General features: G+C 38.9%; 2 protein-coding genes across 2 annotated transcripts; one reads left to right on the plus strand and one right to left on the minus strand.

The window, feature by feature from the left end:
* Positions 1-17,115: 17,115 nt before the first annotated feature.
* LOC130737680 (LRR receptor-like serine/threonine-protein kinase EFR) lies at positions 17,116-37,164 on the minus strand. Its single transcript, XM_057589504.1, has 7 exons — positions 36,948-37,164; positions 36,732-36,870; positions 34,199-36,403; positions 27,394-27,756; positions 25,933-26,151; positions 23,612-25,618; positions 17,116-17,648 (listed from the first exon to the last, which is right to left on the minus strand). The coding sequence occupies exons 3-7, from the start codon at positions 34,884-34,886 to the stop codon at positions 17,296-17,298; spliced, it is 3,630 nt and encodes a 1,209-aa protein (XP_057445487.1). The 5' UTR covers positions 34,887-36,403; positions 36,732-36,870; positions 36,948-37,164; the 3' UTR covers positions 17,116-17,295.
* An 8,498-nt stretch (positions 37,165-45,662) lies between these two features.
* Positions 45,663-47,543, plus strand: LOC130736120 (uncharacterized). Its single transcript, XM_057587967.1, has one exon. It carries the CDS (start codon positions 45,663-45,665, stop codon positions 47,541-47,543), a length of 1,881 nt encoding a protein of 626 aa, XP_057443950.1.
* Positions 47,544-72,089: the final 24,546 nt, after the last annotated feature.

Here is a 72,089-nt window from a genome sequence, read left to right on the forward strand (position 1 = left end):
ATCCTAGGGTTTCGCCTTGAAACACTTGTTATATATGGATTAAGAGAAGTTCTAACATTTCTCTGAAGATTTTTGGAATTAGTTTCCATAGTGACTTTAAGTGAAAACTAGCTATTTACTAGGGTTTCTGACCTAGGTTTAAGCGTATGTCGATCGTGCTATACCTTTTATCGATGTTGGTACAATCCTTAGACTTTTCCTGAACTTTCTCCTTCATAAATTTATTTCATTTGGTAAACTCTTGTTCAGGTTTCCCTTCACGATACATCAACCCTAATCGTGAATAGGATTCTATTCACTTAGCATAACTTAAAAACTTGGGTCTTACAAATAGCAAAATTGATAACAATCTGCCATCAATATCATAACAACCAAGAAATCAACAAATTATCATTCAATCAAATAATAATATTATTATAATATTATAACTAATAATTATTTTTAATTATATAATAATTCGAAAATTGATGGTCTTAATAATAATAAATTAAAGAAATAATTATCTAGATGAACAGTTCCGGCATAAAAATAAGGGAATAAGAATTGCTACCCCCTCTTGGAATTGCTACCCCCTTATTTTCTAAAAAACCCAAAATTGCCCCCATGTGTTTAACGCCCCTTTTTTCTCCCTTTCCCGAGCCTTCACGTTCTCTAAAGTGCATCACATTCCTCGTCACTTTCTCCCGAGCTTTAGGGCTCGGGACTGGAAGTTATTTCCTGAACTTTAGGGCTCGGGACTAGAAGTTGTTTCCTTACATTTTCCTTACCGAGGTCTAAGGCTCGGGAATTGTTCTAATTTCTTTAAGAAAGGTTTATGAGGTTTGGAAACCTCGGGAACACATTTTTCACATTCCTAGATTGACAAACCTCGAAAAATCCACGTTTATAAATTATCGAGGCATAGCCCTCGGAAGGATTCCGAGAATTAGACCATCGGGATGTTCCCGAGGTACCAAGCTCGGGAAATTCATCCGGAAAATTATAATATATCCTAAGACTTAAATTTCGGGGTGTTCCCGAGGTCCCAAAGCTCGAGAAATTTATCAGGAAAATTATAATATATCATGCAACTTAAGGCTCGGGGTGTTCACGAGGTCCCAAAGCTCATGAATTATTTTTAACAGGATATTTTGGAGATTTCCCACTTTAAAAGGGGGTAGCAATTTTAAGAGTGGTGGTACCAATTCTAACTCCCACCTAAAAATAATGGTGAGCAAACATGATCATGCCCTAATGGAGGTAGGAAACCCTTAAGATCTAGAAGCTCTAGTATATAGAAGAACATGAAGATTACAATAAGTTCATCTCCTTTTTATAGGAGTGAGAGTGTAAACCTAGATACATGGATTTGGATCTTGATGCTAAAAGACCCATACAACCATACCCGTACATAGAGGGGCGGGGTTGCCTAAGCCTATGAAGCGCATAGATCACCAACATTGCATGAGAAATACATAAATTATGTGGGACCACCCATTAAATGTAGGAAACATGATGGTTCGCCGGACGACTAGCTTGCTGGGTGTCATCGTCACACGCCAAGTACTGGGGTCACTCGCCAGGTAATGATTGCCAGTCACGCCTTGCCTTCGCTCCTCGTAGCGTCTTTATGGATCAAGTTGCTTCTTGGGTGGTTCCCCAATTATGACAAGGGGGCATGCCCAGTCCAAGAACTGAGATTTTTTATGTGTGATAAAAATTTCATACACCCTATTACATTATATCTAAATTATTATTTAATAATATTAATATTATTTTCTTATTCTAAAAATTAATTACTCTATATATTCTATGTTCTTCCTTTGCTATGGTTTTCTACATTCTAGCTAATGTATTTTGTGTGCCAAGATGTGAGACAAGATGTTGTAACATCGTGTTGTGACATTGGTCCCTGGGAACGTGTTGTGTGCTTGGTTGTTTTATTCTAGAAGTTTTGGATTGATTTCGTGATAATCAAGTTAGGGTTATTCAAGAAGCTTATGTGCGTCGTTCAAGGAATATATCAAGTGTGATCAAATCGATTTCAGGAGATTTGATTTGAAGATAATGTGGAAGTTTTTACCTATTATTCAAATCTTTTGTAAAAAGATTTGCTGCAGATTTGTTGATGGTTTAGTGAAACAACTTCCTGTTTTGTGTATGGACTCTTTAATCTTTCTAGCTCATCGAAGACAAGTCCTGAAAGACTGCTACTTATTAAGACCCAAGACCTAGTTCCTAGGTGTGCTTCGTGTGTGTGATTAGGGTTTTATTTTGAGTTCATACTGGTTGTTCTCTCAGTAGCTTTATGTTCTTGTATTAAGCTGAGAGTTATTGTGTTGTTGTTTGATCTTGAGATTTGTCTTTACTCTTGTGTAAGAGATCGATCACTGTGGAAGTGATTGTGTATAAGAAAGCGAGAGGGGCTCTCATTATATTTCTCGGGTGAAAACTGTTAAGTTCAAACGTGTTACAACGTGTTTCAATCTTATTTTGATCCTAACAATTTTTATAAATACTTTTCTCTACTAAAATCTAATTCCAGATGTTAATGACATTTTTCAGGAAATATATATTATAAGGTCGCATGCTTCAACAAATATGTCTAAGCCTTATAAGGAAAAAGAAGTCTACGCAAGATATGACCGCATCGTCCAGTAAACAAGGAAGACACTTATTCTGTATCGTTTCATGCCACGTCATACCTCAGAATTTCAGAAGATGCCTTTGAGCGGGAAAGTCAAAATTGTATCTCAACTATTTGCCCCATGCTTTAGTCAGAAGGAAACTAATCTGGTCACGTGCAAACTGATTTACTTTTGAAGAGAGAAGTCTCGATGACCAATGAAGAGGAAAAAGGACAACACGTCAACATCACTTTTCCAAAATGTCTCTCTTCTGCAAAGTAGCCCAAAGCTATCACCACCTACTAGCTGACAAAGTACACCTTTTTGGCTAAAGGATAGCTTTGAACAGCAGCATGCATTTAATGAAGCTACCAACCGGAGATTTGAATCAATGGTTAGATGACACTCACAACGGCTACAAACAACGGCCAGATTTTGTGTCTCAACGGCTACACAACTAGCAAGATCATATATAAAGGACATATCTGAAGATTGAAGCAGAAGAAGAGAAAAATTTATTGCAAGAAAAGAAAGAACTCAGAGCAGTTAATCAAAACATTCTTCAAAGCATTAAAAGCTCACAGCAGATTTCCTAAGAGTCAAATCCGATCTCATACCTCTGCTAAATCAAGAGAGAATACCAAACCTTAAAAGAGTCAAACCTCTTCTCTTACTTCTCTCTTAGATTCTGAACTCCTGTGTGTTCCAACGTCCTTTCAGAACCCAAAACACCTGAGAGTTCCAGTGCCATAAATTGTCTACACCAACTCTTTTGAGAAGAGATTTCTTGTAGAGCCAAACAATCTTGTTGATTGTGGGAGGAGTCCTGTACAATACTTGGAGAAGTCCGTGATAATACTAGGAGGAGTCCTGTACAATACTTGGAGAAGTCCGTGATAATACTTGGAGAAGTCCTGTCTAATACTTGTATTGGAGAAGTCCTTGATACTTGCTAGTGAAAATCTTGATGGTGGCCAAGTACTGGACGTAGCCCAATCGTTTAGGGTGAACCAGTATAAATTCCTGTGTGCTGATCGTTCTGCTTCATTTACTTACTTCCGCTGCACTAAACAGTTTTTGAAAAGTCACCAGAACAATTTTCTTAAGAACTTATCTTCTTTTCATGAACTAAAGTTTTAACAAGTAATTTTTAAGAACACAATTCAAACCCCCCCTTTCTTGTGTTACTTATTTACATATCAAAAACCCTCCAGACGTAGGTGTGATATTGCACCGAACTGGGTTATCAATCTCTTGTGTTGATTTTGTTTTTTCTGTTCATTAACTTGCATATTTGTACAAGATGTCTTAGACATCTGGCAGAACATTTGTCCTATGGTTTCCAGAATTTCATTCTCAAAACTAAGAAATATGAACCAATAGTAGGAAACTTTCAGATTAAGCAATTTCGTAAGGTAAGAAGGGATGCATGCAAATCCATTATTTATGGTACGAGAATTAGGATAATGTATTTAAAAATAAATATTGGAAAATTATAAACGAAACTATTATTTAATTTATTGTACTTTAAATAGGATGATATAATTAGAAAATCTATGTTATAAAAAATTACTAACTACTCTATACTTTAATATAAGAGTAACCTTCTATATTTTTTTATTAGTAATTTTTATTGGTGCTAGTGTAGTTTTTGAGTGAACTTTTATGATAAATATTAATACACTTGGTATATGGAAGGTTAGATTTATATGAATTTTCTTAATGTTTATTATCATTAGTCTGAATTCTTCGTACTACTGATTTTGTTATACGAGGTGGAAACTGGCGTAAGTATTACTCATTTTCCTTTTTTAATAGTTATGTTCTTTGTTTTAAAAGAGTGCAGGGTGAGATGAGTTTCATAATCATCTCCTCTATCATTCGAAATAAAACCTAGAGCGGAAGCTTCTAATGTCTTGCACCATGGAGAATATTAACAACTATATCTTAATTTCAAATTCTGAGGATGAAGGAGATTCAGAAGAGATTTTGATTTCAATGAAGAGCTTTATGGTTCTTCCGTAAATAAAGTAAATTTTATTTCTCAAGTACTGTTTTCTCTTCATGGATTTTTATATATCTTCTTATTTTTTCTTTTTTCCCTATCACAATAACATAAATATAAATTTGAACCATGTAGAGAAAAAAATACTTGAGAAATAAAAAATACTTTATTGAAAACAAAATCTCTTCTGAATCTCCTTCATCCTCAGAATCTGAAATTAAGATGTAGTTGTTAATATTCTCCATGGTGCTAGACATTGGAAGCTTCCACTCTATGTTTTATTTCGAAAGATAGATGAGATGATTATGAACCTCATCTCATCCGCATTCATTTAAAAAAAAAGAACATAACTCTTGAAAACTATAGTTTAGTTACCAAAAGGGTAAAGAAAAATGAGTAATATTTATGCAAGTTGTCACCTCGTATAACAACATTAATAAAAGTCATATAAATCTAACCTTCCATACACCGAGTGTATTAATATTTATAATAAAAGTTCACTCAAAAATTACACTAACACCAATAAAAAAAATATAGAAGGTTATTCTTATATTAAAGAGTAGTTTGTCATTTTGTATAACATAGATTTTCTAAATATATCATCCTATTTATAGGCTTACGCGACCCCGCCCCTCTATGTGCGGGTATGGTTGTATGGGTCTTTAATCATCCAGGCTCAAATCCATGTATCTAGGTTTACACTCTCACTCCAATAAAAGGGAGATGGGCTTCTTGTAATTTTCAAGTTCTTCTATATACTAGAGCTTCTAGATCTTAAGGGTTTCCTACCTCCATTAGGGCATGATCAAGTTTGCTCACCATTATATTTATGTCGGAGTTCTATAGTCATGACATACCGCCTGGGAGTAAACAAGGTGTCAATAAACTTAATACTATATCGATTATAACCAGATTACATCTGGTTCGCTTGTCTAATACCCGGTGGCTTGCATACTAATCCTTTATAAAATACTAGATCAAACAAAGATCTGGTTTTCAATTTGGTCAGCAAATCATGTCTGAGTTTGATAATACTAGTTATCTCTCTCTAGATGTGGGTGAAATTGTGTTAAATCTTCTCTTTCACGCCCAATTTTATCTACTTCTAGAAAAAGATCGGAATTGAAGAGAGATAGATGAAACATATGATAGACTGTGTGATAGGAAAAATAGAAAAAAATAAGAACATATGGTGGTACCCGATCATCTCCTCGATCCCGTAAATGAAGAGAGTAGATTTGATCTGCCATGCTCCGTCCTTGCTCTGATACGAGCCGCCCAACTCCACCTCAGTGCCCCTTTGATTGCCTTAGCATCAGCAACATCTGAAGCAAAAATCAGACCTCCCAAGACTCCCTCCGCCTCATGATGTTCCATGTTGCTGCCTTCCTTCGTTGGACCTTGTCCAGATCCTCCACCTGCCGCAACAGTGATTTCTTTTGTTAGGGAAACCCTAGCAGAGCATTGTCTCTTCATTTGGAGTTCACACACACACACACACACACATATATATATATATATATATATATATATATATATATATATATATATATCGAAAGAATGCAAACAAGTTACAAAAATACATAAAATAGGAAACAAAAGTGCAACTGATCTGATGAGAAGCTCGTGCGGCGCAATGTTTGCTAATACCCAGGAAGTTGTAATGTAGAATAAATTAGGGTTTAATAAGTCATATGGGCTAAAAACCAAAATATATAGAGTGTGAAAATTTCTTGTTTTAAACTGCAAAACATTGTTGAAAAAAAATACAAAAAGTACTATTGTAATTAGAAATAAATAAGCATTAGTTCTAACTGAGAATTACAATTCGTCAATTTCTAACATATTTATATATATATTTTTTTAAACATAATAAATTATTGAATAGAGAGACAAAAAGTTTGGAACAACCTCTCCCAACTAAGGAATCAAGTATATAATAAAACATACAACGAATCCCTTTAAGAGGAAACACCCCAACAAATTGGTATAACAAACTCAATTGTTATAAAACGAACTACTATGCACCAAATAGAAAGAAGGATGAAATAATATCATCCAATTTCAAGTAAAATAAGACTAAGGTAGCGTTTGACCCAGCTTTTTTTAGAACTTAAAAGTTACTTATAAGTATAAGTAAAAAATAAGAGCTTTAAAAATAAAGCTAAAGCTGTTTGGTGGTTTTCATATTTTAACATCTTAAAAGTAACTTTTAAGTTAAAAATTGTTTGATCAATAATGAATGTCTTTTCATATATACTCATATGAACATTTTATCAAATAGTTGGTATGCAAGCTTGTTTTTTTTTTTTGGAAAGAAAAAGTGCAGTAGTGTAAACCTCTCATGCCTCAAACTCATTTTAATATTTCTTGTGAGTTTTCAAATCACAAACAACATAATACCTCGCTATCTTCTATTTTCCAAATTAACAGCCCCGGAGATGAAAGTCAAAAGAAGACGAAATCATCAAGATCTGAAATCATCAAGGAGAAGATTCTACTTTTAAAGATTATATGCTCCCACTTCGCCATTCTCCTCTTATTTTGTCTTATTTTTAGCATCTTTTTACAAAAGAAAAACAAAGTTCAAAAGTTTAAAATAGAAACGTACGAACGATTGAGGCGTGAGAACTAGAGGAGATCGAAAATCATGGGGAGGTGAGAGAATAATAAGTTACTTTTAAGTAAAAATCTCGTCTCCATAATTTTTTTCTAAAATGTCACTTATTTCTATTTTGCATTATAAAAAATAAATTCCTTAAAATTTTAGAGCTTTTTTAAAATTGTGTTTGGCCCAACTTATCTTAAAAGTAAAAAATAAGTTGGGCCAGCCCAAAAGAGCCACTCTTTGTCTTGCACAAGCCAGTAGCAAATCTTCCAATATATTTTAAGGCTAACTTCAGAACCAGTCCCAATCGCAACTGTTGCACTATCAAACAAAGGCCCCCTATTAAATATTAAAATTAATAAAAAAAAATTGGATAAAAATTCACATACATTTTTTTAAGGCAATACTTATTAAAAATTTTATGAAAACTTTAACAAATTGCAATTCGTATTTAGAACCAATGCTTATTTATTCCAAATTACTATAGTACCTTTTGTACTTTTATGCCAACAATGTTTTGTTGTCTAAAATATGAAATGTCCACGTTATGTATATTTTGGGCTTTTGGCCCATGTGACTTATGAAACCCTAATTTATTTTACATTACAACATTGTGGGTATTAGCAAACACTCCGCCGCACGAGCTTCTCCACACATCAAGTTTCACTTTGTTTTTCTTTGAGAGAATGACAAATTTTTTTCTTATTTGTTTTGTGACTAACATTCTTTCTACTCTCTTCCTTATTTTTGTTTCTTTGTTATCACAAACTAATGGATGTGGGTCCTGATAACTAATCTATATAGAAGAAAGATACATGATTGGTGGAGCTATGAGTTATGACATACCTCTTGGGAGTAAACAAAGTGTCAACAAACTTAATATTGTATCAGTTATAACCAGATTACATCTGGTTTGCTGGTCTTATACCGTGTGACTTGCATACTGATCCTTTATACAATACTAGATCAGACTCAGATCCGGATTTCAATTTGGTCAGAAAATCCAGTCTGAGTTTGATAATACTAGTTATCTCTCTCTAGATGTTGGTGAAATTGTGTCAAATTTTCTCTTTCACGCCCAACTTTACACACTTCCAGAAAGATCAAAATTGAAGAGAGATAGATGAAACATATGATAGACTATGTGATAGGAAAAAGAGAAAAAAAACAAGAAGATATATAAAAATCCATAACATAAATGGTAAATTTGAACCATGAAGAGCAAACAGTACTTGAGATATGGTGGTACCCGATCGTCTCCTCGATCCAGTAAATGAAGAGAGTGGCTCTAATCCTCCACACTCCGTCCTTGCTCTTATACGAACCGCCCACCTCCACCTAGGTTGAAAAGCCATCAAACCACCAGGCGGCTTGGGTTCTGGTTGAACGGTGCCCGGTTACCTCCGGTGGTTTCGTTCGGTTAACACATGCAAAAAAATTCAAAAAAAATCAAGAAGATAAGAAATATGTTTTACAGATCTGAAAAAATTACATTAGAGAAAAGATGAAAATATAGATCTGTACAACATGAGAGAAGAAGACTTTAAAATCTTAACAGATTTGTACAAAAAAACTTTACACACTTTAAATACTCGTCGTCGGAACCATTTTTTCGGCTACCATAAACTCCTTTCCTTCAATTTTGCTTCGCATGAGAAAACTCAGAAGCTTGAAGCTTCCATCTCTTCGAGATTAGCCGCCATCTTTTGAGCCCCCTCAAGCTCCGTAGTCAGCTTCTTGATCTGCTCTTGCTTCATAATTGTCTCGCTTAGTCACCATCTCATTCCTCTTCGCGAACGTGAACTTCGACGTTGTGCAGGGTGATGAGCAAGGGCTGGCGGCATTGGAAGACAAGGCAGCGGTGGGGGGCGGCTAGGGTTGAGAGGCTGAGGGCTAGTGGAGATTGAGGGTTGAGAGGAGATTGAGGGTTGGAGGCTGCTAGGGTTCAGAAGTTGTGAATAAATAAAATATTTATATGGAGGCTGCTAGGGTTCAGAGATTGGGCCTGGGGTTGTGCAGTTATTTTTTCTTCTTATAACTAATTTGTTGGGCTAGAGCTTAAATCGAAACCGACCGGTTCAACCCTAGCGAACCCATTTTTTTGAACCGGCCAAAACCGAGACTGATTCGAACCGACCCATTCATTAAAAAACCGGTCAGTTTGGTCGGGTTCGGTTCAGGATATTATGGACAACCCTACCTCCACCTTTGTGCCCCTTTCATTGCCTTGGCATCAGCAACGTATGAAGCAAAAATCAGACCTCCTAAGACGCCATCTGCCTCATCTTGTTCCCCGTTGTTGCCTTCCGTCGTTGGACCTTGTCCAGATCCTCCACTTACCGTCGTAGTGTTTGCTTGGGTTAGGGAAACCCTAGCAGAGCATAGTCTCTTCATTTGGAGTTCATATATATATTTATTTTAAAAGAATGCAAACAAGTTAAAAAAATATACCAAAAAAGGTGCAACTTGGTGTGTGTAGAATCTCGTGCGGCGCAATGTTTGCTAATACCCTTGATGTTGTAATGTATAATAAATTAGGGTTTTATAAGTCACATGGGCCAAAAGCCCAAAATATACACTGGGTGAAATTTTCATATTTTAAATAACAAAGGAGAGTCTCATCTCCTTGGGGGAAAGACTCCAAATTGTGGTTTCCAGATCTAGAGAAGCCCAGCCATTATTGCATTGACTGACCTTGCACCGCTACACTATGGTTGCAGTTTGTCTTCACGTGGAATGCCTTAACTGCTTTTTATCTTTTAAGAACCTTCCCGTGTTTTTTTGTCTATAGCTTGTTGGCTTCCAAGATTCCAAATTGCTGAACTGGCCTTGTTTTGTTTAGTTTATCTTTATAGCTTTGTATGGGTCAGTTTCTTTGTTGTATTTGCTTGGACCTTGGCCCATTTAAATCAATGTATTTTATTATTGATAAAAAAAATTAACAACAAAACATTGTTGACAAAAAAGTACAAAAGGTACTATATATAGTAAGGAGGCGGTGGCGAAATCGATCGGTGACTCGTTGGGAGGCTACATAACCTGGGATAAAAATGAAGATAATCGGTTGGGCCAGTTTCTGAGATTTAGAGCTTGGGTAAAGGTGACGAGTCTCATACGTAGAAGGACAACGATCTCTCGTTCTGGGAGAGACCCGGTGAAAGTCTGGTTCCAGTATGAACGGTTGGGCAATTTTTGCTATCTCTGTGGTGGTTTAGATCATATCCTCAGAGATTGTGAGAACTCTGCTGGCGATGAAGATGAAGTGGATCCCTCGGATCTACCCTTTGGTGCTTGGATTCGTGCTCCGCCGCTGCGAGCAAACGTGGTGTCTGGAATCCGAGGTACGACCTCCAACTCTGGCGTGCAATGTTTGAAGGACACCTTACCAAACAATGTGCTAGACCCTGCCCTCCCCATGGGAGTCACTAACCCTGTGGAGGTGCCTCTGGAGTCACCCGACGCTTCAGTAGAAGCTTTGGCCTCTACTCTGGCAAAGGTCATTGTGGAAAATGGCCCTCATGAGAGGCGTGGGACTTCAACCCAAATTGTGCTTGTACCAGAGAAAGGGGCTAAATCCCCTTCAGAAGACTCTAGTCCAAACCTCGGATGCAATAAGCTCTCCCCAAAGGCTTCTGAGGTTACTGATAAGAAGGTAACTCCCTTGGGCAAGGCTATCTGTTTGAAGGTGCCTCCCCCGAAGGAATTTCAGATTGGAGATAATCTTAATGTACCTGGCTCCCCTGGAAGCGTCGAATCTAGAAACCCATCTCCTGAAAGGGAATTGTTATTCAGACCCCCCCCCCCCACCCCTATTCAGACCCCTGAAAAAGTGCAAAAATGCTTAAATACCCTTAATGAAAAAAAATATAAAAAAAACCCACCCCCTCCTCACATTCTCTCTCCTCTCTCCTTACCTCTTTCCTCTTACTCTCACCCTCCACCACCACACACCACCACCACCACCACCCACAACCACGACCACCCCTATGGCCGCCGCTACCACTGCCACCGCCGCCGCCGCCACCACCACAAGCTCCATCTTATGTCGTTTTTGAAAATTGTTACTGTCGTTTTTAATTTTTTTCTGCAAATAAACGCACTTTAGAAGTGCGTTACGCACGCACTTTAAAAGTGCGTCGTTAACGCACATATAACGTGCGACGTAAACGCACTTTTAAAGGGCGAATTGCTATAAATTTGTACATAACTGATGTGAGATGATTTTTAAAAATTATGAGACTCCACAGTAAATCAAGTTAGAATATTTGGAGATTTATGCTGGAATAAAAAATGTTTGAAATTCAAAATAAAATACCAGATGAAGGAATTTGGCTAAATTACACAAATCTTAGGACCTTCATAGAAGGTGCTAAGTTATGATCGTTTGATTTTTCTCTTCAACTTTGCAGTTGGTTGACTTCGCATCCGAGATAAAAAACTGTCCAATTTTCCAAACCGCGCCGCTCCTGATTCTAAAGCGACACTACAAGGTGTCGGAATTTGGAGATTCTGACTGCATATTTGAGCTCAGAATGGTCCTATTACCTTAACCAAGAAGTGTCAGTCCTAAATTTCTTCTAGAAATTAAACAGAAAAAAAAAAGAAATCAGTGCGTTTATCTCACACTGTAAAAAGTGCGACCAAAACGCACGTTGAAAGTGCGTGACAGACGCAATTCCAAGTGCGTGATGGACGCACTTTCCAAGTGCGTTTCAGTCGCACTTTCACAATACGAGCGAAATTTTCATAAAGGGCTTTTTCGGATTTTACGAATTTAACAGGGGTCTGAATAGGGGTGGGGGGTCTGAATAACAATTCCCCTCCTGAAATACCTGTCGAGACGAAGGATAACGTAGGAAAAAAAGGAACAGTAAAGAAATGGAAGAAGATAGCAAGGGAAGTTCAATCAGGGGCCAATCCTTGGTCACCTATTGAGATTGTGAAAAGGAAGTCTTGTGTGCTCGATGATCCCATGGTCCTGGATAGAAATGAGTTCAATTCCCCTCTGAAAAGAGTCTGCGATGATACAACGGTGGAGGCTGGAGCCAAGCCCCGCCGACAGCCATGAAAATGCTATCGGGGAACTGCCGTGGATTGGGGAATTCACGAGCAGTTAGAGCCTTGTCAAGGCTCTCCTTGAAGTTCAATCCCCAAATTGTCTTCTTAATGGAGACTAGGAGTTATGTTAATGAATTTGAAACCGTTAAAAAAATACAGGTTTGGATTGTTGTTTGGCAATGTGTTGCTCTGGCCCTGGTAGAAGAAGATCAGGAGGAATTGCTATGCTGTGGAAGAGCAATCTTGATGTGAGCCTTCTCTCCTGTTCACCTAACCATATTAGTATTGTGGTCACCGATGCTTGGGAACAAAATTGGTGCTTAACAGGGGTTTATGGACATCCTGAGGAGGTAAATAAGGTTCACACTTTGTCACTCCTTGAGTCTCTTAAGACTCAGTATCATGGAAAGTGGATCTGTATCGGGGATTTCAATTTAATCTGTGAGTCTTCGGAGAAAAGAGGAGGCAGAATTGCAAATCTAGTTCAGATGGGGCAATTTAAGGACACTTTGGCTGATTGTGGTCTGACAGATTTGGGGTTTTCAGGGTTCCCTTTTACTTGAGACAACGACAGGGAAGATGATCAGAATATTCGTGAGAAGCTGGATAGATGTGTGGCAAATTCAGAGTTTATAACCAATTTTTCACTCTATTACTGTGGAACACCTTGGCAATTATGGTTCTGACCATTCGGTGTTGGCTGTCAATCTGAACAATGCTATAGAACTCCAAGAGCATAGAGCTCGAAAAGAGAGGCCCTTTAGATTTGAGAAGACCTGGATAAACTCAGAGGAATGTGAGCAACTCATTCATGGTGCGTGGTTTAGACCTGGGACTAGTTGTGTTGAAAGGGTCCAGGTCATGAAGGAGGTCCTTGTGCCATTTGGTAAAGATCAAGAAAATTTCCAGAGGCAAATTGCTCAGAAGGAGAAAGAGTTAGCAAAGATTGAGAAAGGGCCTGCAACTCGCGAAAATATCAATAGAAAAAAAAAACATTGCAATATGAGTTTGACAGCTTACTACTCAATCAAGAGGTCTATTGGAAACAAAGATCCAAGGCAGTTTGGTTAAGGGAGGGAGATAAAAACACTAAGTTCTTTCACAAAAAAGCTTCTCAAAGACAAAAGCACAATAACATCAAGAAGATAAAAAAATGAGCAGGGGGAGTGGGTATTTGGAGACACAACTGTTCTTAATGTTATTCAATCCCACTTCCAACAAGTCTTCTCATCAGATTCCCCCCAGAATATACAAGATACCTGCAAGAGAGTGAGGAACAAGCTGAGTCAAGAGATGTATGCTCATATGGAAAGACCCTACTCGGGAGAAGAAGTCAGATTTGCTATCAATCAAATGCACCCCACCAAATCTCCAAACCCGGATGGGCTACCTGTACTTTTTTATCAACATTATTGGGATTTGGTTGGTGGCTCTGTTACTTCTCATGTTCTGGATGTGCTGAATAATGGTAAAGGGGTGGCTGAAATGAATGATACCTATATTTTCCTTATCCCCAAGGTGTCTAAACCGCAAGCCCCAAAAGACCTAAGGCCCATAAGCCTATGCAACGTCTTGATGAAGATTGTCACAAAGTGCATTGCGAATAGGCTCAAGAGCATCTTACCGGACCTGGTTGGTGAATCTCAAAGTGCTTTCATACCGGGGAGGCTTATCACGGATAATGCCCTCTTAGGCATGGAGGCGTTCCATTATATGAAGAAAAAGAAACATGGTAAGAAAGGTTGGATGGCCCTCAAACTGGATATGTCCAAAGCCTACGATCGTATTGAATAGAATTTCTTGAGGGAGGTGCTACAAGCCATGAAATTTCCTCCCCCTTTTATCTCTCTTGTCCTAAGGTGTGTTTCTACTGTTAGGTATGCAATCCTTCTGAATGGTGAGCCAAGAGATTGGTTTTCCCCGCATAAAGGTCTCTGTCAAGGTGACCCGGTGTCCCCGTATCTATTCATTCTTTGCGCAGAGGTTTTTGCTGGCCTGATTGATGAGCAAGTGGCTCTTAATAATTTGCATGGGATTAGAATAGCTTGTGGGACTCCTCAGATTTCGCATCTCTTCTTCGCCGATGATAGTCTTCTTTTTATGAGGGCCAATTTAGTGGAAGCGGATCATGCTCTTGCTACCATTAAAAGATATGAGGAAGCTTCTGGTAGAGGGTCAATTTTGATAAGACTGAGTTGTCTTTCAGCCAAAATGTGCAAGATCAGTTATGTACTCAAATCCGGGAAAGGATGGAAGTTAAGGTTGTAGACACTCATGACAAATACCTTGGTTTGCCAACGGTTATTGGGAGATCCAAAAAGGCTGCCTTCCTCAAGGTTCAAGAAAGGTTGGTTAAAAAATTGAAGGGCTGGAAAGAAAAGTACCTTTCAAAGGCTGGAAAAGAAGTTCTACTAAAAGCAATTGCGCAGGCCATACTTACTTATATCATGAGCTGCTTCAGAATGCCAGATAGTGTGTGCGACTCAATGGCTTCTCTCATGGAAAACTTCTGGTGGGGACAAAAGAATGTTGAGAAAAAGATTCATTGGATGAGCTGGGCAAACTTATGCAAACCAAAAGTGTGTGGAGTGTTGGGCTTTAGGGACTTCAGAAGCTTTAATGAAGCGCTTTTAGCTAAACAAGTTTCGCGCCTCCTCCAAAGAGAGGATTCTATGTTGTTTAAGTGCCTTAAAGCAAGGTACTTTCCTAGGTCTTCTCTTCTTGATGCTCCAGTGGGTTTTAGGCCTAGCTTTGCATGGAAAAGTATTTGCTCAGCTAGGTCCAGTGTGGAAAGTAATGGGTCATCAATATCAATCTGGGAGGATGCTTGGCTCCCAGAAACTAGCTCAGGTCGGGTTCTTAGCCCAATCAAAGAGCTCCCTTCAAATGCCAAAGTAGATTCTCGAATTCTCAGTGACCAAAGGAAGTGGAACAATGACTTAGTGGACCGTACCTTCCATGTTTCTGAAGCTGGAAAAATAAAAAGTATCCCACTTGCTTGGGTTGATAGAAAGGATCTACTCAGTTGGAAGTATACAACCAGTCGTGTTTTCTCAGTTAAGTCAGCTTATTCCAGGATCCAGCAACGAAAACTATCCCTAATGGCCTCTTCTTCTTCCTTGCGGATTGATTGCAACTTTGTTTGGAAACTGAAAATTCAAAAAAAAGTGCAGCACTTCATCTACCATTTGCTGAATAAATCTCTTCCTTGCCAGCAGAATTTGAAAAGAAGAGGTGTCCTCGCGGCACCTTTGTGCTCCCTGTGTGGTGAATGTCTGGAAGAATCCCCTGCGCACATTTTCCTGCATTGTGAGTGGGTAAAACAGGTCTGGTTTGCATCTGCTCTGTCTATTCGCTCAGAGGAAGTTCAAATTGAGGTTGATAAGTGGCTGCAGCAACTGGCAACGTCTGGTGGAGGGGATATAGTTGAGCATATCTCTATGATTCTCTGGAGCATTTGGAAAACAAGAAATTATAGTTTTTTCAAGAGAGTTAAACTAGAAGTTGGTAGAACTTTCGAGATGGCTGAGAGCACGCGGAGAGAATGGCTTATTCATCAACCCTTGCCTAAGACAGCTGATAAACCCAGTCCAGTTTGGCTACCACCTCCCACAGGTCTGATGAAAATTAATCTTTATGCAGGGTGGTCGGGATCGAGAGGCTCCGGTTTTGGGATGGTAGTTAGAGATTACAAGGGACTTTTCCAGGTGGCAGCGACGCATTATGAGGACTATAGAATGGATCCCCTGATTGCTGAGGCACTGTGTTTCCGCTGGGCCCTTAAACTAGCAGCTGATTGGAATTTGGAAAAGGTGATCGTTGTCTCAGATTGCCAGCAACTTGTTAAAGCCTTCCAGCGCCCGAATGAGTTTCCTGCATTGCAGCACATTCTTTTAGACTGTTATCATTTTCTCCCTGGTTTTAGCTGTTTTTCTTTCCAATTTGAATGTAGGCAAACTAATTTAGTTGCTCATGCATTAGCTGCTGAGAGCCATTTGTACCTTGATTGCTCTTGGTGGGGTGATCCCCTGTGGGTATCCTATTACACCTTGCTGCAGATTTTCCTGATTAATGTTAAAAGTGTTCTATTGCTTTCAAAAAAAAATAACAGGAATTGCAATTTGTTATAGTTTTAATAAGCATCGCTTTCAAAAAAAATGTATGTGAATTTTTTTCCAATTTTTTTTATTAATTTTAATATTCAACAATGGATATAAATTTTTTGACACTTTTGGTTAGATTGTTATTCTGTTATGATTAACAGATAGGTTCTGTTAGATTGTTAGTAAGTAAGGGTTAGCTTCTAATAGAAGCTTATGTAGTCGATAAACATAGACTAATACATAATTGTAATAGTAATCAGTATTTTTGAATACAATTTAGATTCTTTTTCAATTCTGCTCAGCTTCTATCAATTCAATGCCTAGAGAAGAAAAATAAAGTATTAGATTCTTAATGTTTTTATTTCATAAGATGGATTGCATTCTATCTGATAGACATTCTGAACCAGAAGATGGTCCTTAGAGCATAATACCTATTTCACCCACCTATCTAAATGTACTCCTTACCCTCTTACAGAGGAGATTTGTATCAAAAGGTTCGTCAGAGGACTGAGATTGTATCTTTTTAGATATATGACCTGGTATAATTATTCTACTTTTGCAAGATTCTTAGTATGGAACTTAAGGTGGAGCAACAATGAAAGGAGAATGAGAGTGCTACATGAGATTCACACAAGAGACCATGACTTGAGGGACCATAAAGAAGTCACTCGAGTCATGGAAGTGAGTTTACGACCCGTCACCAAGGACAATTGAGGACAAGGACACCATGGAAAGTTCAAACAATAGATTCATAATTCTTTAACTTCTATAAAATTGTTATTTAGTACTTTCACATAAAATTGTTAAAAGTAGGTGCAATAAAGGTCATTTTTTGTGTAGTGTGAGAATTTTCAACAAATAGATTATTACAACAAAAGCCTTTTATGACAATACAATATGACTTTATGGTTTTTCCTAACTTGAATTTCCTTGCTGAAATGTGGTTTTGATTTTGATCAAGCGACGTAAGACTTCATCCATACTCATCCTCTCATCAAGGGAGTCTGCAGAGCAATTCAAAGCCAACAACATGATATTTGATATAGCTGCTTCCTTGGCAGAAATAAATTGTTCCTCTCCCTCCATCAGATTCGGGTCTATAACTTGAATAATCTTATTTGGCATTGACTCTTGGATCCATGACCTTAAACTTATTCCCCCTACAAACATTTGATCTGTTGGTCTCTTTGTTGTAAATAGTTCCATAAGCATAATACCGAAGCTGTAAACATCTCCTTTAATGGACACAATGCCTTCCGATCCAAATTCTGCAACACAAAGCTAGTGGTTATTCATACATATATATATGTACACATGTGTCAGTGTGTGTCTGTGACATCCTCTTCCTACACTTTAGTTTTTATGCAAAACATTTAGAGAGTAAAATTTGGTGTCCTTGTTACTGTATGCAAATGCAAGTATCATCATCTTCGCTCTTTACATAACTTTCTATTACATGCAAAAAAAAATATTATATTACTCTTATATCACTATTTTTTTTAAAGATAAAATATGAAAACAAAATACATTACTGTTAGATCACATTTAATAAATAAAAAGTGTGAAAGATATTGCGATTAATATATTTTCTGTGTATATTTCATCATATGACTTTTGCAATTTATAAATACATAAAAGAGGATATTCTTAAGTCAAATATAATTCTACCCCTAATTTAATGGGATATTACTAATCTAAATAGAAAAACTATGTAACAAACTCAATTCCTAATTTTATAGGATTATGCTAATCTAAATAACAAATTTAATAACAAATATTCAACACTTCTCTTGATGCTGGAGTATATATATCGGATCTATCAAAACTTGTGACATCTATATGTTATCCTTGGACCCCATAAAGACTTTGTTAACATATCTGCAAGTTGATCCTTAGTATGCACAAAGGAAAACATATTAGGTTTTTCTCAAAAAGAAAACAATAATCAGTAGTGATCCTCCTAGTATTAAGTAACATCACCTACCCAATATGCATCAGCATATTCCAAGGACATCATTATGACCCTTATCCGTGTAAACAAGTTCTTTTTCGGGTGATCCTTTTAAGTATCTTGGGATCCGGATGACTGCATTCCAATTACTATCACAAGGTGAGTTAAGAAACTGACTCACAGCACTGACTGAAAAGGCTATGTTAGGTCTAGTCATCCTAAGATAATTCAACAACCCCACTAACCTTGTGTACCTCCCTAGATCAAGATACCCCTGATTAGGAAGAAGTTTCAAATTGTGGTCTATAGGTGTGTCAACAGCTATACAATCAAGCATTCTAGCTTCTTCTAGAATATCAAGAACAAATCTCCTTTGAGATATAGAAACACACGTCTTTGAGCTACATCAATCACGAGAAAGTTTCGTAATTAGCCCAAATCTTTAGTTTGTAAATACTTGAACAAGTGTTGTTTCAACTAATCAATCCCTTTTTAATCATCAACTGTAATGAAAAAATCATCCATATACACAACAAGGTAACTAAATTTAACTAGTGATGAACATTTAAGAAGTTAGTGATGTTTTTCACAATGAGTCATGTAAAACTCCTAAATAACTTTGCTAAACTTCTCAAACTTTGGATTGATATGATGCCAAGACTGAAGTAAACGACATGGAAAATATTCTTTTGCATTATCTCGGTGCCAAACTCAAATTGTTTTGCCAAATTGATCCTTAAACTCTCAACAAAAAGTCTTGAAAACACCAAATTGCTCAGAACGATCTTTCACTAAGAATAACGACGTACATCTTGAAAATTCACCAATAAAGGTAACATAATATTTAAATCTTAATGTAACACAATATTTAAATCTTAAATCTAATATAACACGACTCTGGACCTAAACATAGGAATGAACGAGCTCGGAAAGTGACACTACTTGACTACTAATACTGCTTGAAAATGGTGCCCTAACATGTTTTTCAAGTTGACATAACTCACACTCAAAGGGCTTCATATTTCAAAGCTACAGAACCATTCTCCTCAACTTTTCCATAGTTGGGTGACCTAGACAGCAATGTAAGAGACTCTAAAACTATACATATGATAGATAGGAGAGGTTAAAGATAATAGAGACCTCATGATTTGTGATATATGTGGGTTGGAAGGGGAATCTGAATCACATCTTATGTTACGATGCAATAAAGTCTGGTGCTTGTGGAATGCTATCTTGGCTCGAGAAGAGGTATGTTTCTGCATCCCTTCCTCTTTTCAGGACCTGATGTTGGAATGGCCCTCCCTCCGTGTTAAATCAGATCCTGTTTTGTGGGAAATTATCCCATATGCCTTATGTTGGTCCATATGGATAGCACGGAATGACACTGTTTTCAATCAGAAGGAGTTCTCTTTTGAAAGTGTTTGGGATATTCATATTATGCGCATTATGTGGTGGGTTAAAGCTTGGTGGAAGGAATGCCCTTTCACACTTTTTGATTTCTCCCAACATTTTGAGAAGGTGAGGATAAAATCAATGGTTTCCAAGGTACGTTCTGTGGATTGGTGCCCTCCCCCATTGGGTATTTTGAAGTTCAATGTGGACGGCTCGTCACGAGGAAACCCTGGGGCTAGTGGGGCTGAAGGTGTCTTGCGCGATTCAAATGGTATTATTCTAGGCCGCTTCTCTTTGGCTCTTGGCTCTACATGGGCGTATGTCGCAGAGATTAAAGCAATTCTAAATGCCTTGCTTTTTTGCAAAACCAATGGATTCTCGAAGGTGATCGTTGAGGGCGACTCAACTCTCGCTGTGGGTTGGGAGATGAACAAGTCTCTTCGCCCTTGGAAGCTCTTAAATGATCTCAATCTAATTGACCGCCTTATGACTGAAGTGGAGTGTCTAGGAATCGTTCACATTTTCAGGGAAGCGAACACGCATGCGGATAACCGTGCAAAACTTGGCTGTGACCGCACCGAACCACTGTCTGAAGTCCTCCCCTGCTCTGGTCTTGGTTCATAGTTGATGCTGTTTGTTTGTTTTGGTGAGGGGCTTTACCTTCGCTGCTTTCCAACCTGTGCGTTGGTGTTCCTTTCTATTTGCAAAGAGCTAGGGGCACCTTTTCTTTTCTCTTACTGCAGATTCTGGCTTCCTTGCCCGCATCTGTTTTGTTCTTTTCTTTCATGTCTTGTTTTTAGTTTGTTGTAGCTTTAGCTGTTTTTTGTTGCTGTGTTTTGTCTCGTTTTTTCTGTCCTGTGTTTCCTTCTTTTTCGCATTGGGCCTAGTGAACTTTGTTTTAGACCTTTTGCTTTGTTTGTATCTCTCTTTATTATTGATATATATATATATTCAGCTTTCTAAAAAAGACAAGGAAGGAAAAGGTGAGGGTTTACTAATACCATTGACTTGTGCATCAGACCCATCAACAAGAGTAACATTATGAGGTGTTTTAGGAGGTGACAATTTCGTGAAATTACCAGCCAAATGATTAGAAGCAGTAGAATATGAAATCCACGATCCAGCAAACTGGGAGACGAAAATTACAGAATTACCCGCATATGATAAAGTAGTTGAAGAAAAGGATCATTGAGCTACCTTAAGATGAAGGAACTCCTTATATTCACTAGTTGAAAGACGATTATCCTCCTCAGACTCCATCATCTGTTCAAACAACATTAAGGTAACCCATGTAATGAGTCTTGGGTGTGTCCATCTCTATTACAATAGGATTAGTGGAGACTGCCTCTACCACCTCTGGCACAACCACCACCTCCACAACAACGACTTTGACCTCGCCCAAATATATTAGAGACTAAAATAGATGATTGAGATCTGTTTGAGAATCAACCTTAAGTGATGGAACCCGAATTAAGCGATCAGTAAGTTCTCCACAGTAGAAATATTAGGGTTTCTCATAGTATTATTCCGAACAGATTCATAGTCCTCATGGACACCATGAAGAATGAATACCATAAGGGCTCGTTTGGTACGTTGTATAGTATAAGGCCTGATAGTATAAGACCTGATTGCATTAGGCCTGATAGGATAAGGCCTGATAAAATTTTAATTTTATACAGCGTTTGGTCATACACTGTATAATTTGGTGGCAATACTGGTGGTGTGGTAGTGGTGGTATTGGAAGGTGATGATGGTGGCAGTGGTGGTGGATGGTGGTGGCGGCAGCGGTAGTGGCAGTGGTGGTGGATGGTGGTGTTGGTGGCGGTGGAGGTAGAGGATGGGGCGACGCCGCGACGGCAATGGTGGTATTAAGGTATCAACGATGGTGGCAGTGGTGGAGCATGGTGGTGGCGGCGGCGACAGTGGTGGTGGTGGCGGCAACCATGGTGGTAGTGGTGGTAGTAGTGGCGGCGGTGATGGTGGAGGGTGGTGGTGGTGGTGGTGGTGCCGGCACGGTGGTGGTGGTAGTGGTAGTGGTGGAGGCGGTGGTGGAGGAGGGTGATTGTGGTGGCGGTTGATTAAATATATTGAAGTAGTTTATACATTGCACTCTTATCATGCCTTATTCATCATCTATAAGGTGGATAAATAATCCATTATTTTGATGTATAAGAGGAGATTGATGTATAAGCTTGTAAAATACAATGTGAGCACCAAACAATGGATAAGCTTATACTATCATGCCTAATACGGTGTACCAAACGATCCTTAGTTTGACAATTTTGCATACAAAACATATGTAAGAAGTAACAACGATCCTGATTGTATCCATCTCTATCGCAATAGGAACAATGGAGACTACCTCTACCAACCCTGGCAACAACTACCTCTACATCCACGACTTTGACCTCAACAAAATGAATTAGAGACAAAAACAAATGACTTTGAAGTCGTTTGCGAATCAACCTCAGATGATGCAACCCAAATTAAACGACCAATAAGTTCCACCACAGTAGGAATATTAGGATTTGTCAAAGTTTGATTCCCAACAGATTCATAGTCGTTATCAAGTTTCTCCGACATTTCCTTTACATGATCACTTCCATCATCAGTGATTTCATTAAAAAGAGACTAAACCTTGTTCGGATAGAGAGCAAATCAGAACAATAATTCAAAGAGACGACAGACTACAAGCTGTTTCATATAGTCTTAGGATGTCATTAGCATAAATAGTATCATACTTCTTTCAAATATCCAAAAAAGTCTTATAAGGTCGAAAGATACAACTCGATAATCATCCTTCTGTCAATAAGTCTTTGTAGATATGTGGTCACATAATCATTCTTCCTTCTGAGAGGCAGTAATGTCATAAGCCTTCGTATATAGATGGTCAGATAATCTCTAACCCAAAAACCATATTTCAACAATATTAGGCTAATCCAAAGAATTTTCTTGTTCAATTTCTCGGAAGTAATGGTAGGAGATTGAGAGAGGGAAAATGAAACCAAGCACTTATTTGAAGACCCACTTTTAATGTTTCCAGTCTTGGTGAGTCAAAAAAGGAACAAAACAGAAACATAAAGAGGAAGCAACGAACTCAAATAGTACCACAATGGAGAAAACACACAAAAGGGTGTTCGTGTCATAACCGTGAACCCACAAACCAAACTTGGACAAAACTAAAAGGGAGGACCGGGGCGATCACAAAAGTGGAGGAAACATCACCAATGACGGCGTTGAGGGCGGTGCATGGCTTACATGCGCGGCGCATGGCGGCTCGTGGGGGCATGGTTGACGCAAAGGTTCTTGGACCTAATCCATCGAACGCCTCTGGACCTAACTGGGGTGTTAGCTTCAGACATTGAAGTTTTTTGTAAAACCGGTCAGCGCTCAACGAGGGTTAGAACCCTAAAGCAGACTGAGAAAAACCCTATTGGGCTCTGGATACCAACTTGAATATGAGAAATAAATTTTCTATGTATATTTCCCCAATATGACATGAACAAAATCAAATATAATTCTATCCCAAACTCAATCCTGAATTTTATAGGATTATGCTATTCTAACTAACAAACTTCATAAAACATATTCAAAAAATAATAAGACATGAATATCCCAAAATTCATAAATAGTAACTACTGTGCAAAGGTGGTCCATTTATAGAAATTGTGCCATGAGAGTATTGTAATGAAGCATTGGCAAAATGGAGTCAAATGTAACAAAAGGCAAAGAAAATTACTCTTCCATTCCACAGATATTGTATTGATGTAATTGACGAAAAACCTTATTCAATGTGATTCTTCCTACAATTATTTTAAGGTATAAGATAAAATATTCCTTTCCATCTAATTTCGACATATATATAGGACAAAAATAACAATCACATACCTGGTGCAATATAACCAGGAGTTGCAAGAGTGTTTGTATGCACTTGAAGTTGCCCTTCTTCCAAGAGTTTAGATATGCCAAAATCACACACATGAGCTACCATATCTTCATCCAACAAAACATTGCTTGGCTTCAGGTCACAGTGCACAACAGAGTTGGGGTTATCATGATGGAGATACTCCAAGGCAGATGCAATATCTATCACTATGTTTAGTCTTTGCATGAAACTTAGGAAATAGTTATGAGAATACAACCACTTCTCCAAGTCCCCGTTAGGCACAAATTCCATTACCAGGGCCTTGAAATCAAAGGCATTGGAACAACTAGTGATGACTTTAACTAGATTACGATGGCGAAGATTGCACAATGCTTCACATTCCTTATCAAAACTCCTTGATGTTTCTTGCTCATTCTCAAAATGGAATACTTTAATTGCAACCATTAGTCCATTTGAAAGCTTACCCTTGTACACAGAACCAAAACTTCCTCTTCCAACAAGATTGCTGTCGTCAAATTTATGTGTTGCCTCCACAAGCTCATGGTAGGGAATTCTACTTGTAGTTAGAAGTGTTGGAAAATCCAAGTTATTTGAACCTCTGTTGCATTGTTTCCGGTATATCAGAAGAATTGCAAAAACAAGAAACATGCCAGCAAAAATTAATGGTATAATCAATTTCAGTAAAAGTTTGTTTCTTGTCCTGTTATGTTTCGCACTATGACTTGGACATGGTGGTACTTCTAGCTCAGGTTTCCCACAAAGTGCTGAGTTCATGTTGAAGGATTGAGCTGTGAAATTTATGAAACTGCCACCAGAAGGAATTTCACCTTCTAGTTTATTATAAGACAAGTTGATGGATTTGAGATAAAGAAGTTTCTCAATTGACTTGGGGATGATGCCTGATAAAAGGTTATGAGAAAGGTCCAAAAATTCCAAGCTTAACATGTTTCCAACTGAATCAGGAATACGCCCTTGTAACATATTATTAGCTAACGACAAGTTCATTATCTTTTGCAAGCCACCAATACCAATTGGAAGTTCCCCTGAAAGGTAATTGTTTGATATGTCCAATTTTATCAGAGCAAACATGGCACTTAACTCATCTGGCAGTGACCCTACAAAACCATTAGAGGATAAGTTCACCTCCAAGATATCTGTGAGGCTCCAAAGGGAAGAGGGTATTGTAGCGTTCAAGTAATTGGAATCCAAGTAAAGGTTTCTTAGAGAAGTAAGAAACCTTAAGCATTCTGGAACTGGCCCAGAAATCTGATTTTCGCTAAGGCGCAACTCATTCAGTTTAAGCAAATGGCAAATCTGATCTGGGATTAAACCATTTAGTTTGTTGAATGAAAGATCCAAACGTTGGAGAAGCTGCAAAGTGCCAATTGTACTAGGAACATGACCTGTAAGTTGGTTTTCGTTTAGATTGATGTCAAACAAGTTCTTTAAATTGCCGATCTGTGAAGGGATTTCACCCTTGATATTACACCTCCAGGCATCCAAAGTTTGTAGAGTGTTTGAAAAGTTTCCAATAGAATTTGGAAGTGTTCCGTTAAGAGGATTGAATGATAGCAGAATTTTTTCCAATTGTCTACAATTGGTCAATGAAGTTAGGAAACCCATTTCTGAAGAGGCTGGATCACTAGTCAATTGGTTCCCTATCAGATAAAAGAGTTGGAGATTTCTTAAATTCCCAACTGATTCAGGTATGATTCCTGTTAATGTATTGTTGGCAAGTACTAGTTCAAGAAGCTCTGTAGCATTGAAAAGGCCACTGGGAATTTCTCCACTGAGATTGTTAGCTGAAAGGTACAAGAACTGGAGGTTGGACATGCTATGATGTGCTTTAATTGGAATGTTGCCTGACAGTTGGTTATTTGATAGTGACAAACTAATTAGCCCTGAGATGTTGAAGATGCTTGTTGGAATAGACCCTCTCAGTCTGTTACCTTGCAAATGCAATTTTTCAAGGTTTCTTAGGTAGTCACCAATCTCATGAGGTATGGTACCTGCAATGTGTTTAATGATTGAAATTTGTCATTGATTGATGTGTGGACTTTGTACTTTCATTCTGTAACATATTCATAAATTTAATGGCTTAATTATGTTTTACGTTGCTGTAAAATTGAAATATTTTAACTATAGTTTCCAAAAAAAAATTCACTTATTTTTAGTTCTCATAAAATACAGAAGTCATGAGAAATTACAGACATGTGATTTTTGTATTTTATAAAGACTAAAAATGAATAACATTTTAATAGGAATAAAAAACATATTTAAACCTAGATAAAATTAAAATTAGTAAGGTAGATGAGAGGAATACCTGTAAAAAAATTTCCTCCCAAAAATAAGCGTTTGAGGGAGGTGCAGTTGTTAATAGACCTTGGAATGATTCCCCCAACTTTGTTATTTAAGATAGAAATTTGTTGGAGGGACTTGGCATGCTGACACATCTCCTCAGGAAGTTGGCCATTGAAGAAGTTGTTTCGAAGATTTATTAGTCTCAAAGAGGATATGTTGAAAAGAGACGGAGGAAGTGAACCTGTTACTTATGTTCATTGAGAGTATGTTATGTATATCCACAAAAAAGAAGGAAAGGAAAGGAAAGGTAAGGTCAAACCTATTATATACTCATATTGTTTCTATTTATAAGTAATTTTTTAGGTTTTCTTCCATTCACTTTACAAGACATCTAACTTTTTTTCCAAATTTACTCTCATAAGATAAATTAACTTAGAGTGAGAGAATCATGGAAAATTAAAAAGTAGGGGGATGAATTAATTCAATTTGCTAGTTTTTAAATAGGGAAATTTAGGAAAATTAATACGTACTCTCTCTATCCCATATTATAAGTCAATTTTCTAAGTTTTTTTGTTCCAAAATATAAGTCACCCTTCAATATCTATATCTATGACGCATTAAAATACACGTCTTAGCTTGACTTAATCACATGGACAAGGCCACGTAAGAGCTCACTAGACACACAAACACTTCAATAAGATTCAGTGAGGACCATAATCAAACATTCCTAATTGCAGCATCAAAATGCAATTTTACTCTGACGAATTACTAAAATGAGACAATCCTAACCGGAAAAAAAACATATTTAACTCATTCTTTTATATAAAGTAGAAATCTATACAAAGTTAGGAGTTAGTAAACAAATGAGAAGTATAAAGAGTAAATAATTTTCCCAAAAAATATGTTTAACTAGGGCTGGCCAGGTTGTTGTTGAGGTGTCTGACCATGAGTTAGAAACTCTCTTATTAAGAGATATGTTTTCTGCCTGGTAGTTAATTGGTAGTTTGTCTAGTTTTTCGATGAAGAAAAAAAAAAGTAATTATTTTATTTATCTCATTGGTTAAAAAGTCACATCTTCAATTTCATTTGAAATCTAAAATACAAGCCCATGCGTTGTTCCACATATACTCTAATAAAAAACTACTAAATATAAAATTTCTATGTATAATCAAACTTTATAAGTTTACAAGCGGTGCATTATACACCATCTATGAGATGTGCTAGAATTTCCTTGTGTTGAAAGTCTAAAAGAGGTGTACGTAAATTTTAAAAAGGAGACAGTTATAAGTTAATTGTGTTACCCGTTTTAATTTCTTTAACAAATACTATAAAACTATAAACTATAAATATACATAACTATAGAAACAAAGCCATACACAGTTTTGTCTTAATAAATGAAATTAAGTCAGTGTTTACTTGGGAGATAAGATAAGATATTATAGCACATGATAAAACGTAGACAAATTCTATATAGTAAGTGTACCTGTTAGATTGTTGTTACTAAGGTCCAACTCCTCAAGCATAGATAATCTTCCGACATCACTGGGCAGGTTTCCAGATAATCGATTACTGATCATCCTCAGATACTTGAGCTCCTTACATTGATTCAAACTTGATGGAATTTGACCAAAAAGTGAATTCCCAGATAGGTCAAGCAATTGAAGCATGGGAAACGTGTGACACATATCCGGTGGCAACGAGCCAGATAGGTTATTGTAAATAAATTGAATCTCTTGAAGCGTGGACAAATTGAAGAAGGATGACGGAATTGAGCCTGAAAGGTTGTTTTTGCTCAAACTTATGCTTCTTAGTTGTGGTAGATCACCAAGTTTTTTAGGGATGCTTCCTATCATTCATGAATAAACAAAAAAAAGGTAACATTGATTATATGCAATTATCATAAATATGGAATTTCAGCATAAAGTACATTAGTGATGGATTTAGCTCAATTCATTTAACGAGAAAAAAGCTCTTTTAGAGTGCAAAGTAAGTTACCCCAATGTTTATTAGATATTTCATATTACGTGAAATAGTATTATTATTTAGTTGAAACAATATTATTGCCACTTAAGTCAAAATGTTTGTTGTTTAAAAAAGTCAAGACATTGTTTCCCATTTATACTCTCATTTTCTAATTAATGTGTGAGTGTTGATGTGTGTTGGCTGTGGGAAATTAGAGATGAATAAATAAGTACATATATAAATAGGGGCGTTTGTTAGAAGGTTGAGAAACACTTTCCCAGGAATATTATTCCCAGAAATATGATTGTTGGGAATATCATTCTTGGGTAAGATTTAGAAGTGTTTTTGGTTAGTATTTAGGATTCCTAGAAATACTTTAATATTTTATTTAATTCAAAAATTCAAAATGGAAAGAAAAATATGATATGAAGTTTGTGAGTAATGGGAAGCAGTGTTATTAACTTGACCCGGTGATCAACTCGGTCAGGGTACTGGGTCAATGGTCTAACCACTGGGTCATTGGTTCAACCATTTGACTCGGTGTACATTAAATACTACAAGTTAAACCATGTATTTAAAGTTAAATAAATATGTAAGTACTTAAAATATACACAAAAGTTTAAATCATGCTAAAATGACATCCGTAAATATTAGATAACTTAATTTTTTTCAATATTATTTCATTATATATATATATATATACTAACATTCCATCACTCAAACGAATAAATTTCATTATTTTATTCCTCCTCAATTGCACCACGAGCTGACACGTGTCCCTCCTCTATTATATCTGATTATTTTATTTCCTCTCCCCTCAATTTTCTCTCTCCCACTATTATTTATTTTAATCTCTCCACCCACTATCACGAATATTTCCCAATATTTTATTCCCCCCATTGCACAAGAATGTGCCACATGTCCCTGTCATATTATTTTCTATTCATTCCTTCATCCATATTCTCTCTCCCACTATCTCATTCATTTTTTTTCTCTCACCCACCTTCGGCCTCATTAAATCTCTGCTCTGATTATTTTAATTTCACCTCTTTTCTAATTGCTCTTAATTTAAAAGAGTCAACTTCCCACACAACAATAATTATCCGGTTCCAGTGTTTTCCTTTATCTCTCTTCATTATCGCATTGCACAGAGGCCTTTGAAACCGGATAATTATTGTTGCGTGGGAAGTTGGTGCTTTTAAATTAAGAGCAATTAAAAAAGAGGAGAAATTAAAACAATCAGATGAGAGATTTAATGAGGTCGAAGGTGGGTGAGAGAAAAAGAATGAATGAGATAGTGGGAGAGAGAATAGGGGATGAAGGAATAAATAATAAAATAATATGACGGGGACAGGTGGCACGGGGGAGGAATAAAATATTAGGGAAATATTCTTGATATTGGGAGGGAGAAGTGGGTAGGGAGATTAAAACAAATAATACGAAATTAATGACAAATAATACCCTTCATTTTAGCATGATTTAAACTTTTGTGTATATTTTAAGTACTTACATATTTATTTAACTTTAAATACATGGTTTAACTTGTAGTATTTAACGTACACCAAGTCAAACGGTTGAACCAATAACCCATTGACCTAGTGCCCTGACCTAGTCAATCATCGGGTCGAGTTTTATAACACTGCCTTTGAAGGTTTAAACTTTAAACTATAAATGTCAGAAAACAATTTGTATTCATTATTTTTGAACTAAAAGAAGAATTGAGTCGTTTTCCGTTGTATAAAAGAAGACTTTAGAAGGTTTACACTATAAATGTCAGAAAATAATTATTTTTTCATTAACTCTTGGAAAGTGAATGAAATCTGTATAAAAGATCAAACTAATCTCTATGCTAGCTAGACGCACATTCTTAGGAAAACGTATACGTGTATGCAGTGTTATTAAACTCGGGCTCTGAAGCTTGACATGTCCAAGGCTTATGACAGAGTCGAGTGGCCGTTTTTAAGGGCGGTGCTTGCTCATATGGGGTTCCCAGCGAGTTGGGTGACTCTTATTATGAATTGTGTCATGACTGTTAGGTTCTCGATTATGCTTAATGGTAATCCACAACCGTATTTCGCACCCAAGAGGGGTTTGCGACAAGGTGACCCTTTGTCCCCTTATTTATTTATTCTTTGTGGTGAGGCTTTCTCTGCTTTGATTCAAAGATCCATAGCAGCCTCAACCTTGCATGGGATTAAAATTGCGAGAGGTGCACCAATAATTTCTCATCTTTTATTTGCAGATGACAGCATTCTTTTTGCTCGGGCTTCTTTGGAGGAGGCAGAATGTGTACAAAACATTCTTGCAACCTACGAAAGAGCCTCTGGGCAGATGATAAACTTCGACAAGTCTATGCTTTCAGTTAGCCGCAATGTGCCGGAGAATTGTTTTCAAGATTTACAACAGTTGTTGGGAGTAAAGGCAGTGGAAAGCTATGACAGGTACTTGGGTTTACCAACCATTATTGGAAGGTCTAAAACCCAAGTTTTCAGGTTTATTAAAGATAGAGTGTGGAAAAAGCTCAAAGGTTGGAAAGAAAAAACATTGTCGCGCGCAGGGAGAGAGGTGCTTATCAAGGCGGTGGCTCAGGCCATCCCATCATAAGTAATGTCATGCTTTATATTACCTGATAGTTTGTGTCAGGAGATTGAGGGGATGATTGCACGCTTCTTTTGGGGAGGGGATGCCTCCAAAAAGGGGCTCCATTGGTTGAACTGGGGAAAACTTTGCCGGCCTAAACCAGAAGGGGGTCTCGGCTTTAGAGGATTTAAATCCTTTAATTTAGCTTTGGTGGCAAAAAATTGGTGGCGGATTTACAGTAATCCGGAATCAATTCTAGCCCGAACTTACAAGGCTGTGTATTATCCGGCGACGTCCTTGATGCAGGCGAGAAAAGGATACCGCCCAAGCTATGCTTGGTCAAGTATTCAAAAAACGTCTTGGATGTTTGACGAGGGGTGTTGTTGGAGGGTAGGTGATAGCAAGAACGTGAGAATTTGGGAGGATAATTGGCTCCCAACGGGGCCCCCACTTAACTACCGTCAGGATGTGGATGATGAACATAATCTCCGGCTTGTTGCGGATCTCTTACTGTCGTTTGGTAGAGGTTGGAATAAGCCTCTTATTGAATGGACTTTTTGCCCAGCAACAGCGGAAAGGATTATTTCCGTCCCTCTTCCTCTCCATCAAATGGAAGATGCTTTGTTTTGGGCTGCTGCACAGGATGGAATTTACTGCGCAAAGTCAGGTTACCAATTTTTACAGGAGAAGGTGTCAAGGAGCTCTCCTTCATCTTCCAGTGCACCTACTTTGTCTGAAGCCCAGTGGCGTTTCTTTTGGAAATCTTCAGCGCTTCCTCGCTGTAAACAACTAGATTGGAGAGTCTGGGTTGGAGCTGTACCAGTTAGACACTCTCTTCGCAGGCGGGGACTAGATATCAACCCGTGTTGTGCCATTTGTGGGGTCGAGGAAGAGACGATGGACCACTTGTTCCTGCGTTGTGAGGTGGTGCGTGCGACGTGGTTTGGGACGGAACTTGGAGTGAGGATTGATGACGGAGTTTCAGTCCATGATTTCATGGGGCAGGTTCTGCAAACCCGTGATAAGGAGGTGGTGGCTGCGATTCAAACAGTTTTATGTGCCATTTGGGAAGCCAGGAATAAGGTGGTGTTCGAGGGCTATGAATTCAGGTGGAGGAACGTGGTCTCGCGCTTCCAATCTCTAGTGTGCCCTTTTGATCCAGGAGCTGGTACAGCAAGGGATGCAGGTGACCGTCGAGCGCACACAGCCAGGTGGAGAAGACCACCACGGGGACGCGTGAAGATGAACATTGATGCTGCAACAAATCAGAGCAAGATTGCGGGGTTTGGGTGTGTAGCAAGGGACTATAATGGTGATATTTTGGCTGCTGCATCTTTGTTTCCTACTGTGGTTCTCTCGGCTACTATAGGAGAAGCTCTCAGCTTAAGGTGGGCAATGGTTTTGGCAACACAACTTGGCTTTAGGAGGGTGCAATTTGAAACTGATAGTTTATTGCTTCATCAGGCTTGGAAGAAAAGAAGAGGCTCATCTATTTTATTTACTGTTATTGCAGATTGTGTTAATTTAATGCATTTATTTGATTATGTAGACCTTAGTTTTGTTCGTAGAGAAGGAAATTCCGCGGCGGACTTTATGGCACGGAATGCTTCCTCTCTATCGAATGTGGTTTGGGTGGAGGAAGGTCCTCCGGGTTTAACTGCTATTTTGAACTCTGATGTATTGGCCTCTGTGCCTTCTTAATTTATGAATGAAGTTCTGTTCAAAAATAAAAAAAATACTCGGGCTGGACTGGTTCAACCGTGAACCGATTCGAGTTAACAATCAGATTGGTCATGCAATCAAATCGGATTGAACCGAAACTACCCGGCCGGTTTGGTTGAAAAACCGGTGACTCGGCCGGTTTTGGGGTTGAACCGGCGAGTCACCAAATAAATTGTATTTAACAAAAATATAAGCAAGATACCAACCCACTTGTATTTTAATTGTATTTTTAATTGTATAACAATCACAATCAGATTGAAATATTTTCTTGGCCTAAACTTTTTTTTCTTTCTACAGAGGCCTAATCTTCTTATTCTCATTCATTTATTTAACTTTTGTTTACAATACGTTGCATTTATTAAAATCTTTTTGCCAAAGATTATATTTTTTTAAGGCAAACTATATATTTTATTGAACTTCTTTTCATAATTTTTTATCGCAGGTGCATGGTGACTCGATTTTACAATAATAAGGATATTCTTTAAGATAAAATATCATTTGAATTATTAATTCTCTTAATTTCACAACCAAATAATATTTTAAATTAAATGTGAAACTATTATGGTTTTAAATCATAGACTTTATGGTTTTATGTATTTTTATTTTAAAGATGGAGCATGAATTTGTTTAATATATAAGTTTATGTCATATTTTTATAATTTTTCAATATACACAGAGTCAAGCACTCGACCTAGTGGTCAGGCCAGTGACCCCTTAACCCAATGCCCTGACCCAGTTGATCATCAGTACGAATTTAATAACACTGCGTGTATGAACATACGCGACCCTAATTACTTTATTCCTAATTATAAGTCAATTTCAAACAATTACCCTAATAATTAATGCTTTTGCACACTACTAGTTTTCACAAAAGTATAATTAAAGAATTAAAGGGAGTACACTAATAAAATCTATTAGAAATATAGCTCTTACATCGGCAAACACATAATTTTCAAAGGAAAAGTAATCTATCTTTACCAACTATCTGAACATATGTTAATACCACTTCCAATAGTTATTCACACATAATTTTACTCACCGCTTTACAATAAAAAAGGGTGGTGTGTGTTTGTTTAAGGAACTCTTGATTGTATAAAAAGGGATATCATAGTCTTGATTGGTATAATATATGTGTAACGGCGGATCTTTTTATAATAGAAGGACCATGCTTATCCAAATTCATTTATTAAAACATTTTTCCCCTCTGAAATTTATGTTCAAGGTTTATGGGATTGAGTATCTATTGTAATAATAATAATTTATCATAGGAAAAGAATTCATTGGACAAAAATAATTTCAGAATAGGCCTAAAAAAATTTAGTCCCTGTGGTTTCCGGGATGGGGTTGGTGGTTCGCTGGAGTGAGAGGAAGAAGAGGGAGAAGAAGGAGGAGGAAAGTGGAGGAGGACCAATAATAAATGAATTTTTGGAGGGACCAAGTCGATTTAAAAACTCTACGTGGAAGACTAACCACGTGAGCTGATAACTAGGTGATAAATGGGTCATGTAAGCAAACTGAAGTTACTTCGTACTTTTTTTTTTTTAAAGTATTTTTGTTCTTATTTCAAATAAACAAAACATGGAACAATTTAAATTCACTCCTAATTGTGAGGGACTAAAATCATATTTAAGCCTAAAAATATAATATAATTTTCAAATGTAAATATCAACTATAAAATTACATATTAATATTTACGAATGTCTAATTTAAATTATCCTACTAATATCATATTATAGTTTAATCGTCAAATTAATGAAATTATAATATATAGAAAATATTAAATAATATAAACTTAAAATATAATTACTCTAGAAATAATGGATGACAGACTCATGACGATATGATGATGGTATGAACAAAATAATTTTGACAATGCAGCTTTGACTTTTAATTTCAAGTCCAAGTTGTAGATATGCATGTTTTCAAACACCGTTTAACGAGTAACCCATGCATGAATAATGAATTTTTCTCTACAAGAGACCGAAGCGTAAATATCTAGCTTAATAAGATAAAAAGTTAATTACCTGATAAAGAGTTATACTCCAATCTAATCACTTCCAACGTGGAGATATTGAAGATTGAAGAAGGGATATCACTGGAAAGTTGATTGTACCCCAAATTCAATACCTTCAAATTTTGAAGCCTTCCAAGCTCAGGTGGAATGCTTCCATATAAAAAATTAAAGCTCAAATCCAAAGCCTCCAGTTCTGACAAATTGGATAGGGATGAAGGAATTGAACCTGAAAAAGTGTTATTGCAAAGACTCAAATTTTGGAGTTTAGATAACTCCCCAATCCATGATGGAAATCCTCCACCGAAACTGTTGGTGCACAAGTTGACCACCTTCAATCTAGGTAACAAGGATAACCCTTTTGGTAAAGTTCCATGAAAGCTATTGTTGTGAAGGTCAAGATCAACAAGGAAAGTTAAGTTTCCTAAGTGAGGTGGAAGGGTCCCATTTAATTTCATGTTGGTGAGAGCTACACCTATGACCCTCCCATTTTTGACATCACAAGTTACCCCAAACCAGTTGCACACAGAGGAAGAGGTAGACCAATTATTGGTCAAGGTATCTTGAGGATCAAAGGTGATATAAGATTTGAAGGCAAGAAGTGCAGATTGGTCTGTGGAATTGGTGTTGCTTATGTCTGGGGCTGCCATGATATGGTGGAATGACAAGACAAGAATGAAGATGAAGCAAGTTTTCTCCATGACTATTTCTTGAATTATGAACAAATGCTAAGAAGAAACAAAGCTGGCAGAATATATAGAATAACTATTATGTCAGCATGTCAATTAAATATAGTTTGTTTTGGCATGATAATGTGGACTGACAAAGACAAAAGTGAACAGAAAACAAGTTCCTTGGATAATGCCTCAAATGCAAAGAAGAAACAAAGCTGGCAGAATATAAAGATTTATTTTTAAGAGATTTTGACTACAGAATATAACAAATAAAAAAATCAAGGTAATATTGAAAGAATTTAAAAATGATTTTTTTATTTTAAGAGCCTATTATTTATATAATGATTAAATTTCTATTCTAATACACCTTCAGTTTCTACTACGTAATAGATATGGTTTATAAGCAAACATTATTGCTTGTCCTGGTTTCTTATGAATTGGTGACCTTTACTATAGTAGACTTATACTTATCAATATAGCAAAGTAATCCTTTTTCTATTTTACAAGGAGTTGCAGTCCTTAGCAAGCTTAATCTTTCCATGCCCCCACTCTCTCAAAATTCGACTCTGTCGACTCTGTTACTAGATTCGTATTCAAATCTGGTCAACTCTCTAGATTCTTCTTCTTCACCCCTGGTCTGCACAAGGTCACGACAGATAGCAAGGGATATGTAACTCAGATTTTAACTACTATTAATCTTTTTTCTCTAGTTTACTAGTTTAGTTAAGGTGAAAGTTAAGTTTGGGCAAATTGATGGAGATAGTTGTGTCCTTAGCCTTTATGTAATGATAGACTGTTCATCTTTTTCCAATTTGGATTTCAAGGGAATGGTTCCCCACGGTGGGCGCTAATGTTCCGGTATGAAACCAAGTCTAAGAATTTCAGATAGAGAGAGAGCCAAGAAAGATCAATGTCAATGTTCAAAAGTGAAATCCCCCTACCGCTTGGGTGGGTGCTTTTTATTTATACTTCGGTTCTGACCTGCTTGGGATCTCGGGCCGCCCAGACTATTTGTCTAAATACATAAATCCTAACTTCTTGACGCTTACAGAATTAATGTGCCCTATTATATGATACGCCCATATCAGTACAGAAAGAAAAAAAAGGTTTGAGCATATGTTTTCCAAAGCTGGAAAAACTGTGATTAGAAAACTTTAAACAGAAACAGAAAACATCTCTGAGATGTTTTGGTTTTTTAGTTTTATAAACTGGAAATTTAAAACTGTTTTTAGGAACTGTTTTCAAAAACTGTTCATACCAAACGAGCTGTTTTACATAACTGTAATCAAGCAGGCCGTATATGATCCTTGAGTGAGGACCAGGCTTAATACATCAACATTCACATCAAGGGTGATCAGATGCTTACAATTGTGTTCTACTTAAAACAGATGCTTACATCCTGGTGCACATAGCAATACAATCTTAATATATTTCTGCCAATCACTCTTACACTACTTATGCTCTGATTTACACAATATATATCTTCTTAACTGCAAGTTTTGACATCAAATTTAAAGCTTCCCATTCAGATTGTTCCTATCTCCCTGTACATATAGGAAGATAATTTAACATTCTGATCAATATAGTTGATCTATTGCATTTATTTATCGGAATCTTGCTCCTTTTCTCATAAATAGTACCACTCCTTTTGTAGGATTGCCTTAAGCCCTAAAATTGGATCTAGCAGTATCACACAAATCAATAGTATCACACATAATTTAGTTTTTGATCGAGCTTAGTGTGATTCATATAACGGACTTCACTTAGTGGGATAAGGCTTTTGTTATTATTGTTGTAGTATCACATAAATCGCCATTGAAACTCTCAATGCACTCAATTAAAAAAAATGTTAAACTATGCAATTGAAATTACCTTCTCGATTTCACGATTTCTCTCTGTCAGAAGCTTTGGTGTTCTCAAATCTCAACATTAACATCACTCTTCCATCAAAACTCAACTCTATACTCATCAGCCATTTACCTCACTTCCAATCCAACCAACCGCGTTCTACCTGCATCACCACAAGCATCATCATCATCATGGAAAACTCACAGGTAAAGATAACAACAATGACCGACGGTGTCTTACCTTCGCCAGTCGCACGGGGCGAACCTCTCCTCCGACTCAATGACCGCCGGCGATGAAAAAATGAGCCATTGGACGCCATGAAACTCCCACCGTTCTGCTCCGGCGAGAACACGGCGAATCTGACGGCGGCGGAGTAAAGGAAAGTGCTCCTCCATCGATCTCGCTCGTCCATGCCTTTTAGGGTTACAATTCTGTAAACGTGGGTCTCTTTGCAAAATGTGTAACTGTATAAGATTGGTTGAATGAGTTTTGGCTTTCAGTTAACAAGTCTTTAATCTCAGCCGTCCAAGAATTTTTTCCCAATCGAACCGTTGTTATTAAATAACTACTGGTGGTCCTTATTTTTCCGGGTCAATAATTGATAAGTGAAACTCATGATGGCCACAATGACGTTATTGAAGGTGTGCAGGCCCCACCGAATCGAAATACTATGTTTTTCAATAATGTTATGTTATGTTGATAATCTATTTCCACCTTCACCTTAGGAAAAGAAGAAGAGAAACTAAAAAAATGAATAATGTTTCTTTCACATCTCTTCTTAAGGTGGAATGAAGAGAGGGAGATAGAAAGAAAAGAAAAAGTAAGATAAAGAAATTATGAAATATGATAGATGATAAGATGAGAGAAAAATTTAGAATTTTAGGTTTGATATTTAGTCCATATGTTCATCAATTGCACGACTTTCACATGTTTTTTGCTTTGGTTTAACTGAGTGTATTGAACTTCCATTCAATTTATGCTTTGCCTTAAGATGAGAGATATATAAATAAAAATGTGTGGAAATGAAATGTTTCGAAAATGAGGTGTGTACATATCATTATTTTAAAAAAATTGTAATATGATTTATGATGTGATAGGAAATATAGAGATTAAAATAGAAAGAAAAATGTGTGCAAATAAGATGTAAATATATCATTATTATTTTGGATAATATTTATGGTTTTATTCTTTCATTTCCTACGTTATGTTATGTTTTAGACTTTTAGTCCATTTTGAATTTTTGATTGGCCGGTGTGCAAATCGAGTATGGGTATGTGTCTTGCCATATAGTGATGCTGATATATTTTCTTTGGAGGAGGTTTCTTCAGTCTCATATAGAATTTAGAGATTAAATTTTATGCATTGATAGTGTAAATAAGTTTTACACAATCATTCAATCATATTTCTTCATTTTTATGCATTGATAGTGTAAATAAGTCTATTGTGGGCTTTGGTTCTTCTTCATTTTTCTCTGTTTCCTTTTGATACGGAGTTAGTTTTCAACTTCAATTTGAGGAAGAAGGTTGTGATAGGGTTGGACTGGGTTTGGTGGTGGTTGGGCGTGGGTTAGGGGTGCGGGTGGTGTCTGGATGGATGTGGGTTACTTCTGGTTTATGGTTATGGTTAACGATTTGGTGGTGGTGGTGATGATTGGGGCTGAGGGAAAGTGGTTTATGGGGGAGAAATCTGGTGGTGATGGTGGTTGTGGCGGAGGGCATGGTGGTTTAGATTGATTTGGTAAAATGGAAAACCAATTGCCATTTTCATTTTGATCTTCAAACTGGTGGGTTTGATAAAATTGACACAAACATTTATTTTTGAGGAAATGGAAAGAAAATATTTTTTTATTTTTCAGAAAATAAAAAATAGGTGTTAGCTCGAATTTTCACCAAGACGAAAAGCCAAAGGAGAAGTCATCGTCGAGAAAAGAGCCACATTCATTAGTCAGTGCCAGCTCCAAAGTGGCTAAGTGTAGAATAGTGATAGTCTCGACAAACATATGTCGACGGGATTAAGAGTTCGCCATCAACCAATAGAACTGGACTTCACGACAAGGTTACTTAAGGGGAGAAATTCGACTAGCGATTATCGCCACCATCTAGCTTTCAGAACGTGGGTTTGTGGCAAATGTGAGTAACAACAGCATGAGCGAGAAACATTAGCAAGATCGTGGGTAGCTTTTGGAAGATTGGCGGTTGATGCAGAGAGTCTATAAATAGGAGAATTGGACAAAGGAAAAGGGTTCGCAATTTTCACAACTCAGAAACACTCAAAAAGCTTCCATGTCCAAATCAATGAGACTCCATGAGCCACAAGAGTTTGCCACTGAGTATCTAGTTGTTTGAACCACCCTTTATTTTCGACCCAATGTTTTCTCTTGTAATCAAAGTCTTGTACCTTTTGTGTGAATCAATGAAGTTTATTTCGCAGTTAATTACTTTTGTTTTTCTGCACTTTTGTTTGCAACGTTTCTTTTAAAGCAATATGTCCCTAAATCTTGTTTTATGTCTTTAATTTCAACTTCTGATAGCGCTTTCACCAAAAGAATTTCACAATCACTCTCTTTTATTTGTTTACCAAAATCACCAGTAAACAAATTGGCACGCTCAATGGGACAGTTTTGTGAAAACAAAGTTTTTGCAGAAGTGCTTTAATTTTACTTGTGTATTTTGTGTGTGTTTGTTGGTTTATGCAACTAAGGAGTAGCAAAACTTTGAGTATGGCAAACAATAGGCACATAAATTCTCCTCCTGGTTCAAATGTGGTGAACCAAGGCACTTCAACTGGAAGTGAACCGAGCGGTGGGGTCAGCAATGAACCAGTCGCAAATCATGGCTCTAGTGTGCCAGGACAGAGTGGGGTGGCATCTGCGATGGCAGAAATGTCGTCTTCATTACCCATAACAACACCAAGTGTCACGGTGGTTTCAAGAACAAATGTTCATGGCACAACCGTTTCAATGCCCATGGCAGCGGTTGCTGGGGTTATTCGACCCCATCATGTGTCAAATGTTGTGGCGAGTTTCTCTCAACCGATGAGGGAAATTCCATTTGGCACGCCTACTTCGCTGATGGAAGGCCTTCATACTAATTTCTCGACATTATCAGAGAATGTCCCACAATTTGGCTCTCCTAGCCATGTGAGTCGATTTAGCCCACCAGGGTTCCAGCGCCAAGTCTAGCGTATATTACGACTGGCATGAACACTAGTTCACTGCAGGCCATCAGGCAACAAGTCGACGATAGCAACCATGAAATGGTGCATATGCTAACCCGACAAATGGGTGAAGTGTTTAACCCGGTGCACCAATAGCTTAACAACACTATGGGTCGAATTGCTAACGCTCTAGACCCTCCTGTCGAAAAGGTCCCTCCCCAAGGGGGCAACTTAGGCCCTCATCCATATCCTGTCGAGGTTCCAACCCCTTACGTGGCACCGCCACTGCAAAATGTGGTACATGAGCCGAACAATTTCGACCAAGGGTTTGGTTGAAATATGGGGGAATGTGCAGTTGGTTAACAAGAATGAAAATGCTGATAGGATGGTGGAGAGAATCCGACAGAACAATTTCGGGGGGCAACATAACATAGCAACCATTAACGAGCAATTGTTGAACCAACATGGCTTCAACGTGGGCTTTGCTAATAGGCCTCATTTCGTTTCAGCCTTCCTATGGTTAGTCTTAGAGGCTGAATTACCTAGAGGCTGGAAGGTGCCTAAGTTTACTAAGTTTTCAGGTGACTTCGGGGAGTCTACTGAAGAACATGTGGCTAGATATCAAATTGAGGTCGGAGATTTAGCCAATAATGAGAACTTGAAAATGAAGTATTTTCCAAGTTCTCTGACGAAAAATGCTTTCACATGGTTTACGAATTTGCCCCCCGATTTAGTCCATACTTGGGCTCAATTTGATGCAGGAGCAGATTAAATAGGAATTTATTATTTTTAGTATTTTTAAATATATTTAGGATCTATTCCGAATCTATTCTGTTTTTAATTAAGTTAAGATCAAGTTGTTATGATTTGTTAATTACTTTCTAATTGAGTTTAGGATCTTTTAGTTAGGATTTTCTTTATTTTTGTTTCTATTAGGATTTCTATTTAAGCAGTTGTATGACATTAGTTAAAAGGAGTTTTTGATTATTATAAAACGAGATTTCTCTCAAACTCTGGTGGATTCCAGTGTATTTTCTAGGATTTTAGCACTGGCTATCTCCCTTTCTGGTGGATTCCAGAACCTTTTCTTTTTAGGATTTGCGCTTGCAATCCTAGTACGACTTCCGTTGTATCAAGTGTTATCAGAGCAGGCTTTCTCCTGTCTCTTTTCATATATTGATCAATCATGGGAGATCAAACAGCAACCAAAGCGACCTTGAGGGTTTTACCGTGGGTGTTACCTCGGCCCTAACTGCTTTGATGCAACAGATGGTGACATTCACGAAGGCTATAACGGCACAGATCATCAAAACCTACAACGTGAATCGGAACCGGAAAGATAGGGGAGGAGAACAACGTAGGTTTTCGCACGACGACAACAACCATTGAAGTTCCAATTTCGATGCTTCAAGAGATGGGCCAACCCCTCGTAGATTGAAGGAAGAATCAATTTCGAGAGGCAACTTCACAGGATGCAACAACAAGGAGATTGGGGCAAAATTCATCAACCTCAAAATCAATCCCAAGGTAGTGAACCCTAGTCCAATAGACGACCAGAGCCACACCCACACGACGTCAACAACAGCGGGAAGAACCGAAGCCGGCACGAGCCTCTACGACGACGACACAACGAGCGGTGAGGTACCATCTGTGCAGAAACCAGAGGAAGTTGACGTTACAAAAGATGAAAAATTTGGCCACATGAAGTCCTCAGAATTTCTTACATGTGAAATCAAATCTTTAACTCCGCTTCCAACAGGAGTACAAAGCACAATTATCCCCTGTAACCCAAAAGCCCCCAAGGTGATTTTGGAGAAACTGGAGAGATCAGGATTGATTAAAGATAGTGAGGGAGCTCTTGTGATATTTGTTGAAGGAGATGATAAAAAAAGAGTTCGGAGTTGTAGTAATGTTATTGTTCATTTGGTTGGTTTTCATGTTGAAGCCCTTTATTTAGAAGAGAACTTGTGGTCAAGTTCTTTGGAAGAAGAGGAGAATGTAAAGACATCAGAGTCACTGGGTTGGGACGCATTTATGCGGGCATCAAATAGTTCTACACAGATTTGGGTATTCGACCATGGCATTCTTAATGTGGTTCAGGAGTTCCGGACATATGCGTTTTTTTTTGTTACGTTGGAACTCGGGGTCGAGCTCTTCACCAGAATAGGAGTCTGATATAGGAGCAAATTAATTAGGAATTTATTATTTTTAAATATGTTTAGGATCTATTCCGAATCTATTTTGTTTTTAATTAAGTTAAGATCAATTTGTTAGGAATTGTTATTTTTAATTACTTTCTAATTCAGTTTATGATCTTTTAGTTAGGATTTTCTTTATTTTTGTTTCTATTAGGATTTCTATTTAAGCAGTTGTATGACATTAGCCAAAGGGAGTTTTTGATTATTATAAAACAAGATTTCTCTCAAACTCTGGTGGATTCCAGTTTATCAACTTTGGTGGATTCCAGTGTATTTTCTAGGGTTTTAGCACTGACTATCTCCCTTTCTGGTGGATTCCAGAACCTTTTCTTTTTAGGATTTGCGCTTGCAATCCTAGTACGACTTTCGTTGTATCACAATTGGAGAGAGTGTTCCATGAACAATTCTTTAGGGGCAAATGCAAGGTTAGTCTGAAGGAGCTAGCCAGTGTGAAATGAGAAGCGGCTGAGTCAATAAACGACTATCTGAATAGGTTCAGACAGTTGAAGTCGAGATGTTTCACTCAAGTTCCTGAACATGAGTTGGTAATAATGGCTGCTGGAGGTTTAGAGTATCCAGTTAGAAAGAAGGTTGATACTCAACATGTCAGAGACATGGCCTAATTGACTGATAGGGTGAGAGAGATTGAAAGGCTCAAAGAGGAAAAAGTTCAGTACAACAAACCGCCTAAGAAAGGAAAAGTAGCCTACGTCGAAAATGAGCCTTGTAGTCGAAAAGTAAGGGTCGCTTATGAGAGTGATGATAGTGAGGGTAACGAAATCCACTTGGCCGAGTTAGAGCCGGGACCCCCTTATGTGTGTAAAGCCTTAAAGCCTTACGAAAATAAGGCCAGCGAGGAACCACCTAAGACTTCGACTATAGCCACTAAGACTTACACTTTTGATATAAGAAAATGTGATGTAATTTATGATATTTTAGTATCTGATGGTCTTATTGTTGTTCATAAAGACCAAAAAATTCCTTCTCTTGAACAAAGGAGGGGAAAAAGATTTTGTAATTATTATAACTTTTTTGGTCATTGGACCTCTCAATGTGTTCGTTTCAGGGATTTGGTGTAGGATGCTCTCGACCAAGGCAGATTGAAGTATGGAGACAAGAATAAGCCAGCCATGAAAATCGACTCAGGTCCTTTGCAGGTGGGAAACACCAACTTCGTGGAGCCTGTCGACATTTGAATGATGGATTTAGTCAGAGAATGGGATTCAAAGTTGGTCATCAACTCAACCAAGGTGGAGGTCGAAAAGGCTGAAAATGTTGGTGAAGAGCTAAGTGTCAAGCCTGCTAACATTGGCACAGGACAACTGAACATCGACCCATCCCATGTTTGCATGGTGGAATTAGCCAAATGTATTGATGTTAATATGGTGGACCCAGTTTCTGAAGATGAGGCTCCAGATCTCGAAGGAGTTTATCCAAAGCCCGGGGAAACCTTGGTCGAATTCTTGTCTATAAGCCAAGAAGGTGACAAGGAAGTTATGTTGTGCCCTAGATGCAACGCTGTTTTCAACAAAGCTGCTGCCAAACTGTACCAAGATTCTGAAATGGAGAAGAGTTTCCAAAAGAGGGTCCCTGTGGCAAGAAGATTGGTGTACCTAGAGTAAAATGCTTTCCAAGGGTCGAAGTCTGAGACCATGCAGGCTCCTCAAGACCAGTGGGCCAGAAAGGACAAAACCTATGTCCATCATGCTAGAGCACCACAGGACAAGTGGGTCAGGCCGAAATATCAAAAGCCTTTGCCAAAAGCAAAAATGTCAAGTGGTCGAGATTGGCCAAGGCTCATCCTATCTGAACAATTCTCATGTGTTAAGGAATTACTCCTATGGGTCAAGAAACTACTTTGGGAAGAACCAAATGACCAGGACCCAATGGAGGCGATTTTTGAGGAAAAAGAAAGTTGCTACTGAGGTTGCGAAGGTTGACCAACGTTGGAAAGATCGTCTAGGTCCAGATGGAAAAGATGCAGACTCCAAAGAACCAAAGCCAATGGAGGTTGAAGCCAAAGAGTTTGGCAAAGAAGATCGACAAAAAGGGAAATAAATATGGGAAGATGATGAAGATATGCTTGCTGAAGATTTCGACTCTAAAGACGATCTCGACATAATATGTGTGGTGTCCATTTTGCCTGCCAAATTCGACCAAATCTCTGAAGTCACTGATGATGAGAAGAACTATTGTGTTGAAGAAGAGGCTGACGATAACCCAAGATGTTATTATGTGATGACAAAGGGTGGTGTCGAAGAAGAGCGAGCAGTGTTCCCAAAGCCATCTGATTTAATGAAAAAGCATCTCAAGCCACTTTTCTTGTGGGCTAGGGTGGAAGACAAAGGCACCAACAAAGTGTTGGTGGATGGTGGCGCTGCTATCAATCATATGCCACAATTCATGATGAAAAAGCTGGGAAAGATTGAAGCAGATCTGACCCCACACAACATGATGTTATCCGACCATGAAGGTGAGACTAATGGATCATTGGGTGCTATTATGCTAGAAATCACTGTGGGAATTGTGAACCGCCACACACTTTTCATAGTGGTGTCACCCAAGGCCAACTATAACTTGCGTTTGGGTCGAGAATGGATTCATGGAGTGGGGGAAGTGCCTTCAACTTTGCACGAAAGGATTTCGATCTAGAGAGAAGACGAAATTCTAGAAAATGTGGAAGCCGACCAGAGCTACTTCATGGCTGAAGCCGACTATGTCGACAAGAAGAATTTTGAGAAAAAGTTGGCAACAATTGGCCCATATGACTCTTTGGCCAGTGAATTTCTCGACGAGAACACTGATTACACGGTGAAAGTTGATCCATACCTTAGTTTTACTCTGAACCAATACTTTGGAGGTGTTGATGCCACAAGATAGTGGCAAGATGATGATCATGATCATTGAATCGAGCTTAGCTCGAATTACGGCCTATGCGGCCGAAAATCGAATAAAAACGACCTTGGGGGCCGAAAACATGGCGAGAAATGAAAGCATGGGCAGAGGGAGCATTGATGGTGAAATGGCCAATGTCCTCAAATTACCAGTCGAAAATAGCGAAAACAAAGAGATAGTGGCCAGTTTAGACAACGGATGTGTTGAAAATGTCAGTATTGAGCAGAAAGATTTGAAAGAAGATGCCATTGAGCCAGAAGACCTTAGATTTGAAAAACCGGTGGCAGAATTCGTGGAAACAATGGAAGCTCAAGACCCATTAAAAGAGTTGGACTTAGGTGATAACTCTAAGAAAAGGCCAACTTACATAAGTTCACTTACCAACCCAGAGCTCAAACAAGAGATGATATTCTGCTACAGGAATACAAAGACTGCTTTGCGTGGGATTACGACAAGATGCCTGGACTTAGTCGGGAATTGGTAAAATTAAAGCTGCCTATTCGACAACACAAGAAGCCTATGAAGCAAACCCCAAGAAGATTTGATCCAGATGTTGTAATCAAGACAAAAGGGTTCTTCGTTGCAAGTTCATTAGAACTACTAGGTATGTGGAATGGTTGTCTAATATTGTCCCTGTGATTTAAAATCCAAAACCGTCCATCATTTTCTTGTTTACCTGTGTTTCCTTCTTTGTGCCTTCTTCACCATGAGTCAAGAATCTAGCAAGAAACTCACTCCTGAGATGAATGCTCATGGGGTAAAGGTAATGGGTCTGAAATCCAAAACCCCAAAATCTTCAAGGGTTTCAAAATCCTCTCCTCGTACCTCTGAAATTGAAATTGCTCAAAGTGTTCCTCATCCCTCGTCTGATAAGCGCAAGAAGAAGGAGAAAAAGGCACGATCCAAGTCAGATGCATCCAAAGCAAAGAAGAATCTGGTAACGAGAAGCTCTGAGACTACCCAGGACGTGATTCCCGAGGCTGAAATCCACCCAAGTACAAATGATGATGCTGCTGATCCTCATATCACTGAAGTGTTGGAAACTCCTTTCAAGGAAGCTTTACATGCAGATGTAGATCCAATTGTTCCACCACCAAGCAACAATCAATCAAGCCACGGTGTTGATACTGATTGCAACAAGGGTTCTGATCACCTTGAGGAAGAGGTAATGGTTCCCAACCCTACTCCCTCTGTTGATGAAGATATGCATGTCGAGAATGTTCAGGATGTCAATGAAGACCCAGAATCTGATGCGATGTTGATCAACACCCTTGGCACTTCTGTTTCTGCTGCTCTAAAGAGGCGAAAGATGACTGTTGTTCGTAAGTACTCTACTCGTTCCTCTGGCAAGAAGTTTGGTTTGGGATTGAGTGAGGACAAGAAGCGCAAGAAGGTCATTATTCTTGATGATGATACTCCTGTCGTAAAGAACGTCAAGAGAAAGGTTCATGATGATAGTGATACTCCTGTTGTTGATGGGACTCCAACTATGGAGTTGGATAAGTCAGAAACTGGTGCTGCTGCTCGAAAATGCAAGGTTGGGAAGCAAATTCCAGAAAATGTGCCTGCTGCTCCTTTGGATAACATTTCCTTTCACTCTGAAGAAAGTGTTGGTAAGTGGAAGTATGTTTATCAGCGCAGGATTGCTCAAGAGAGGGAATTAACTGGTGAGATTCTGCATTGTCAAGAAATTATGGAACTTCTTGAGGCTGCTGGGTTGTTGAAAACTGTTACTGAGATAGGCAGCTGCTATGACAAGTTGGTGAGAGAATTCATTGTGAATGTGACTACAAATTGCACTGTGTCTGGGCATCCTGATTTCAGGAAAGTTTTTATGCGTGGTAGATGTGTAAAATTTTCACCTGAGATTATTAATCAGTATTTGGGAATGAGCATTGTTGCCACAGGAAATGAAGTGTTGTCTTTGAGTGCTATCACTACTGAACTCACAGCTGGTCAAATTATGGTGTGGCATGTCAAAGGTTTGTTGTCCTCTACTCATTTGAGTGTGAAGTATGCTATCTTGAATCGCATTGGTGCTGCAAATTGGGCTCCTACCACACACAGGTCGGATGTTTCTTCAGGTTTGGCAAAATTAATTTATCTGATTGGCACTAAGGCTCAGTTTGATTTTGACGAATATGTCTTTGCTCAAACTATGAAGCATGCTGAAACCTTTGTTGTCAAGCTCCCTATTGGTTTTCCTTGTTTACTTTGTGGGATTATTTTGAGTCAACATCCTCAAATTCTCTTTGCTGATGAGGTTCCTAGCAAGAAAGCTAGTCTTCTCACTATTGATTACAGGCTGCTAGCTGGTGCCCATGTTTCTGATGTTGCTGGTTTGGCTGAGATGACTCAGGGGGAGGGTACTTCCTCTCAGAAGACTCCTGGTGCTCCTATTGATGAGCTTATCGCGGTGTCTAAGATGCTTCAGGACACCATTACTAGCTGTACTTTGAGGAAGAAGAATGTGGACACTCTCATTATGCAGCTGACTAAAGGCAAAAAGACTCTTGAAGACAATGCAGCTGCTATTGCTCAGGAAGATACTGGTACTTCTGATGATGACACTACTGCTAGTGATTAGTGTATTTGTTCCTTCTTCATTCCATCTGGTTGTAATATTTTGTTGACTTCTGTTGGCTCTCTGCACCCTTTGACAAATTCTGCTAATAAGGGGGATAATGGTACTGTTACTGTTGTTTGTGCTGATGGTGTGTGATTTTACTATTCAGACTGAGTATGGTGTTCAGGTATTCCGACTTAGTAGTGAATTCAGTTCATCAGAGGTTGTGTTCAGTTCATCAGAGGTTGTGTTCAGTTCATCAGAGGTTGTGTGTTGTTTTGTGTTAATGGATGAGTATTGTTGATTGTGAGTCTTTGGGTTTCTGTTCATGTTTTAGCCAAAATTTGCCAAAGAGGGAGATTGTAATTCTTGTGATTGGCTGCATTTTGCTTAAAACATGATGTGCAACCATATGTTCCAGCATCTGGAGCAACATGTTGTGTTTGTGTATGAGGTACAACCATATGTTCCAACATCTGGAGCAACATGTTGTGTTTGTGTATGTTGGTGGTTCAATCACTAAAATCAAGTTGTCTGTTGGGCTGTTGACTGTATGGTGATTTAGAAGAGTTATTTTATGTTGTGTGTTTTATCTTCTGAAGGCGTGTTTGCTTTAATCTTGGCTGAAGTAACAAGATTGATAACGTGTGAACCAAGTATATCTCAAAGGTTGAATTTAAACTTACTTGGTTCTGTTATTTTATTATGGTAAGATTTGATTCCTTCAAGATTCTTTCTAGAAGTGTTTTAGTGGACTCTTTGACGTGCGGCCCATTGAAGATCCAAGCCTCGTTTGAGCGTCTATATAAAGGAGCTTATAAACCCTAGCTAGAGACGCATTCTGAGTGAAAGATACTGATCTTAGGGTTTATTATTTGTGAGTCCTCTTGTGAGTTTTGAACCAACTTAGTGCTTTTGTTCATCAAAGTACTGAGTTGATTTGTTTAGTTGAGTTGTAATCTCATCAAACTTGTTTATTGATAAACATGTCTTGATCGCTGTGGCAGTGGTCATTAGGGGTTAGAGAAAGTTTTCTCATAGCTTAGAGGAGAAGGGCTAAGCTAGATTCACTTGTGTAATAGTGGTAGACATAAAAGAGGCTCTATACTAAGGGGGAGTACTTAGGTATAGGAGGGACTTTCATGTGAACTGAGAGCTATTATTTGATAGTGAATTGACTCCTGGATTGGTATCCTCCAGACGTAGGTGATGTTCACCGAACTGGGTTAACAACTCCGTGTGTTTGTCTGTTTAACTGTTTGTTTGTTTTTAATACTCTGATTGAGTTTTGTTGTGCTACACATTGTTGCAACATTGTGTATCACATCTGTCCTAGGTGAATACGAATTTCAAAGAGCATCTCACTTGCACCCACTCACTCCAAGTTCAAGGTAAGTTCCAATTTTCCACTTCCTTCCATCTAAGTTTCATGGGTTTGCAAGTTTGACTCTTGGGGGTTATGGGTGAGTGATTTTAAGTTTGTGCAAGTTGGGTTTGGTTTGTTTTTGCTTTCCATGGGTATTTTGTGCCAAATTTAGTAATGGGTGTGAGATTTGTGAGAGTTGGGTAGTTAGATAGAAGCAGTGTAGAGTAGCTTTGTTTTGTGCCTTCTAGGTGTTTGATAGAATGCTCCAATGAGTTTTCTAGTCGATTTTGGGCAAGTGCTTTGTGGTTTATTTCTTCTCCTTGCCAATTTCACTAGAAAACTTGATTGGGTGCTCTTAGGGGTTCAAGTTTAAATTTTTGTACATACTTTTTATTTATTTTTGGCTAACATGACTAATGGTTTTGTGCGGCTTGTGGTTGTGCTAACTTTTGTGCAGATGCCTGCTAAGAGAGCAAGTTATCCCACAAGGGCCGCGGGGTCCTCTTCCACTTCCCAGAACTTTGACCGCTCTCGCTTCTTATCAGCGAAAAAGGAGGAATTCTATCAATCCGTCCTAGCACACAAGGGGTGTGTGAAGGAGCGAGGAGTATTTTATAGGGATGGAAGGAGAGACCCCCTCGGCATGCAAGAGGCCATGGAGACAAGGAGGTGGAAGAATTGGGTGGATCCAATTCCTATTGCTTGTGAAGTCATGGTTAGGGAATTCTACGCGAATACCTACTGTGATGATCAAGACGACAAACCGGATCCCCCTACCTTCTTGTCATGGTTTAGAGGTGATGTGGTTGACTTTGGAGCGGAAAGGATTCATAGCTTCCTTGGCCTTCTTACTGAGAGTGAGGATGAAGCCATTTTCCCATGGGGGAATTCCGCTTACCATGACTTGCTTTCAGATCGCTCTTCTGAGTTCTTGAGGGATCTGAAAGTAGTGGTGGTTAGGCTTGGGCAACATTGGGAGAAGGATGATAGAGGTTACCCCACCTACTTGCTGAGACAAGACATGACACTGTTGGCTCGTGTGTGGGCTGAGTTTTTGCAGGATTCCTTGTTCCCTAGCTCCCACAAATCTGAAGTGAGAGCGGTGGTCCTAATTGCAATTTATTGCATTATTAGGGGCATCCCATGGATGTGGCGAGGATCATTTCTGAGAAGATTTACTCACACTACAATGTGGGTAAGGAGAAGCCACGTCCTATCTTTCCTCACTTGATTACTGCTTTGATTCATGATGTTAGGGAGAAGGCTAGGAGACCTGCGTTTCCTGTGCAGCAGAGGTTGTTGGTTTCCCCCATGCTGAGCAAGGGTCGGGTGAACCAACTCTTTCAAGATTGGATGTCTAGGATGCCTCAAGAGGATGAGGAAGAGGAGGATCCGACAGAGCCAGCGGAAGAGGAAGAAGAAGAAGAGGAGGTTAATGAAGTGGTGAATGAGGTTGTTACTCCACCTCATGCTGATCCTTCACCGGCTTGGATGGAGGCCGCTTTCAGGCGGATGTTTTTGAGGCAAGATCGCCTTCACCGGGATCTTGATCTCCACTAGAGGGGAGGAAGCACCTCAGATCCTGGATACCAAGGCCCAATGGATTTCAATACATTGGAGCAGGGGATGATTGATTTGAGCATAATGCATGACGCCGGAGTTCATCCGGATTATGGTGATGGAACGGGTGACCATGGCCCCATGGAGTGATTGAGATGAGGTAATTCTATCTTAGTTTAGGTCATGCATCTTTAGCATATATTTTTCATTTGTAGATTTTGCTTTCTTTTTATCATGCATTGTTTAGTTAATTGTTTTTATTTGTTTTGGGTCTTTTACTTCCCTATACTCACATGTTTTTTCCCGCTAAGTTGTGCTTCCCTACTTGTGTCGGTTTTGGAAAATTTGTTTCTTGTGGATACTCATGTTGTTTTGAGGATGAGTGATTGTATGTTGGGGAAGAGAGGAGGAGTCTTCGGTCTTCCGAGTGTTTCTTTAGAAAGGAGTTGGTTTGAGTCCATTAAGGGTTTATCTTTGACCCTTCACCATAAAATTTCCCTAGAGGATCCTAACTCCTCACTGGCAATTCTTGGTTCTGTATTGATTTCACACTTTGCATGCTTTGTGAGACTTGCACTATTCATGAGACTTATAGGTTTTTGAACCTCAGAGTTTTTCTTGGCTTGAATATTTATCCTTAGTTGCCCCATTTGAGCTTTATTAGAGAATTTGTTGTAGCCAAAGGATTGGGGTGGATGATAGGTTGGATTATGGGGAGTGTTGGTCCTTACACTAGGTTGGAGCTAATAATTAAAGTTTGAGAATGTCTCTTGTCCCAAGGAAAAAATGAAAAAGAAAAAAAGAGAACTCCTAATCAAAGTTGGAGTGGAAAAAAGAAAAAAAAAGAAAAAAAAAAGATCTTGAAAAAGGGTCAAGAGACTTGTGCTAAAAGGTTTGTTGTTGAAAGCTCTGGGGGTTACTATTTGGACCACACTCAATGTGCTTTAAAGCCTTAGTTTTCCTTAGGGACCAACCACCTTGTACTTCACCAAGCCACACATTTCAACCTTTGTGAAGTCTCTTTGAATTTGTGCATGTTTGATCTTTGTTGCTATTAAGTGAATGACATCCAGAACCTATGAACTTGCTTGTGTGCTTAGTGCAGTAAATTATATCTCATCCTAGGATTTTAGATCTATATGCTTCTCATGATGGACTCTATATTCTTCTCTTTTCAAAAAGTTGCATGAGGTGGGTTGTTGGATCTTTTCTTTTGGAACCAGCTGTAGTTACTCTTTCCCCTAGTTTTTTTTTGGATAGTATCCTTTGTGAAGGCACTTGTTTGGGAGCATTTCTTGCGCTTGAGGGCAAGCGAGTGTTTTCTACGCTCGAGGGCGAGCTGTCGTTGAGTATAGTGGTGTGATGACCCTATGTTAGTAGTGGTTTTAGGGTCATTTCTTTGAGTGTTTTGAGTCTTTTTATTTGTCTCATGTAGTGTTTCATGCATTCTCATGCATTTTTGTGTTTATTTGAGTTTGAGTCAGGTTTTAGTAATTTTATGGTTTTATAAGGGTTGTTTTTGCATTTTTATAGAGTTTAGGACTTGCATGAGTTTTGCCATAATTTTGTGAGGACTAAGGTGGTTAAAAGCCCTTTGAATTTCTTGATTTTACTCCTTGTCTTGGTCCTTTAGTGCTGCAGCAGGTAACTTATGGAAAAGGAAGGCCAAGATGCAAAGGAATTGAAGAAAGCATTCAAAGGGGGGGTTACAAAAAGCTGAAAAGTCACCAAGTTCGTGAAGCTGGCGCTCAAGCGCCCTCACCTGGCGCTCAAGCGCCAGCACTCCAGAAGCTGGAGTTTTGTTTCTGCCTCATGGGCGCTTGAGCGCCCCAGGGCAGCGCTGGAGCGCCCGAGCTCGACTTTTTTGCCTATAAATAAGGCTTTAGGCCATTTTGTTCAGGACTTCTGATTTTTCCTTAGATTTTTACCAAGTATTGAAGCTTAAGAAGTGCTTTTGGGGCTTGTGTGAGGCTTCCACCCTGTATTTTCCAGGTTTTCTTTACATTTCTTGTATGGATTCACTAGCCATGAGTGGCTAGACTCTTCTTTTGCTTTGGGTTCAATGTGATTTCATGAATTTCTAGACTTAATTCCTATTTCTATGCTCTTGTTCTTGAATCTACCTTATATTTCAATTCTTTTATGCATGATAAGCTTGGGTGCACCTTTGCTTAAGGCTAAATTGCAATCATATTGGAAGATTGTTGTAATTTGGGGACTTGGGTTGGAATTGACCTTTCTTTGCTTGCTTCTAGGAATAGAGTGAGGGATTGGTTTTGTTGGCCTGAAAGTTGCATGCTTATAAACCTCATATAAATGACTAAGTACACAAGGAATTGGGCTTAGCTTTTAGTATGGGAGAATTGCTCATGTGAGGAATCAATGAGTGAATATCTAAGCTATAACAATAAGGGAATGATTCAAGGCTTCAATTGCATAGGGTAGGTTGTTTAGGAAGGATTGGATGAACATCAACCCAGAGCATTTTTCATCAATTGATATTTTCATCTTTTCACTGTTGCTTATTTTGCAAACTCTTGTTACAAACAAACAAATTCAAAATCTAAATTTTACTTGCTTTCAAACTCACAAGCTTCAAGCTTAAACCATAATTCTCACTCACGGTCCCTATGGATTCGATATTTAAAACCCGGAGATATCTGTGCACTTGCAGATTGACCCAACAGATGTCTATAGCCTTGAAATCCAAATCTGAAAAGGCTAAAGCTCTCCAACCAGAAGAAGAAGAATCTGAAGAGAACTCTGAGGATTCTGATGAAGATGAGCTAACTCTGATCTCCATAAAGCTCAACCGCATCTTGAAGCACAGGCAGAGCAAGTACAGAGGCTCTAGAAAGAATAAAGGAAAGATTGAATCTTCTTATGGTCAGAAGAAGTCTTCATCAAAGGAAGTCACATGCTTTTGAAAATTCAGGTTCCCTCTGATACGATTGTCCTGCACGATGCTGGGACAAGAGGTTCGACAACTGCTTAACAGTAAAACAAAACTTAACAACAGAAACAATAACACACAGTAATTGTTAACCCAGTTCAGTGAAAACTTTCACCTACGTCTGGAGGGTTTGCACCCAAAGAAAGGAAATCCACTATCTCAAGATTCAGGAATTACAGACACTCATGAACAACTCAGTTCATAGTTCACTTCCTAATCTACCCAGTGTATTTCTACTTAGAATCTCAACCTAAGTATGAGAGCCCCTCTCACTTTCTCTCAATCACTGCCACAGTGATTGGTTAACACAATGAACAAGTAGAGTTTGAACGCAATCAAACACACAGAATCTCTCTTTGCTTTATAGAATCAGTGAGCAAAGACAGATTCACAACCAACAAAGGACAAAGCACAATTAACAAATCCTAAAACACTCGATCTCTCTCTATCAGCTTCGACGCCTCATGTTTTAGGTCTTCATCCCTTTTATAGACTTCAGCAGCGGTAGCATGGGCTTTAGGGTTGGCACGGGCTGAAGAAACAGATTGCAGTAACAGCAATTCAAAACGCAATCTTGATAGATTCGGTTTCTTATTGCACAAGTAAAGATAGAAACCAATCTTTTAACAAAGATTGTTTCAACAAATAACAACCCAACAATTAAAACCCTTCTGGATAGCTACTTGCTCCTCAAGTAACTTAAAAACATATCTTCAGTAAATCTTCAGAGGGCCCACAACAGAAACACAAGCTGAGGACTGATGCCCTAGCTTCACGAGATCAGATGCCACGGCATCTGCTTCGACAATCGGTTGTTTTGACAAAATGCATGGCAACATGTTCCAACAATCTCCCCCTTTGTCAAATTTTGTCCAAAACAACTCACAATCAGAGAAAATAAAAACTAGAGAGACAATTCCCCCTCTTAGTTAGATCTCCCCCTCAACTGATGCAACTACACAACCAACTACCATTCTTCAGAAGACATAGTTGGAACAAAAATACTCACAAACACAAAATCAGAAGTACAAACAGCCTAAGCACATGATGACACTAAAATAGAACAGCTTGAACACCATAGTATCAAAAATACTACCATCAGAAGCTAGCAGCAACTGATCAGAAGTACTACTATCAGACGTAACGCTTCAGAAATACTGCCTTCAGAAGTTGGCAACACATAAGCTGTCAGAAATACTGCTAATCAGATGCATCGTTTCCGAACTACTGCTATCAGAAGTTAGCAACACATAAGCTATCAGAAATACTGCCAACAGAAACTGCCTCTTGAAACAAACATAGCCATGATCTTGAACGTGTCTTCAAATTAAGCAAACCAAAGCTAACACGATCAGAAGCAACTTCACAGTAAAACTTCACAGTTGAAACAAAAACATTACAGCAGATGGAATCTTCAATCCAACTAACATAGAATCTTCAATCCAACTAACTACTCCCCCTTTTAGCACAAATTTGCAAAGGGTGCATCCAAAACAAAAGAAAATAGCACAAGATCAGAGCAAACTAGTCTTCAGAACTTGACTCCTCTCCAGACCCTTCTGCACTGTCTTCAGAACCTTCCACCTCTTCATTACTCGCTTTCTGAGCAGCTGTAGCAGCAGCACTGTGCTCACCACCTTGACATTCTTCTTCTTGAAGCTTATGTAGCAACGCATCAACTTGAGCTTCCTGGCAGTACTCACCCTGATTGTCTCCTGCAAAGCCTTGGAGACTTCCAGTAATTCAACAATTATGGCCTTAGTGCCAGATTCAGTCACAGGAGGAGCAGATGTTCTGCTGGTTGGTAAAGCAATGTCTAGCACATGTGGCTCCAGAAACAAACGTTGATCCAAAGTGATTGGAACACCACGAGACATAGCCACATCATCAGCCCTGAGAATCTGAGGATGTTGCTTCAGTATGATCTCAGTAAGAAGTGAAGGAAATGACACAGGCAGCTTCACAGCACAAGTATCAGCATGCTTCAATGTTTGCTCAAACACGAAAGTTCCAAAATCAAAAGCAATAGACTTGCCAATCCTGTAGATCAACTTGGCAAGCATTGCAGAAACACCAGAGGTATGCTGAGTAGGAACCCAATTCACAGCACCAATCCTGTTAAGAATAGCATACTTCACACTGAGATTTCCAGTAGACAACAACTTCTTGCTAGGCCACTTCTTCACATGACCTGCAGTAAGTTCCGTGGCAACATCATCCATGGACACTTCTTCATCAACACATTCAATAGCACTTCTGCCAAGTGCTTGATTGATAACAGCAGGTGAAAACAACACACATTCAGCCCTCACATAGACTTTCCTGAATTCTGCACTGTCAGGAAGTCCTACATCAACAGAGAGATTCACCAAGAACTCTCTCACAAGCTTCTCATAGCACCTTCCAACATTCTGAATAGTCTTCATCAGACCTGCTTTCTCAATTAGTGCAATTACATCTCTGCATTCAAGAACATCATAACCAACTTCCCTTTCCTTGGCCATTCTCCTCTTGCAAACAAACTTCCACTTCTGAACATTCTCTTCTAAGTGGAAAGACACTCTATCAATAGGAACAGCAGGAACATTATGAGGAATACGCTTACCAGAGAACTTCTTTTTCTCAGAAGATCGAATGTCCTGGACACCGACTGCAACATCTGACTCAGAGTCTTCAACTTCAACTGAAATCTTCCTCTTCTTCTTCTCAGTGGGAGTCTTTTCTTCCTTTCGCTTTCCCTGACTCTTCACACTTGCCTGTCTGGATTTCTTTGATGGAGTAGGAGTGACTTCAGGAGAAGAAATCCTTCTTTTCTTCTTCATCCTCGCAGCAACACTATCAGCAAGGGTCTCAGTCAGAGGAACATCATCAGAAGCATCATCAGAGATGTTCTGAACAGAGGCGGGATCCTGGATTGGTTCTTCAGAGTTGATACCCACAGAGTTATCATTCTTTGGATCAGCATCCTTAGAAGAGGATGATACAGAGATATCAGGCTGGGTAGCTGATGACCCGGGTTTATATGATGTTTTTAGGGTTTTTCCTTGTAGGTTTTGAGTCTTTTTCTTGTGTCTCATGTAGTGTTTCATGCATTCTCATGCATTTTTATTCTTTTCTTTAGTCTTTATTTTGTTTTGGTAATTTAGTAGTTTTATAGGTAGTTTTCTTGCATTTTAAGTAAAGTTTAGGACTTGCATGGTTTTGTTGTGTTTTATGAAGGACCTCTTGTGCTAATGAGCTCTTGGAGCCTCTAGAATCTTCCTTGACTTGTTGGTTAGGTTTGGAGAGCAGAAACTGAAGGAGAAAGAAGGCCAAGAAGCATGGAATTGATGAAGAACATAAAGAGGATTGAAAAGAGGAGTTTTAGAAGCCAAAAAGTCCTTTTCAGGCGAGCTTAAGCGCCTAGGCGCTGGGAATGGGTGCCTAGGCGCCAATTAGGTTCAGAGGCATGTTTTTCAACATGCAATTGGCGCTCAGGCGCTCTGAATTGGCGCCTGAGCGCCCAGAACAGCCCAGCATCGTTTATTTTGCCTATAAATAGGATTTTAGTCATTTTCTTTTGTAATTTTTTGATACTTTGTAACATTCAGAGGGAGAGGATCATCTAGGAGAGTGAGAGAGGGCTTCCAAGCTTGTAATTCAGGTTTTTAGCCAAGCATGGCTCATCTCTCTTCTTTTGCTTTGGATTTCTTTGTAAGACTTTTTATATTTGAGTTATAATCTTAAGTTCTTTCCCACATGTTCTTCTTCTTCCCTTGAATTCCATTTTCTGAATTTCAATCTAAGCTTGTATGCATGCTTGCTTTATACTATCCTATAATCAGAACGGAAGTTTGTTATAGATTAGGGAACCGATTTGGGATTACCCCTTCTATACTTGCTACTAGGAATAGAGGAAGGGTTGGGGTTTGATGGCTTGAAATTGCATGATCTAAAACCTCATATAAATGACTAAGTACACAAGGAATTGGGCTTAGCTTTTAGTATGAGAGAATTGCTTATGTGAGGAATCAATAAGTGAGTAACTAGGCTATATCATCAAGGAGAGATCCATGAGAACATGTGCATAGAATGATGTGCTTAAATTGACTAGTTGAACAAGAACCCAAAGCACGTTATTTTCTGAATTGACTTTTTATTTTCCTTTTTCCTTATTACTACTTCAACATATCTCTTATTCAATAAAACCAACCTTCAAACTCAAAGCTTGAACCGAATCTTTTCACTCACAATCCCTGTGGTTCGATATTTAAAACCGGGTGGATTCGTACACTTGCGGATTTACCAACAGTAGCACCACCTGAATCTTCATGAGAAGTGGAATCCTTTCCAGAATTTTCTTGAGCAGAACTTTCCTTAGACCCAGATGTCTCAACATCAGGCACAACATCAGGGGGCGATATCACAGGAGAGTCTTCATCATTGATTTCCTCTTCGTCAGGAACATCCTCAAGGATAGGAACATTCGGAACTTTGCTATTCTTGACCTGTGATTTGTAGACCTTACACGTTGGGTTTCGTGATCTCATCTTCTTGGGAGCTTTCTTGGACACAGAAGATGGTTGAGAAGAATCACTCTTCAAACCCATACACTTGACTCCTTTAGCAATTCTTTCAATCTTGGCCTTGACAGATTCCTTCTTTCCTGAACTTTGAGACATGATGAATCGAGAGCAATTACAAACAGAGTACAGAACAACGAAATAAAACTGCAAATGTGAGATGATATGACTGGAAGAAGATAGATGCACAAGCGGTTGAGAGAACACAATTTGCCCGTTGGAGGTAGTTATAGGATAAGTGAACCATGAAGTAACTTTCTCTCTGCTGATGTCACAACGGCAGCTAGTGATAATCAGGAATAAACTAGCCGTTAACACACTGGGGCACGCTAATTGCTATGCATCAGAAAAACAAATCCCTAGACTGCCTCTTAATTTTTCAAAAGTGATTGCATCAAGGGGTTTTGTGAAAATATCAGCCAATTGCTTGTCAGTTGTAACATGCTCCAAATTGATAATTTTATCCTCCACCAAGTCTCTAATAAAATGATGTCTAATGTCAATATGCTTGGTCCTGATATGCTGTATGGGATTCTTGGAAATATTGATTGCACTGAGATTGTCGCAGTACAATGTCATGACATCCTGTTCAACATCATACTCCTTCAACATTTGCTTCATCCACATGAGTTGAGTACAACTACTTCCAGCTGCAATATACTCTGCTTCAGCTGTAGACAATGAGACACAATTCTGCTTCTTGCTAAACCATGAAATCAGATTATTCCATAGGAAGAAACATCCACCAGATGTGCTCTTTCTATCATCTGCACTACCTGCCCAATCTGCATCACAGAAACCAACTAAAGAAGAATTTGTATCATGAGTATAGAGAATACCATAGTCACTCGTGTCATTGATGTACTTGATAATTCTCTTGACTTGTAGCAGATGACTAGCCTTAGGAGCTGCTTGATATCTTGCACATACACCGACAGCAAAGGTGATGTCAGGTCTACTAGTAGTGAGGTACAACAAGCTTCCAATCATACTTCTATAGAGACTTTGATCAACATCTTCTCCTTGCTCATCCTTGGACATTTTGATGTGTGTAGCAGCAGGGGTTCTCTTGTGACCAGCCTTTTCAAGGCCAAATTTCTTAACTAAGCCTTTAGCATACTTACTCTGAAATATGAACATAGAATCCTCCATTTGCTTGACTTGTAGTCCTAGAAAATAATTCAATTCACCAACTAAGCTCATCTCAAATTCAGATTTCATTTGTTGAACGAAATGCTCCACCATTGAGTTCGACATTCCTCCAAATACAATGTCATCCACATAGATCTGTGCTATCATGAGCTTTCCTTTGACATTCTTCACAAACAGAGTTTTATCAATTCCTCCCTTGCAGTAACCATTTCCTACAAGAAACTCAGTTAACCTTTCATACCAAGCCATAGGTGCTTGCTTCAAGCCATATAATGCTTTCCTCAGTTTGTACACATGATCTGGATGATGTGGATCTATAAACCCTTTAGGTTGTTCAACACATACTTCTTCATTCAAATAGCCATTCAGAAAAGCACTCTTCACATCCATCTGATAAAGTCTGAACTTCAAGAGACAAGCAACACCTAACAAGAGTCTTATAGATTCCAGTCTAGCTACTGGAGCAAAGGTTTCATCAAAATCAACCCCTTCTATCTGAGTATATCCTTGAGCCACTAGCCTTGCTTTATTCCTTGTGACTGTTCCAGTTTCATCTGATTTGTTCTTGAATATCCACTTAGTGCCAATGATGTTTACTTCTTCAGGCCTAGGCACTAACTCCCATACTTCATTTCTCCTGAACTGCTCTAGCTCCTCTTGCATAGCATTTATCCAGTATTCATCAGTGAGAGCTTCATTTACATTCTTGGGTTCTATCTTAGAAATGAAACAACTATAAGCAATCATACTTCTGGATCTGGTAGTTACCCCTTCTTGAAGATTCCCAATAATGTTTTCTTGAGGATGATTCTTCTGAACCCTGATTGATGGAGCTTTGTTTGATGTGATATCTTTGTCTTCCTTTTCATCAGCACTTGTTTCTGACTCATTGTCGAGGGCGGTTGCTGAAGCATCGGCTGGAACATCAGCACCATCATCATCTTCATTCAAAACTGTTTCTTCCTTCTTGATTGGTTCATCATCCACAGTCACATTCACAGATTCCATCATGGTCCTTGTGCGAGAGTTAAAAACTCTATAAGCTTTGTTGTTCATAGAATACCCCATGAAAATTCCTTCATCACTTCTAGGATCAAGCTTCCTCTTAGGATCACGGTCTGCAAGGATATAACATTTACTTCCAAATATGTGAAAGTATTTTACAGACGACTTTCTACCTTTCCATAGCTCATACTGTGTAAAGGATGTCCCTGCCCTGATGGTGACTCTATTATGTATGTAACAAGCAGTACTCATAGCTTCAGCCCAAAACTGGTGTGGAATCTTCTTAGCATGTAACATTACTCTAGCTGATTCCTGGAGAGTTCTATTTTTCCTTTCAACTATTCCATTCTGCTGTGGAGTGATGGGGGCAGAAAATTCATGGCTAATACCTTCTGTTCCACAGAACTCCAAGAATTTTGAATTCTCAAACTCCCTTCCATGATCACTACTGATTCTCACAATCACACAGTCCTTCTCATTCTGAAGTCTCATGCATAAATTCTTGAATATTTCAAAAGTCTCTGATTTTTCTCTCATAAATTCAACCCATGTATACCTTGAAAAATCATCTACACATACAAACACATACCTTTTTCCTCCCAAGCTTTCAACTTGCATGGGACCCATGAGATCCATGTGAAGCAATTCCAGATCCTTTGTCGTGGTCTGATGCTGGAGCATCTTGTGTGGCACCTTGGTTTGCTTACCAATCTGACATTCTCCACATAGCTTTCCTTCTCCCAAGCTCAAATTGGGCAATCCCCTTATTGCTTCATCTGCAAGAATCTTTTGCATGCTCCTGTAGTTGAGATGTCCTAGTCTTTGATGCCCATACATTCACCTCATCTTCTTTAGTTAACAAACATCTGGAAACATGAGTTTTTTCTTCTGATGTCCACATATAACAGTTGTCTTTTGATCTGACTCCTCTCATCACAACTTTCTCATCATCAGTGGTCACAACACATTCTATCTTATTGAACTTCACATCATATCCTTGATCACACAGTTGACTTATACTGATTAGGTTGGCTGTTAAACCATTCACAAGTAACACATTGTTCAAGTTAGGAGATTCTGTGCTAACAAGTTTTCCTACTCCCTTGATCTTTCCTTTAGCTCCATCTCCAAAAGTAACATAGTTGGTGGAGTGACTTCTGACGTCTTGCAAGAAGCTCTTGTTTCCTGTCATGTGCTTTGAGCAGCCACTATCAAAATACCAATCTTCCTTTGATGATGCTCTGAAGGACGTGTAGGCAACCTGACATCTGACTTCACCCTTGGGCTTCCATTGCTTCCTCATCTGAACAGGATTTTTCTCGTGCATCTGAGGATAACCATATAACCTGTAACAGTAGGGCTTTATATGACCATTCTTACCACAGCAGTGACACTTCCAAGGTACAGTTTTGTCAAGCTTAAGCTGGGGTTTCACATGCAGAGGTGCATGTCGAGGCAATGAATCTGACAACTGATAATTTCTGGACTTCTTGAATTCAGTTTGTTTTGCAGCAGACACAAACTTCTTTGAACCTTTCTGATTTTCTTTGTTTGCTGTTTTATAGTCAAAGCCAATTCCCTTCAGACTCCCTCCTTGCTTGCTAGTTTCTTTCAGAATTTCATCAAGCATATCAGAACCACTGTTCAACATTCTAACAGATTTATGAGTAGCTTCAAGCTTTCTTGTCAGAGTTGCCACTTCCTCTTGAAGTCCTGCATTGATCAACACTAGATTAGCCTTTTCAATAACATCAGCATTATTAAACTTACTTTGCCATTCCTCCATATCTTCCTTCAGCTTTGTGCTGAGCTCTTTCAACCTTTCATTCTGAGAAACAAGTTGTTCTATCTCACTTTGCTTTTCTCTCACAAGTTTACATGCTTCTTCCCACTTGATGTGTAGCAGCTTGTAAGTCTCAGCCAGTTCCTCATTTGTAATGTCCTCATCACTTGTATCAGATTCATAGATGGTTCCAGAGAAGGCATTGACTTTGTTTGCAGATATCTCCTCCTCATCTTCAGTGTCTTCATCTGACCAAGTTACCATCATACCTTTCTTCTGCTTCTTTAGATAGGTGGCGCATTCAGACCTGATATGACCATATCCTTCACATTCATGACACTGCACTCCTTTATTCTGACCAGATCTTTCTTCTTCTTTGGTCTTCCTCTGTGCATTAGAAGGCTTGGGTTTGTTATCGAACTTCATGTCCTGGACATTCGGCCTGGTTCTTTTGTCAATCTTTCTCAATGCTCTGTTGAATTTTCTTGCTAGCATGGCCAGAGCCTTTGAAAGATTTTCACCCTCACAATCTTCATCATCACCTTCATCAGTGTTTGACACAAAAGCAATACTCTTATTCTTCTTCTCAGATTTTCCACTCAGTTTCAACTCAAATGTCTGCAAAGAGCCAATAAGTTCATCAACCTTCATGTTCTCGATGTCTTGAGCCTCCTCAATTGCAGTGACTTTCATAGCAAACTTCTGAGGAAGAGATCTCAAGATCTTCCTTACAAGCTTATCACCTGACATAGGCTCTCCCAAAGCAAATGAAGCATTAGACAAGTCACGGACACGCATGTGGAATTCTGAAATAGTCTCTTCTTCAGTCAATATCAAATTTTCAAATTGAGTAGTAAGCATCTGAAGCCTTGACATCCTTACTCGAGTAGTTCCTTCATGTGCAGTTTTCAGAATTTCCCAAGCATCCTTTTCCACAGTACAAGTATTGATCAGCCTAAACATATTCTTGTCAACTCCATTAAAGATAGCATTTAGAGCCTTTGAATTTCCAAGAGCAGCTTCATCTTCAACACTGGTCCATTCTTCTTCAGGTTTGTCCACAACAGTAGTAGAGGTGCCTTCAACCTCAGCCTTAGTAGGGTGCTTCCAACCCTTGACAATAGCTTTCCAAGTCTTGTTGTCAATTGATTTGAGAAAGGCTGTCATGCGAACCTTCCAGTAGTCATAGTTAGTACCATCCAGAATGGGTGGCCTATTGACTGATCCTCCCTCCTTGTTATCCATGAGAACTTGAATCAAACTCCCTGGAGCTCACCCAACCAGAACAGGGTGCCTGCTCTGATGCCAATTGAAAATTCAGGTTCCCTCTGATACGATTGTCCTGCACGATGCTGGGACAAGAGGTTCGACAACTGCTTAACAGTAAAACAAAACTTAACAGCAGAAACAATAACACACAGTAATTGTTAACCCAGTTCAGTGAAAACTTTCACCTAAGTCTGGAGGGTTTGCACCCAAAGAAAGGAAATCCACTATCTCAAGATTCAGGAATTACAGACACTCATGAACAACTCAGTTCATAGTTCACTTCCTAATCTACCCAGTGTATTTCTACTTAGAATCTCAACCTAAGTATGAGAGCCCCTCTCACTTTCTCTCAATCACTGCCACAGTGATTGGTTAACACAATGAACAAGTAGAGTTTGAACGCAATCAAACACACAGAATCTCTCTTTGCTTTATAGAATCAGTGAGCAAAGACAGATTCACAACCAACAAAGGACAAAGCACAATTAACAAATCCTAAAACACTCGATCTCTCTCTATCAGCTTCGACGCCTCATGTTTTAGGTCTTCATCCCTTTTATAGACTTCAGCAGCGGTAGCATGGGCTTTAGGGTTGGCACGGGCTGAAGAAACAGATTGCAGTAACAGCAATTCAAAACGCAATCTTGACAGATTCGGTTTCTTATTGCACAAGTAAAGATAGAAACCAATCTTTTAACAAAGATTGTTTCAACAAATAACAACCCAACAATTAAAACCCTTCTGGATAGCTACTTGCTCCTCAAGTAACTTAAAAACATTTCTTCAGTAAATCTTCAGAGGGCCCACAACAGAAACACAAGCTGAGGACTGATGCCCTAGCTTCACGAGATCAGATGCCACGACATCTGCTTCGACAATCGGTTGTTTTGACAAAATGCATGGCAACATGTTCCAACAGCTTTGAATGCAAAGAATCAGGGCACTACAAGAGTGATTGTCCTAAGCTGAAAAAGGACAAGAAGCCAAAGAAGCATTTCAAAGCTAATAAAGGCCTCATGGTGACTTTTGATGAATCAGAGTCAGAGGATGTTGACTCTGATGGAGAAGTTGTTGAAGGACTCATGGCTATTGTCAAGAACAAGCAAGAAGAGTCAAAAGAAGCTACTAACTCTGAATCTGCATCAGAGGAAGATACAAACTCTTATGATGAAAATGAGGTATTCGCTTCCTTCTCAACCTCTGAACTTAAATGTGCTTTGTCTGATATCATGGATAAATATAACTCTCTCTTGACTAAGCATAAAAGGTTGAAAAATGATTTCTCTGCTATTTCTAAAACTTCTACTGAACATGAGAAAATTATTTCTGAGCTGAAAGAAAATAATCATGCTTTAGTTAACTCTAACTTTGTGCTCAAAAACCAGATTATTAAGTTAGAAGAAGTTGTTGCTTGTGATGCCTCTGATATAAAGAATGAATCTAAGTATGAAAAATCTTTTAAAGGATTCCTAGCGAAAAGCGTAGATAGAAGCTTGATGGCTTCAATGATCTATGGCGTAAGCAGAAATGGAATGTATGGCATTGGCTATTCTAGACCCAGTAGAAATGAGCCTCCTATGCCTAAGGCTAAACCTCTGTATGAACATTTTGTACCCTCTAGTACTATATTGCCTGAACCATTGCCTGCTAAAGTTGCTGACCCCCCTCTCAAAAAGGGAACCTTCTCTATGTCTAAATATCATGCTAAAATCCCTTTATATTATCATGTTGAGAAACCCAAGGTTGTCAGAACCTCTGGGGTAACTAATAAGAAAGGACCCATAAAATGGGTACCTAAGGATAAGATTATCTATGTTGCAGATATCCTTGATCGCTCCACTGAAATACCAATTATGATATCTGGACAGTGGATGCTCGCGTCACATGACGGGAGAAAGGCGTATGTTCCAAGAGCTAAAACTTAAGCCTGGAGGCGAAGTTGGCTTTGGTGGTAATGAGAAGGGTAAAATTGTTGGTTCTGGTACTATTGGTGTTGATAATAGTCCATGCATTGATAATGCTCTGTTGGTAGATGACTTAAATCATAACTTATTGTCTATAAGTCAATTAGCTGACAAGGGTTATGATATAATCTTCAATCAAAAGTCTTGCAGGGCTGTAAGTCAGATCGATGGCTCTGTTCTGTTTAACATCAAGAGAAGGAACAACACTTATAAGATCAGACTATCTGAGTTGGAAACTCAGAAAGTAAAGTGCCTTCTTTTTGTTAATGAAGAGCAATGGGTATGACATAGACGGTTAGGGCATGCCAGCATGAGAAAGATTTCTAAGCTAAGTAAGCTTGACCTTGTCAGGGGCTTACCCACTCTGAAGTTCTCTTCAGACGCTCTTTGTGAAGCATGTCAGAAAGGAAAATTTACAAAAGTCAGAAAGGAAAATTTACAAAAGTCCCTTCAAGGAAAAGAATGTTGTTTCCACCTCAAGGCCATTGGAACTTCTGCATATCGACCTCTTTGGACCAGTGAAAACTGAGTCTATTGGTGGCAAAAGATATGGGATGGTCATTGTTGATGACTATAGTGGCTGGACATGGGTAAAATTTCTATCCCGCAAGGATGAGTCTCCTTCTGTGTTCTCTACCTTTATTGCCCAAGTGCAAAACGAGAAGGCTTGCAGAATTATGCGTGACAGAAGTGATCATGGTGGAGAGTTTGAGAATGACAAGTTTGAGAGTCTGTTTGATTCCTATGGAATTGCACATGATTTCTCTTGTCCTAGAACTCCTCAACAAAATGGGGTTGTTGAGAGGAAGAATAAAACTCTTCAAGAGATGACTAGAACCATGCTTCAAGAAAATGACATGGCAAAGCACTTCTGGGCTGAGGCAGTAAACACAGCATGTTACATTCAAAATAGGATCTCTCTATCAGACCAATTCTGAATAAGACTCCTTATGAATTGTGGAAGAAATTTAAACCCAACATTTCTTACTTTCATCCTTTTGGTTGTGTTTGCTATGCTCTGAATACTAAGGATAGATTACATATGTTTGATTCTAAATCTTCTAAATGTCTATTACTTGGTTACTCTAAACGTTCTAAAGGCTTTAGAATTTATAATACTGATGCTAAAACTATTGAAGAATCTATTCATGTTAGATTTGATGATAAGCTTGACTCTAATCAGTCAAAGCTAGTTGAAAAGTTTGCAGATATGAGTATAAATGTTTCTAATAAAGGCAAAGCTCCAGAGGAAGCTGAGCCAGAGGAAGATACTCCAGAGGAAGCTGGTCCCTCTGATTCACAGCTTTAGAAGAAGAGCATAATTATTGCCTCTCACCCTAAGGAGTTGATTCTGGGAAACAAAGATGAACCAGTCAGAACCAGATCAGCATTCAGACCCTCTGAAGAGACTTTGCTTAGTCTGAAGGGATTGGTATCCTTAATTGAACCAAAATCTATTGATGAAGCTCTTCAAGACAAAGACTGAATTCTGGCAATGGAGGAAGAACTGAATCAATTCTCCAAGAATGATGTTTGGAGCCTTGTCAAGAAACCTCAAGGTGTTCACATTATTGGAACCAAATGGGTTTTCAGAAACAAGCTGAATGAGAAAGGTGACGTAGTCAGAAACAAAGCAAGACTAGTTGCTCAAGGCTACAGTCAGCAAGAAGGAATAGATTATACTGAAACTTTTGCTCCAGTAGCAAGATTGGAAGCTATCAGACTGCTGATCTCTTTCTCTGTGAATCACAACATAATTCTTCATCAGATGGATGTTAAGAGTGTCTTCCTAAATGGATACATCTCAGAGGAAGTGTATGTGCACCAACCTCCTAGTTCTGAAGATGGGAAGAACCGTGACCATGTTTTCAAATTGAAGAAATCTCTCTATGGTCTGAAGCAAGCTCCCAGAGCATGGTATGAGAGACTAAGCTCATTCCTTCTGGAAAATGAGTTTGTAAGGGGTAAAGTAGATACAACTCTCTTTTGCAAAGCTTAAAAAGATGATATCTTAATTGTGCAAATTTATGTTGATGATATTATATTTGGATCTACTAATCCATCTCTTTGCAAGTAATTTTCTGAGATGATGCAGGCTGAATTTGAAATGAGTATGATAGGAGAACTTAAGTACTTTCTGGGAATACAAGTTGATCAAAACCAGAAGCAACTTTCCATCAGAGCAAATACACAAAGGAACTGCTGAAGAAGTTCAACATGACAGAATCAACGATTGCTAAGACTCTTATGCATCCTGCATGCATTCTGGAGAAAAAAGATGCCAGTGGGAAAGTATGTCAGAAGCTCTATCGTGGAATGATAGGTTCTCTTCTATACTTAACTGCATCTAGGCTAGATATTCTGTTCAGTGTACACTTGTGTGCTCGATTCCAATCAGATCCGAGAGAAACTCACTTAACTGCTGTTAAGAGAATTCTCAGATATCTGAAAGTTACCACTAACCTTGGCTTGATGTAGAAGAAAACATCAGAGTATAAGCTTTCAGGTTACTGTGATGCTGATTATGCTGGAGATAGAACTGAAAGAAAGAGTACTTCCGCGAATTGTCAATTTCTGGGAAGCAATTTAGTCTCATGGGCAAGCAAGAGGCAGTCAACTATTGCATTATCCACTGCAGAGGCAGAATATATCTCAGCAGCTATTTGCAGTACTCAGATGCTCTGGATGAAACATCAATTAGAAGATTATCAAATCCTTGAGAGCAACATTCCAATTTACTGTGACAATACTGCTGCAATCTCACTCAGTAAGAATCCTATCTTACATTCAAGGGCAAAACACATTGAGGTAAAGTACCACTTTATTAGAGATTATGTTCAGAAGGGCGTACTTCTTCTGAAGTTTGTTGATATTGACCATCAATGGGCAGATATCTTTACAAAGCCCTTAGCAGAAGATAGATTTAATTTTATACTGAAAAATCTGAATATGAACTTTTGTCCAGCATGAAGATGGATCAGAACCTCTAGCTAAGATGCTTCTCTATCAGAAGATGTCTAGTTCAGAAGGTAACTTTTTCAGAAGTTAAGTACCCATTGGTGCTTACTTTGAGACAAGACAACAAGCGTGTGTTAGTTTACTTTGATACATCGTTCCTTGTGCCCGTGCTGACAATCTGTTGTAATGAGTGTAGATGTGCTTTTTCTCCACCGTGTGATCTGTGTATTAACTGTTCATAATGATGTTCTTAATTTTTAACCGTTGATTTTACTTTTGCTTTTACAATCAACAACGGTTACTTTCTAAAACCACTACGCACACACGTTTTTCATCATTCACGTCTTTTGCTTCTCTCTCCTGTTTGCAAAACCCTCATCTTCTCCGATTCTCTCTCGCTCTCGCTCATCTCTCTTCTACCCAAACTTCCTACCTTCAACTATGACGAGATCTGAAAGGGCTGACTCCGACGAAAGGGCTGATTCCGCCGACGGAAGAGTGTTCCCCCAAATGGTGGTGGGTCTTCCAACGGGTCAAGTTGGTCCTGTTCTCCGTTCTAGGTCTACAGATGCTGCTCAAGCACAAGTCCAAGGTGCTGAGGATGTTGTTCCCCTATCTCAAAGAAGATGTGCAGTTACATGCGTTTTCCCTCCAGAAGATCTCCAAGTTCTTGCTGAATGGAGATTTGACCTCGACAACATTGCTGCTAATGGGGTCGATCTTCATCCTGAAGTTCAAGCTCAAGGCTGGGAAGGGTATTTCCAAAGACTCCATGGTCCAATTTATGATAAACTCGTGAAGGAATTCTGGAAGCACGCCGACTGCAATGAGTATCAAGTGGTGTCCTTTGTTCTGGGAAAAAGGATCATCATTTCTGAGAAGTCGTTTGCAAGGCTTCTGGGTGCAGAGACAAGCAATGGCTACAGATTCCAGATGCAGAAATCAAAAGTCAAACCAAGAACCAAAGAGACAATCAACATGGCTCTTTATTCTACATGGAAGCCAGGGAAAAAAGATTGCAAGACCAAGGATCTTCATCCTGATCTGAGAATCTGGCACAATATTCTCCTGAACTGCATAAATCAAAGGCCGAAGGGAAGCTCTCCAGATCACATCAACTTCACCCAGAAGCTGTTGCTTTTCTTCATCAAGGAGCACACCAAAGTCTGCCTGCCCTACTTTCTCTTCTCTTATATGAAGGAGTGCATCAAGAAGTCAAGAACTACTACTTCACCCAAGTCTGCAATCAAGTACATACCTTTTGGCAGATTGCTTTCTGAATTTTTCATAGAGAGCAAACTGATAAAGGCTCTGCAAAAATTAGGATGCACTGAAGACTTGACAACAATTGTTGGGGATGTCTTCACTCCTACATCCATGAAGAAAATGGGCTTGATAGAAACAAAGGCTGAAGTTAGAATTGCTGATGCAAGACCAAGAAGAAGAATCCCTCTGAAGGACTATCCTCTCTGGTCCAAGGCTGATGACCCAGAGGCAATACTACCTTGATGATCTGAAGCAGCAAGGCTTTGAGATTGATGTCGATGAATTCTTCAGAAATCTTCCAGAGCCTCCGGATTTTGAGTCTCCCAGGAAGAAGAAGAGCAAGAGGAAGCAAGTTGAAGCCTCTGAGGAGAAGGATCCCTTTGATGGTGATGACGATGATGATGATGAACCACCACCTCAGAAGAAGGAAAAGAAGGTCAGGATTGCAACTCAAGTCACTAATCTGGAACCAACTCAGGAGCCTTCTAGAACTGCACCTTCTACCAGAATCACAAGATCTGCAGTTAGAGCTTCAAGTAAGTTTGTTGTTCTTTCAGATGATGATTTAAATTTGCTTGATGCAATTCATGATGAAACCAACCCTGAACCTACACCAGTTGATCAACCAACCTCTCACCCTTCACCCCCTAGGGCCTCCTTCTTTCAACCTTCCATTGAGGAAGAACCCCTATGGAAAATGCTTCAAGCTGGGAAACCCTCTGCTTCCACCTCACCCATTATCCTTCCATACAATCCAGAAACCTCTGAACCACAAGCCATTGTATCACAAGACTCTGATAAAACCACCTCTGAACCACATTCACGTAATCACTCTGATCGTGAAATTCTCTCTCCTTCTCCCTCCGTATCCTTTCCAACCAATGTTCCATTCTCTTCTCCTTCAAACAAATCTGAAGCCACTCGGCAATTCTTTCAAATTGCTAGAGAAATGATTTCAGAAATCCCTAAACATTTCATTAATGTTCCTAGTCCCCGTCGCTACCCTGGACCCAGGCCAGAACCTCTGGTTGCTCCGGATTTCCCAATCCAAGCGGTCCCTCTGGCTTCTATGCCTCCTCCACCTCCTCCTCCTCTTTCTCCTCTTCCAGAGAATGATGAGTCAGTCTCAAACCATTCCTCAGACAAATCACAAAACCCTGAGACTGAAACCTCTCATCAAAACCCTGAGACCAATACATCTGCACACCAGACTCTGCAGATTGGTTCTCCCTCTGAGGCTGCTAGTAGCAATCACTCTACATCACCTGAACCAAACCTCTCTCTTGTTCCCTACACCTACTCTGGACCAACCACCCTCCTTGATTGCATCAACTCATTTAATCATGAAGCATCTTTAAGGGTTCGCAATGTGCATGGTTGCACTGACCTCAGTGAGAATCCAGACATGGTTGTTGAGGACTGGGATCATCTGTGTTCTTGGATGGTTGACCAAGTTCCAGTGATGTTGGGGTTTCTAAACGCTGAAAAGAATCAGTGTGTTGAAGCTGCTAGTCACCGATTCAGAAGAAGAGAAGCTTTGAATGAACAGCTGATGAGAGAACAACTTTATACTGCCATTGAAGAAGCAAGAAGATGCTGCAGCACGTCTTGAAGAAGAACAACGTGAAGCTGCAAGGTTGGAAGATCTGGAACAAGCTGCTAGACTACAAGCTGAAGCTGAAGCTATCAGAAATCAAGCACTTGTGATCTCTCCGTTCACTAATGTAGCCTCCACCTCTACTCAAGTTCCTCACTCTGATCAAGCTGCTCCGTCTGCTCAAGACTCTAGACTTGACGTCATTGAGAGAAGACTTGACTCTCAAGAGGCTTTTCTCATGAGTCTCAAAGAGATGTGCTCAGAGCTTCTGAAAAGATCTTCCAAGCCTTAGCTTTAGGAACTCTCTTTTCTTCTGTCTCTCTTTCTCTATGATTACTTGTTTTCTTCTTGAACTATGTTCCTTTATCTATTTTCTGTTTATTCAATTATCGTTTTCATTATGTGTTGCATAATTACTTGTTCATCATAAAGTTAGTTTTTCTCATACGCATTAATCAACAAACAAGATCTTTTATTAATCAACTCATTCATACATATACATCATTACATTCAAAAAGGAGGATCTCTCCTCAATGCTCTACACTTCCTACGCATCGCCGCTTTCTCAAGCTCCAGACGATGCCGCCCATACTCTAGTCGGACCAAGCTCAGGCGCATTTCTTGTTTCTCAGGACCCTCCGCCATTTCCACCAGTGCATCCTCCGCCACTCGTATTCTGGCAGCGTTATCCAGCTCCCGCTGGAAGTGATCTTGTATCTCCTCTACAAAAGAAAGAAATTCTCTGAGGATGTTGTCCATCTCCGGACTCAGGCCCATGCCTAATAGCTGATTCGTTAGATTATAGACGCTTGGCTCCTCTAGATGGCGCACGTTGATGAAGAGATCTTCATCAAAGGATCTTTTCCTTAGTTCCTCGATGCACGCTATGTAGGGCGACATTGCTAGTTGATTTCAAGTGCAAATGAGATGTGAAGCCTGTTATGCTTTAACCGCTTTTTATAAGCTCAGATCAGTCTCCAGAAGTTAATGTTGAAGCAGTTTCACGAGGATTCCTTATTGGTAACAGAAGCTTACCTTTAATTCCTTGGCCGGTGGTAAACATTCTGCATATGCATTAATTCATTCATTATTTTCATTAAACTTTTTCTTTAATCCTTTTAATTATTTTCTC

Source organism: Lotus japonicus, chromosome 2, assembly GCF_012489685.1.
Source record: "Lotus japonicus ecotype B-129 chromosome 2, LjGifu_v1.2".
Taxonomy (NCBI): Eukaryota; Viridiplantae; Streptophyta; class Magnoliopsida; order Fabales; family Fabaceae; genus Lotus; species Lotus japonicus.

Bases quoted from the DNA above. Each gene is read 5' to 3' on its own strand.
- LOC130737680 (XM_057589504.1), bottom strand. From the start codon at position 34,886: ATGGAGAAAACTTGCTTCATCTTCATTCTTGTCTTGTCATTCCACCAT. The intron at 26,152-27,393 runs GTACACTTACTA...CATAAGTAACAG, and splicing joins TAGTAACAACAATCTAACAG to GTTCACTTCCTCCGTCTCTT. The intron at 25,619-25,932 runs GTATTCCTCTCA...AACACATTGCAG, and splicing joins GGGAGGAAATTTTTTTACAG to GTACCATACCTCATGAGATT.
- LOC130736120 (XM_057587967.1), top strand. From the start codon at position 45,663: ATGAGTCAAGAATCTAGCAAGAAACTCACTCCTGAGATGAATGCTCAT.